At 48.8% G+C, this 60,948-nt stretch overlaps 2 protein-coding genes across 2 annotated transcripts; one reads left to right on the top strand and one right to left on the bottom strand.

The window, feature by feature from the left end:
* Window positions 1–635: 635 nt before the first annotated feature.
* ggcx (gamma-glutamyl carboxylase) lies at window positions 636–45,332 on the top strand. The gene is made up of 15 exons (XM_078239247.1): window positions 636–775; window positions 3,322–3,534; window positions 7,786–7,944; window positions 9,073–9,238; window positions 12,312–12,390; window positions 15,368–15,474; window positions 18,121–18,284; window positions 22,143–22,435; window positions 26,939–27,070; window positions 28,133–28,284; window positions 31,988–32,157; window positions 34,850–34,980; window positions 40,553–40,700; window positions 42,002–42,197; window positions 45,058–45,332. The coding sequence occupies exons 1-15, from the start codon at window positions 748–750 to the stop codon at window positions 45,206–45,208; spliced, it is 2,289 nt and encodes a 762-aa protein (XP_078095373.1). The 5' UTR covers window positions 636–747; the 3' UTR covers window positions 45,209–45,332.
* Window positions 45,333–50,787: 5,455 nt separating this feature from the next.
* Window positions 50,788–60,697, bottom strand: LOC144510053 (S-adenosylmethionine synthase). The gene is made up of 9 exons (XM_078239277.1): window positions 60,502–60,697; window positions 58,503–58,580; window positions 57,697–57,819; window positions 57,495–57,607; window positions 57,262–57,405; window positions 54,788–55,006; window positions 53,068–53,250; window positions 52,401–52,534; window positions 50,788–52,286 (listed from the first exon to the last, which is right to left on the bottom strand). Exons 1-9 carry the CDS (start codon window positions 60,590–60,592, stop codon window positions 52,184–52,186), a joined length of 1,188 nt encoding a protein of 395 aa, XP_078095403.1. The 5' UTR covers window positions 60,593–60,697; the 3' UTR covers window positions 50,788–52,183.
* Between the last annotated feature and the right edge of the window lie 251 nt (window positions 60,698–60,948).

Genomic DNA, 60,948 nt, shown 5'->3' with positions numbered 1-60,948 from the left:
CCCTAGTGTCCAAAGATGGGCAGGTTAGGTGGATTGGCTATGCTAAATTGTCCCTTAGTGTCCAAAGATGTGCAGGTTCGATGGATTGGCCATGCTAAATTGTCCCTTAGTGTCCAAAGATGTGCAGGTTAGGTGGATTGGCCATGCTAAATTGCCCCTTAGTGTCCAACGATATGTAGGTTAGGTGGATTGGCTATGCTAAATTGCCCCTTAGTGTCCCAAATTGTGTCGGTTAAGGGGATTAGTGGGGTAAATGGGGTCAGTAAGGTTCTGAGTCAGTGTAGATTTGATGGGCCGAATTACCTCCTTCTGCATGTAGGTATTCTCTGAAAGAGTCATTATTCAAACACTCAGCACATTGGCATGGGTGGGTCACAGAGGAAGGTTTTGGAGGATGGTAGAAAGGGGGTAAATAGGAGAGTTTGGGGTTCCAGACAGTTGAAGGTGAGTGTTTCAGAACAGCAGAGCTCACTGGGAGATGAGGAGACGATTAATTTCTACTGGAGGGCAAGAGTTAAAACAGCAACAACTGTAAGCAACAGCAAACTCAGTGCAATCGGCATTCCCTAACTTTGGGGAGGAGCTTTTCACGACAAGCTCAGGGTTTTGCGGCAGTGTGTCTGAGGTGGGGGGTGTGGATACAGCGTTTGGGATTTGCTTTCTGGCAGAGTGTGAGGACGTGGTGGTTGAGTGGAGAGACAGGGCAGTAAGGAGTAGTGCTGGTTACAGGAGCCGCGCAGCGCGGACATGCACAGGGACAACCTGAGACAGACAGGTAAGTGTCCAGGGAGCAGCGACAGTACAGGGACAGCAAGCAGAGAGTCCCTCAAATCAATGCAAATCTCAAATCAGACAGCCACACAGGGACAAAACAACTCTCTTTATTTAAGCAAACTCTTGCAAAACCCACAATGGTTAATGATTTATTAGGAGGGGAATCAGGCAAAGAGTTAGATTTCACTGAAATCTTTCCAATGCAACCCCTCTCCATTTCAGCAACAGATTCCTATCGCCGTTTCTCCTCAGTTTAAGTCCTCATTGTTTAATCATTCTGTCCTGAGGGTTCAGAGAGTCCCTACAGTGCAGGAGGCGCCCATCGAGTCTGCACCCACCACAATCCCACCCACGCCCTATTCCTGTAACCCCATATATTTACCCTGCTAATACCCCTGGCACTAAGGGGCAATTTATCATGGCCAATCCACCTATCCTGCACATCTTTGGAGTGTGGGAGGAAACCGGAGCACCCGGAGGAAACCCACACAGACATGAGGGGAAAAAAGTGCCAACTCTGCACAGACAGTGACCCAAGGCTGGAATCGAACGCGGGTCCCTGGTGCTGTGAGGCAGCAGTGCTAACCACTGTGCCACCGTGCCACTGCAGGGTTTTTGACAGGGAGCATGTGGAGTTGGTGGCACAGTGGGTGGAGTTGGTGGCACAGTGGTTAGCACCGCTGCCTCACGGTGCCAGGGACCTGGGTTCAATTCCTGGGTCACTGTGCGGAGTCTGTACGTTCTCTCCCCCGTGTCTGCGTGGGTTTCCTCTGGGTGCCCCGGTTTCCTCCCACACTCCAAAAATCTGTCGGTGAGGGGGATTGGTCACGCTAAGTTGCCCTTTAGTGTCCCAAGATGTGTGGGTTAGGTGGATTATTGGGATAAATGTGTGGGGTTACAGGGATAGGATGGGGGAGAGGGTCTGGTTAAGATATTCTGTCAGAGTTGGTGTAGACTTGAAGGGCTGAATGGCCTCCCTCTGTACATGGGTGGCACAGTGGTTAACACTGCTGCCTCACAGCACCCGGGACCCGGGCTCGATTCTGGCCTCCGGTCTGTGTGGAGTTTGCACATTCTCTGCCTGTCTGAGTGGGTTTCCTCCGGGTGCTCTGGTTTCCTCCCACACTCCAAAGACGTGTGGGATAGATGGATTAGCCGTGCTAAATTACCCCTTTGTGCCCCAAGATGTGTAGATTAGATGGATTGGCCATGCTAAATTGCCCCTTAGTGTCCAAAGATGTGTAGATGGATTGGTCATGAGACATTGCCCCTTAGTGTCCCAAACTGTGTAGGCTATGTAGATTAGCCATACTAAATGTGTGGGGTTACGGGGATAGAGTGTGGGAGAGCGCCAGGGTAAGATATTCTGTCAGAGGGCCAGTGCAGCCTTGATGGGCTGAACGGCCTCTTCTGTACTTTAGGGATTCTAAGATGCTGCTTCTTGTGGGACAATCTAGAACCGGGGCTAGGGTCACTGTTTAAAAATCAGAGATTGACCATTCAAAATTCCTGGGGATAAGGCCACGTTTTTATCACTCAAAGGGTTGTGAGTGTTTGGTACTCCCTTCCTTGTAAAGTGGCGGGGGCAGAGGGTGGGATTTTCCAGCTGTAACCACCAGCGGGGGTTTTCCAGTCCTGCCGAAGGTGACACCCCCCTCCCTCTCCCCTGCAGGGGTAAATTCTCCAGTGGTGTAGCCAGTAAACAAAGCAAATGTCTATTTCCTCTGGCGGGACTGGAAGATCTTGCTGGCGAATCGGGCTGGAAAGCCCTCCCCTGCCAGAGATTTTGAATATTTCTAAAGCAGAGGTGGAGGTTCTTGGTAAGCAAAGGGGGTCAGAATTTCTCCGGGCGGCGGCAGACGGGATGCAGATTTGAAGTCACTATTGGAATGGCCATGATGTTAAATGGTAGGGAGCAGGCTTGAAGGGCCGAATGGCCAACTCTGGCTCTTTAGAACATAGAACAGTACAGCACATGATTCCCAGCTTGGGTCACTGTCTGTGTGGAGTTTGCACATTCTCCCTGTGTCTGCGTGGGTTTCCTCCGGGTGCTCTGGTTTCCTCCCACACTCCAAAGATGTGCGGATTAGGTGGATTGGCCGTGTTAAATTGCCCCTTAGTATCAGGGGGGCTAGCAGGGTAAATATGTGGGGTTACAGGGATAGGGCCTAGGTGGGATTGTTGTCGGTGCAGGCTTGATGGGCCAAGTGGCCTCCTTCTGCACTGTAGGGAACTCTATGAATTTAAGTTTCTGTTTGGGTCTTTTTGTGGGACGGCCTCACAGCGCCAGGGACCCAGGTTCAATTCCAGCCTTGGGTCACTGTCTGTTTGCACATTCTCCCCGTGTCTGCGTGGGTTTCCTCCGGTTTCCTCCCACAGTCCAAAAGATGTGCGGGTTAGGTGAATTGCCATGATAAATTCTCCCTCGGTGTACCTGAGTGTGGCGACTAGGGGATTTTCACAGTAAATTCATTGCGGTGTTAACGTAAGCCGACTTGTGACACTAATGAATAAACTTTATTTTTGTGTTGGGGGGGGCCGGTGAAGGTGCTGCCTTGGATTCCAGCTCTCCAGAGATGTCTCAGCCCGCACGGAGGGGAGTCCCAAAGGAGACCGGGGCGGAGGAGGAGAAGGTGGTCAGCAGAATGAAGAGGATCTTTGGATTTGAGCTGTCAGATTTCCGGAGTTGGCATCGGTTTGTCAGTCTGGTGAACCGGCCCGCTGACCCCGCGTCCCTGGGAGTCTTCAGGTTTCTGTTTGGTGAGTCCAGACTTCTATCCCGCTTGTCGTCAAGGGGCTTTTGGACACCAGATGGCGCTTTTGGCCTCTGAGACAGAGAGTTATAGGTTTGAGGCCTTCACGCAGAGGCCTGAGCTCTACATCTAGTCAGGCACTGAGGGGGTGCTGCACTGTCAGAGGTGCTGTCATAAATTCCGGCCATACCTAGAGTCATAGGCCGAAACCCTACCACCAGAACGGAAATCTCTATTGGCCTCGGGCGGGATTTTACGATATCGCCTGAGTGAGGCCATAAAACCCCGCCCATGGCGATATCCAGCACGGAAACAGGCCCTTCGGCCCAAATTGTCCATGCTGACCATGTTTCCGAAACTGGACTGGTCCCGTTTGCCTGCATTTGGCCCACATCCGTGTACCTGTCCAAATGGGCAGCACAGTGGTTAGCACTACTGCCTCACAGCGCCAGGGACCCAGGTTCGATTCCCGGTTTGGGTCACTGTCTGTGCGGAGTCTGCACGTTCTCCCCCCCGTGTCTGCGTGGGTTTCCTCCGGGTGCTCCGGTTTCCTCCCACAGTCCGAAAGATGTGCGGGTTAGATGGATTGGCCGTGCTAAATTGCCCCTTAGTGTCAGGGGGATTAACAGGGTGAATACGTGGGGTTATGGGGATAGGGCCTGGGTGGGATTGTTGTTGGTGCAGGCTCGATGGGCCGAATGGCCTTTTCTGCATCGCAGGGATTCTATGATTCTATAACCTTACAGCCAGTGTAGTGGCTGTTGTAATGTAGGAAATGGGACTGCCTGATCTGACTCCCCTGCTCCCTTCTGAGACGGAGCAGAAGATTCTTCATCATCGTTCTTAAAAATAAGATCTTTGCCAGCAGGAATATACTGGAGTTTCCTTCAATTACATACTCATCGCCTAGGCAACCAGGAAAGAAAGGAAAACACAGCAAAGGACGACTGAAGAATAACCAGGAGGCAAAAAAAACATATTTTGTGGGCAAGTCATAGAGATATCCAGCACGGAAACAGGCCCTTCGGCCCAACTTGTCCATGCTGACCAGGTTTCCTAAACTGAACTAGTCCCATTTGCCTGTGTTTGGCCCCTATCCCTCTAAACCTTTCCCAACTGTGTACCAAATGTCTTTTAAATGTTGTTGTTGTACCCGCCTCTGCCACCTCAGCAGGCAGTTCATTCCATACACGCGCCACTCTGCGTGGAAAAAGTTGCCCCTTGGGGCTCCTTTCCCCTCTCACCTTTAACCTGTGCCGCCTAGTTTTGGACTCCTCTACCCTGGGGAAAAGACCTCGGCTATTCACCTTATCTCTGCCCCTCATGATTTTATAAACCTCTATAAGGGTCACCCCCTCATCCTCCTACGCTCCAGGGAAAAAAGTCCCAGCCAATCCTTATCATTCAAACCTTCCAGTCCCGGTAACATCCCTGTAAATCTCCCACGTCATGTGAGTGTAAAATATGTCACGGCACAGCTCAAGGCAGAGAGGAGTGTCCCGTAAAAGATTTACTCTGCCAGTGTAACTTAAACGGTGGCACAGTGGTTAGCACTGCTGCCTCACAGCATCAGGGACCCGGGTTCGATTCCCGGCTTGGGTCACTGTCTGTGCGGAGTCTGCACGTTCTCCCCGTGTCTGTGTGGGTTTCCCCCGGGGGCTCCAGATTCCTCCCACAGTCCAAAAGACGTGCTGATTAGGTGCTAAATTCTCCCTCAGTGTAACCCGAACAGGCGCCGGAGTGTGGCGACTAGGGGATTTTCACAGTAATTTCATTGCGGTGTTAATGTCAGCCTATTGTGACATGAATCAATGAACTTAAACACCACCACAGAAAAGGAACTCTGGAAGGTATATATGTATGTGTAAGTCACTCATGGCACTGTATTCCTTTTTAACTTCATTTGATTTATTGGGATATAGTGAAAAGTATTGTTTCTTGCACACAATACAGACAAAGCATACCGTTCATAGAGTACATAGGGGAGAAGGAAAGGAGAGAGTGCAGAATGTAGTGTTAGTCATAGCTAGGATGTAGAGAAAGATCAACTTAATATATGGTAGGTCCATTCAAAAGTCTGACGGCAGCAGGGAAGAAGCTGTTCTTGAGTCGGTTGGTACGTGACCTCAGACTTTTGTATCTTTTTCCCGACGAAAGAAGGTGGAAGAGAGAATGTCCGGGGTGCGTGGGGTCCTTGATTATGCCGGCTGCTTTTCCCGAGGCAGCGGGAAGTGTAGATGGAGTCAATGGATGGGAGGCTGGGTTTGCGTGATGGACTGGGCCTCATTCACAACACTTTGTAGTTTCTTACGGTCTTGGGCAGAGCAGGAGCCCAGACCAAGCTGTGATACATCTGGAAAGGATGCTTTCTGTGGTGCATCTGTAAAAGTTGGTGAGAGTTGTAGTGGACGTGCCGAATTTCTTTAGCCTCCTGAGAAAGGTTTAAGTTGAAAGTTTATTTATTAGTGTCACGGGTAGGCTTACATTAACACTGCAATGAAGTTACTGTGAAAATCCCCTAGTCGCCACACTCCTGTTCGGGTTACACCGAGGGAGAATTTAGCACCTAACCAGCACATCTTTCAGACTGTGGGAGGAAACCGGAGCACCCGGAGGAAACCCACGCAGACACGGGGGAGAACGTGCAGACTCCACACAGACAGTGACCCGAGCCGGGAATCGAACCTGGGCCCCTGGCGCTGCGAGGCAGCAGTGCTAACCACTGTGCCTCAGCAAGGCAATAGTCGCGGAAGGAAATTAGGAATGGAAGCAATCGCTGGCGTGTGTGTTTATCTGGTGAGGTGAGAACCACAGAGCAATTACAGGAGGCCATTTGGCCTATTGAATCTGTGCTGGCTCTCTGTGAGGAACTTAGCTAGTTCCACTCCTCTGCCCTTGTACTCTGTAAAGACAAAAAAAATGCTTCTCTTGAGGTTTTTTCTTTTGAGAGCCATAGTGAATTCAGCCTCTGCCTAGGGTGCGCATTCCAGATTGAAAGCCGGTTTTGTTACCATCCAATTAAGGAAAAAACCAACGCAGAGAGACCTGTTCCACTCCTAATCATTCCCAGATTTCCTCTGAAGTTCAAAGTGGCCACGTCCCTTCCTTGTTATTTTGGGGTGTGATAACTCGACACATATGGCCTGCCAGCCTTCAGGAGACTGAATCAGTCAGAGTGTGTACCTGGGAGTTATGTGCGACAAACACTCTGTTCTGCTTCCAACATGCGAGGGTGTGTTTGGTAGCTGAGCTAAGCAGAATGCTTGCATATTTCTTTTAACACCAGCCATTCTGTAATCCCTGAACATGTTGTAACCTGCTATAATGACAGTCCTGATCATAGCGTTCCCCACAGTGCAGAAGGTGGCCATTCAGCCCATTGAGTTTACACCGACTCTCTGACAGAGCATTTTACCTAACCCCATTTATTCCGCTGATCCCCCTAACCGGCACACCTAGGGACACTAAGGGGCAATTTAGCATGGCCAATCCACCTAACCTGCACATCTTTGGACACTAAGGGGCAATTTAGCATGGCCAATCCACCTAACCTGCACATCTTTGGACACTAAGGGGCAATTTAGCATGGCCAATCCACCTAACCCGCACGTTTTACCTACCCAACCTCTCTTCATAACTTAAATGTTCCATGTTACGGGCGGCACGGTAGCACAGTGGTTAGCACTGCTGCTTCACAGCTCCAGGGTCCCGGGTTCGATTCCCGGCTTGGGTCACTGTCTGTGTGGAGTTTGCACATTCTCCTCGTGTCTGCGTGGGTTTCCTCCGGGTGCTCCGGTTTCCTCCCACAGTCCAAAGATGTGCGGGTTAGGTTGATTGGCCAGGTTAAAAATTGCCCCTTAGAGTCCTGGGATGCGTAGGTTAGAGGGATTAGCGAGTAAATATGTGGGGATAGGGCCTGGGTGGGATTGTGGTCGGTGCAGACTCGATGGGCCGAATGGCCTCCTTCTGCACTGTAGGGTTTCTATGATTCTATGATCCCAGACAGCATCCTGGTGAATCTCCTCTGAACCCCCTCCAGTGCAATCACACCCTTCCTATAATGTGGTGACCAGAACTGCACACAGTGCTCCAGCTGTGGCCTCACCAAAGTTCTACTCAACTCCAACATGACTTCCCTGCTTTTGTAATCTATACATTGGTGGTTCCAGGAGCTGACGCACTCTGAATAGCCTCATTTTGTGCTGTATGTTTTGCTTCTCAAGCCTTTCTCTCCCTTTTTTTTCCAACCCCCTTGCAGGCTTCCTCATGGCCCTTGACATTCCACAGGAGCGGGGTCTGAGCTCGCTGGACTTCAGGTACTTTGACGATCTGGTGGTCTGTCGCTTCCCCCTCTTCAATTTCTTGGAGCCTTTACCTTTGGACTTGATGTACGTGGTCTTTGTCACCATGTGGCTGGGTGAGTCTTCGTGTTTTTGGTCCCACAGAGAGAGTCTTGTGCATGGAAACATTGACCACTTCAGTTATAAGGATAGATTGGGTGGCACGATGGTTAGCACGGCTGCCTCACAGTGCCAGGGACCCAGGTTCAATTCCAGTTTCGGGTGTCTGTCTGTGTGGAGTTTGAACGTTCTCCCCGTGTCTGCGTGGGTTTCTTCCGGGTGCTCCGGTTTCCTCCCACACTCCAAAGATGTGTAGGTTAGGTGGATTGGCCATGCTAAATTGCCCCTTAGTGTCAGGGGCTTAGAAGGGTAAATACATGGGGTGATGAGGATAGGGCCTGGGTGGCATTGTTTTTGGCACAGGCTGGATGGCCTCTTGCACTCTAGGGATTCTATGATTCTATTGCAGAGAGCCAGGATGGAAACAATGGGCCGAATGGCCTCCTCCTATGAAGTATCCATTCTGTGAAGAGCAGGGGAGTTGTCTCTATGTTTTCCTGAAGAAATATTCCCAAGAATATTTGAGAGTCAACCATATTGCTGTGGCTCTGGAGTCACATGTAGGCCAGACCGGGTAAGGACGGCAGATTTCCTTCCCTAAAGGGAACCGGATGGGTTTTTCCGACAATGGTTTCGTGGTCATCAGTAGATTCTTAATTCCAGATTTTTTTTTTTGTTGAATTCAAATTCCACCATCTGCTGTGGCTGGATTCGAACCTGGGTCCCCGGAACATAAACTGAGTTTCTGGAATAATAATAGGGCGGCACGGTAGCACAGTGGTTAGCACTGCTGCTTCACAGCTCCAGGGACTTGGGTTCGGTTCCCAACTTGGGTCACTGTCTGTGCGGAGTCTGCACGTTCTCCCCGTGTCTGCGTGGGTTTCCTCCGGGTGCTCCGGTTTCCTCCCACAGTTGGAAAGACGTGCTGGTTGGGTGCTAAATTCTCCCTCGGTGTAACCCGGACAGGAGTGTGGCGACTCGAGGATTTTCACAGTAACTTCATTGCAGTGTGAATGTAAGCCGACTTGTGACACTAATAAATAAACTTTAAACTTTTAATGATACCACTCGGCCATCCTTGAGTGAGGAGTCAGGACTCTCGTATTCACACTTCAACACCAGCTTGTCTCTCTCTTTGTCTGTAGGGGCTATTGGGATCATGCTGGGCTGCTTCTATCGCCTCTCCTGCCTAATGTTTCTCATTCCCTATTGGTACAACTTCTTCCTGGATAAGACTGCCTGGAACAATCACTCGTATCTCTACGGCCTCATTGGCTTCCAGCTCACACTGATGGATGCCAACAGATACTGGTATGAAGCTCGGGGGTTTAAACGCACTGGCTTGGAGGTTGAGGGGAGAGATGTGGCTCATTAGCGCCCCCTTCCTGCTGGGTACTCCAGCATTTTTCTTGTAGCGATCTCGAAAATTAGATATAGCTCTTGGGGCTCAAGGGATATGGGGAGGGGGGAGGTGGGATCGGGATATTGAATTCGATGATCAGAATGACAGCACCTGCCGACCTCTCGCTGAACCGCCCCTCCCTTCCCCCCCCCGGCTCTTGTTCTGACCCATACTGCAAAAAACTACTTCCTAGGTGTCCAGATCACCAACAACCTGTCCTGGTCCCTCCACGCCGACGCGATAGTTAAGAAAACCCACCAACGCCTCTACTTTCTCAGGAGGCTAAGGAATTTTGGCAAGTCTGCTACGACTCTCACCAATCTTTACAGATGCACCATAGAAACATAGAAAAACTACAGCACAAAAACAGGCCCTTCGGCCCCACAAGTTGTGCCAAACATATCCCTACCTTTTCGGCCTACCTATAACCCTCCATCCTATTAAGTCCCATGTACTCATCCAGGAGTCTCTTAAAAGACCCTATTGAGTTTGCCTCCACCACCACTGACGGCAGCCGATTCCACTCGCCCACCACCCTCTGTGTGAAAAACTTACCCCTAACATTTCCCCTGTACCTACCCCCCAGCACCTTAAACCTGTGTCAAAAAACGTTCTTTCTGGTTGTATCACAACTTGGTATGACTCCTGCTCTGCCCAAGACTGCAAGAAACTACAAAAGGTCGTGAATGTAGCCCAATCCATCACGCAAACCAGCCTCCCATCCATTGACTCTGTCTACACTTCCCGCTGCCTTGGAAAAGCAGCCAGCATAATCAAGGACCCCACGCATCCCGGACATTTTCTCTTCCACCTTCTTCTGTCGGGAAAAAGATACAAAAGTCTGAGGTCACATACCAACCAACTCGAGAATAGTTTCTTCCCTGCTGCCATTAGACTTTTGAATGGACCCATCACATATTAAGCTGATTTTTCTCTACACCCTAGCTGTGACTGTAAAACACTCTGCACTCTCTCCTTTCCTTCTCCCCTATGTACTCTATGAACGGTATGCTTTGTCTGTATGGCGCGCAAGAAACAATACTTTTCACTGTATCCCAGTACATGTGACAATAAATCAAACGATACTTTTCACTGTATCCCAATACATGTGACAATAAATCAAACAATACTTTTCACTGTATCCCAGTACATGTGACAATAATAAATCAAACAATACTTTTCACTGTATCCCAGTACATGTGACAATAATAAATCAAACAATACTTTTCACTGTATCCCAGTACATGTGACAATAATAAATCAAACAATACTTTTCACTGTATCCCAGTACATGTGACAATAAATCAAACAATACTTTTCACTGTATCCCAGTACATGTGACAATAATAAATCAAACAATACTTTTCACTGTATCCCAGTACATGTGACAATAATAAATCAAACAATACTTTTCACTGTATCCCAGTACATGTGACAATAATAAATCAAACAATACTTTTCACTGTGTCCCAGTACATGTGACAATAATAAATCAAACAATACTTTTCACTGTATCCCAGTACATGTGACAATAATAAATCAAACAATACTTTTCACTGTATCTCAGTACATGTGACAATAAATCAAACAATACTTTTCACTGTATCCCAGTACATGTGACAATAATAAATCAAACAATACTTTTCACTGTATCCCAGTACATGTGACAATAATAAATCAAACAATACTTTTCACTGTATCTCAGTACATGTGACAATAAATCAAACAATACTTTTCACTGTATCCCAGTACATGTGACAATAATAAATCAAACAATACTTTTCACTGTGTCCCAGTACATGTGACAATAATAAATCAAACAATACTTTTCACTGTATCCCAGTACATGTGACAATAATAAATCAAACAATACTTTTCACTGTGTCCCAGTACATGTGACAATAAATCAAACAATACTTTTCACTGTATCCCAGTACATGTGACAATAATAAATCAAACAATATTTTTCACTGTATCCCAGTACATGTGACAATAAATCAAACAATACTTTTCACTGTATCCCAGTACATGTGACAATAAATCAAACGATACTTTTCACTGTATCCCAGTACATGTGACAATAATAAATCAAACAATACTTTTCACTGTATCCCAGTACATGTGACAATAATAAATCAAACAATACTTTTCACTGTATCTCAGTACATGTGACAATAAATCAAACGATACTTTTCACTGTATCCCAGTACATGTGACAATAATAAATCAAACAGTACTTTTCACTGTATCTCAGTACATGTGACAATAAATCAAACGATACTTTTCACTGTATCCCAGTACATGTGACAATAATAAATCAAACAATACTTTTCACTGTATCCCAGTACATGTGACAATAAATCAAACGATACTTTTCACTGTATCCCAGTACATGTGACAATAATAAATCAAACAGTACTTTTCACTGTATCCCAGTACATGTGACAATAATAAATCGAACAATACTTTTCACTGTATCCCAGTACATGTGACAATAATAAATCAAACAATACTTTTCACTGTATCCCAATACATGTGACAATAATAAATCAAACAATACTTTTCACTGTATCCCAGTACATGTGACAATAAATCAAACTATACTTTTCACTGTATCCCAGTACATGTGACAATAATAAATCAAACAGTACTTTTCACTGTATCTCAGTACATGTGACAATAAATCAAACGATACTTTTCACTGTATCCCAGTACATGTGACAATAATAAATCAAACAATACTTTTCACTGTATCCCAGTACATGTGACAATAAATCAAACGATACTTTTCACTGTATCCCAGTACATGTGACAATAATAAATCAAACAATACTTTTCACTGTATTGCAAATTGGCACTGTAATTGGAGCTAAGTATAAAACAGTCCCTGCACAAGAAACATGACACAAATACATTTATTAAAGGCACAGTATCACCACATTCACTGGTAAATCACGTTTTTTTAACTTGAATCTCTGTTAGGTCTGTTGATGGACTACGGAACCCGAGAAAGAGGAACGCTCAGGTGCCGCTGTGGAATTACACTTTGTTGAGGACACAGGTGAGTGATGTGCTGTGTGTATCCGTGTATCTGACACGGAATGTCACGTGTCACATGACGTTCGGTCCCTGGCACCACACGTTGGGTGCATGACCCCTCACTACTGCGTGCCACTTGACCGTTGAAGGCCTGTGCTGCCCTCCTTCCCAGGCCTTGTGTCACTCTCACAGAATGGTTATAGCATGGAAGGAGGCCAATCACAGAACACGACAGTGCAGAAGAGGCCCTTTGGCCCATCAAGTCTGCACTGATGCACGAAAGGCCCTGGCCTGTCCACCTAATCCCACTTGCCAGCACTGGGCCCGTAGCCTTGAATGTTATGGTGTGCCAAGTGCTCATCCAGGTACATTTTAAAGGATGTGAGGTATCCCACCTCCACCACCCTCCCAGGCAGCGCATTCCAGACCCTCACCACTCTGGGTAAAGAATTTTTTCCTCAATTTCCCCTAACCCCCACCCCTCCCTTTTAACTTGTGTCCCCTCATAACTGACCCTTCAACTAAGGGGAACAGCTGTTCCCTATCCGCCTTGTCCATGTCCCTCATAATCTTGTACACCTCAATCAGGTCGCCCCTCAGTCTTCTCTGCTCCAGAGAAAACAGCCCAAGCCTCCCCAACCTCTCTTCATAACTTAAATGCTCCGTCCCAGGCAGCATCCTGGTGAATCTCCTCTGCACCCCCTCCAGTGCGATCACATCCTTCCCATAATGTGGCGACCAGAACTGCACACAGTGCTCCAGCTGTGGCCTCACCAAAGTTCTCTACAACTCCAACATGACCTCTCTGTTTTTGTAATCTATACCCCGATTGATAAAGGCGAGTGTGCCATATGCCTTTTTCACCACCCTATTAACCTGCCTTTCCACTTTCAGAGATCTATGGACAAACTCGCCAAGATCCCTTTGTTCCACAGAACTTCCTAGTGTCCTATCATTCATTGAATACTTCCTTGTCAAATTACTCCTTCCAAAGTGTGTCACCTCACACTTTCCAGGGTTAAATTCCATCTGCCACTTATCCGCCCATTTGACCATCTTGTCTCAATCTTCCTGATTCAGTCCATTGTGTCCAGGCTGGTTCTCTGCAAAAGCAATTCACTTCCCCCATTTTCTTCCCCATGATCCTGCAAATTCCTCCTTTCCAGATAATTCTCCAATTCCCTGATCGCAGCCTCGATTGAACCTGCTTCCACCACACACTCCTGATTTGATTTGATTTATTATTGTCACATGTATTGGGATACAGAAAGTATTGTTTCTTGCGCACTATACTGACAAAGCATACCGTTCATAGAGTACATCGGGGAGAAGGAAAGGAGAGAGTGAAGAATGTAGTGTTACAGTTATAGCTAGGGTATAGAGAAAGATAACTTAAGATTTGATTTATTACTGTCATATGTATTAGGATGTTGACACGGTGGCACAGTGGATAGCACTGCTGCCTCACAGCACCAGGGACCCCGGTTCAATTCCGGCCTTGGGTGATTATCCATGCAGAGTCTACATGTTCTCCCCGTGTCTCCATGGGTTTCCTCCGGGTGCTCTGGTTTCCTCCCACACTCCAAAGATGTGCAGGTTAGATGGATTGGCCATGCTAAATTGCCCCTTAGAATCCCGACAGTGCAGAAGGAGGCCATTCGGCCCATCAAGTCTATACCAACCACAATCTCACTCAGGCTCTATCCCCATAACCCAATACATTTACCCCGCTAATCACTGTAACCTACGCATCTCGGGACAGTAAGCGGCAATTTAGCATGGCCAATGCACCTAACCCGCACATCTTTGGAGTGGGAGGAAACCCACGCAGACACGGAGGGAGAAGGTGCAAACTCCACGCAAACAGTGACCCAAGGCCGGGAATCGAACCCAGGTCCCTGGATCTGTGAGGCAGCAGTGCTGCCGGAGGGGTCAGAGGGCACAATCTCAGGCTAAAGGAACGACCCTTTACAACTGAGATAAGAAGGAATTTCTTCAGCCAGAGAGTGGTGAATCTGTGGAACTCTTGGCCGCAGAAGGCTGTGGAGGCCAGATCATTGAGTGTCCTTAAGACAGAGATAGATAGGTTCTTGATTGATAAGGGGATCAGGGGTTATGGGGAAAAGGCAGGAGAATGGGGATGAGAAACATATCAACCATAGAAGAAATCATAGAAATCATAGAAACCCTACAGTGTAGAAAGAGGCCATTCGGCCCATCGAGTCTACACCAACCACAATCCCACCCAGGCCCTACCGTCATATCCCTACATATTTACCCGCTAATCCCTCTAACCTACCCATCTCAAGACACTAAGGGGCAATTTTAGCACGGCCAATCAACCTAACCCGTACATCTTTGGACTGTGGGAGGAAACCGGAGCACCCGGAGGAAACCCACGCAGACACGAGGAGAATGCGCAAACTCCACACACACAGTGACCCAAGCCGGGAATCGAACCCAGGTCCCTGGAGCTGTGAAGCAGCAGTGCTAACCACTGTGCTACCGTGCCGTCCATGACTGAATGGCGGAGCAGACTCGATGGGCTGAGTGGCCTAATTCTGCTCCTATGTCTTATGGTCTAGCCACAAGTGTGGGGTAGGGGAATTAGGGGGTAAATATGTGGGGTTTCGGGAAGAAGGCCTGGGTGGGATTGTTGTTGGTGCAGACTCGATGGGCTGAATGGCCTCCTTCTGCACTGTAGAGGTTCTATGATTCTCTGTTTACGTATTTCACTTGGTAAACGTTGAGCTAATTCATTTGTTATCGTTAAACCGTTTTGTTAAATAAAGTGTGTTCTGCGAGCTTCCTAAATGGAATGAAGCACCGTATCCTGGCAATAATGCCAAAATAGAAAAAAGTGTTGGTGTCTAGTTGGGCTTCATAGCAAAGTTTGGGGTTAGTGAGCCATACCTTAACACGGCGAATGTCAATCTTTCCTGGCCTCCTGGTAACCTTGGAGTTTTAGAGCCTTCATTTTGTCCTTTCTTCTCTTTCAGATCTTTATTGTGTATTTCATTGCTGGCATCAAGAAGCTCGATGCTGATTGGGTGGAAGGATACTCCATGAACCATCTCTCGCACCACTGGCTGTTTGATCCCTTTCGGTAAGTAGTTCTAAGGCAGGCTTTCGCTTCGGAGGGGAGCTGGGGAAGAGGGCACATTTCCATAAATATCTTACCTGAGGGCCAGTGGCATAGTGGGTTCGATTCCCAGGTCACTGTCTGTGCGGAGTCTGCACGTTCTCCCCGCGTCTGCGTAGGTTTCCCCCGGGTGCTCCGGTTTCCTCCCACACTCCAAAGACGTGCGGGTTGATAGATAGATAGATAGATACCCTACAGTGCAGAAAGAGGCCCTTCGGCCCATCGAGTCTGCACCGACCACAATCCCACCCAGGCCCTATCCCCATATCCCACCCACTAATCCCTCTAACCTACGCATCTCAGGCCACTAAGGGCAATTTTAGCATGGCCAATCAACCTAACCTGCACATCTTTGGACGGTGGGAGGAAACCGGAGCACCCGGAGGAAACCCACGCAGACACGAGGAGAATGTGCAAACTCCACACAGACAGTGACCCAAGCCAGGAATCGAACCCAGGTCCCTGGAGCTGTGAAGCAGCAGTGCTAACCACTGTGCTACCGTGCCGGGTTAGGTGCTAAATTCTCCCTCAGTGTAACCCGAACAGGCACTGGAGTGTGGCGACTAGGGGATTTTCACAGTGACTTCATTGCAGTGTTAATGTAACCCTTACTTGTGACCCCAAACTTTGGAAAAAAAATAAGGCTTGGCAAAACGATGGATTGGATTTCAGAAAAAGTTGAGGCTTTAAGGAAAGGACATTGCAAAACAATGTCGCAGCAATAAATTGTCCAGTTATAAAAGGCTGAGTAATAGAAATGACCAGAGGGTTAGAGGGTCAGTGTACATGTGTGGGTACGTGTGTGGGTACATGTGGGTACGTGCGTGTACTGATGTGTGGCAGTGAGTGAGTGAGAAAACTGAGGTTTAAGGCTCATACTCAGTCCCACTCACTCACCACTCATAGAATGAGTGCAGAAAACGGCCATTCGGCCCATCAAGCCTGCACTGACAACAATCACACCCAGGTCCTGTTTCCGCAACCCCACGCATTTACCCTGCTAATCCCTCTGCCACTAAGGGACAATTTAGCATGGCCAATCCCCCTAACCTGCACATCTTTGGACACCAAGGGGCAATTTAGCATGGCCAATCCACCTAACATGCACGTCTTTTGGACTGTGGGAGGAAACTGGAGGAAACCCACGCAGCCACGGGGGAGAACGTGCAGACTCCGCACAGTCACCCAAGGCCGAAATCGAATCTGGGTCCCTGGCGCTGTGAGGCAGCAGTGCTAACCCACTGTGCCACCGTGCCGTCCTTATTGGTGACTGTCTCCTCCCCAGTGTCATCAAAATGACGAAACGTAAATCTCGCTGTCAGCAACGTGACTTTGCCCTCTCTGGCCTAATGAGACCTCCTCCTCCCGGGCTCTGACCCCACCATTGCTGGAGTGCGCGTGCTCCAAGCCCAACTTAAATGTTGCTTCTCTGACCCACCAACTTTCAGCCCACTGTTCACTGCTCCACCAATCAAGAGACCTTTTCTCTTCCCCACTTGCTGCTGATAGGCTGAGCAGTGGCACGCGGCCGGCAGTGAAACAGCTTGGGATTGGAGGCTGGCTAGAGGCACGTGGCAGTAAAACAGCCTGCAATTGGAGGCTGGCTAGAAGCACGTGGCAGTAAAACAGCCTGCAATTGGAGGCTGGCTAGAGGCACGTGGCAGTAAATCAGCCTGTAATTGGAGGCTGGCTAAAGGCACGTGCCAGTAAAACAGCCTGCAATTGGAGGCTGGCTAGAGGCACGTGGCAGTAAAACAGCCTGCCATTGGAGGAGCATCGAAAGTCAACTTCTTTTGACAGGAATATTGAAAACTGTCCATAAAGAGCTTAAGAGGCATCTGGATGGGGTACATGAACAGGGAGGGAATAGAGGGATAAGGGCAGAGGGCTTTCCTTTACTTTAGTTAAGCCATCATGATGGGCACAGGCTTGGAGGGCCGAAGGGCCTGTTCCTGTGCTGTATTGTTCTTTGTCTTGGGAGGAGGTTGCAGAGAGGGGCATCATAGCTGCATCTATGTCTTACGCGAAAGCACCATCTAGATAGCAAAGGTACCAAAGGAGAAAGAAGTCCCAGACAGAAGAATCAACAGAGAAGGCCCAGAATATTCCGGAAGAGACAAAACCTGGTTGTAATTTAGAGAGTTACTAAATTCTATATTTTAATAAGCCTCATGGCCTACTCGTGCTTCTTGTTACATTTGCAAAACTTTATGGGGATCTCTCTGGACGTAGAGAGATCCTTTACTCTTCGTAATTCTGAAATCCATTGTACTTGCCTGTGATGACTTCAATCAGGTAAATGAGGTTGATCTGCTTGAGTATGAACTCCCCTGATTGAGTCCTCTGCCCCTTTTTGAGTTGTCCCTAAGTAAATTTGATTTCGTTTATTTGATTGGGCACAAAAAGATGTCCCTGATTGAGTCCTAATTGAGGCCCAGTCAGAGACTACTGTTCCATATTTAAAGCAGGTGTGACAGTCTCTCTGCCTGCTGAAGCAGGGAGCAAGCACTCTGATGTATGGTATGCCTTGTAAATAAAGGAACTTTTGTCGACACCTCCGTGGACCTATTACATTATCTCCCCCTTTTGCTTTTCCCCCGTTTTAAACAGGTTGGTGCTGACTGAGGAACTGGTGAATGTTCTGGTCGTACACGGCGGAGGTCTCGCCCTGGACCTGACAGCTGGATACCTTCTGTTCTTTGACCTCACCCGCCCGTATGCCATGGTTTTCGTCACCTACTTCCATTGCATGAACTCCCAGCTCTTCAGCATAGGTAACTACCTCTGCCGCCTGGTCTCGCTCAAGATCTCCAGTTGATGCCAAATCTGGACATTTCCATAGGCCTCTCCCGTTGCGCCCAGTGGGGTCGGCAGTTTGTCCAGAGGAGACATGGAGCAATCCTTAACGCAGGAATTGGTGTGAAGTTGGATAGAGTAATTGTAGATTGGGAGGGATGAAGTTAGGATGTGGTGTAAAATACTAAGGAGATTTAAAATGCAAGTACACAGAGTACTCAAACTGAAACATTTACAACTAAAGGCCAAGTAGCAGTTTTTAACCAAGCAAACAGGCTTTTGAATTTAGCCAATCAATTTGAATCCGGTACATAGATACCAAAAACCTATTAAATTTAAATCTGATGGTTTTGACAACCTATTGTGGGAAATATCGATATGTCATCACGGGTATAAAAGAAGGGGGAAGTGGAACAAAGAGGAGAGAAGCAACTGCCACTGCCAGAGCTATCAGCTCTCAGTTCTCTCTCTCTCTCCCTCCTCTCTCTCTCTCTCTCTCTCTCTCTCTCTCTCTCGAGAGAGAGAGAGAGAGAGAGAGAGAGAGAGAGAGAATCGCTGGCTCTCATAGCTTCATCTATGTTTAGAGAAAGCCCCATCTAGATAGCAAAGGTACCCAAGAAGTCCCAGACAGAAAAATCAACAGAGAAGGCCCAGAATATTCCAGAAGACACAAAACCTGGTTGTAATTTAGATTCTATCTAAATTCTATTTTGTTAATGAGTGAGATTGGTGTTTATTTGAACAGCATACCATTAGAATCTTGTTTTATTCTGGAATAGTTGGAAGGGATTTATTTGGTTTGTTAATAGTTTAGTTAATTTGCTCACAGTTGGATAAATAAATTGTTACGTGTTGATTTTAGAGAGAGTGTCGGGGATTTATTTTGTATTTAACCACTAGGAGTCGCTGAAGAGCAGGTCGCACCACTTCACACACACCTTTTACAGATTATAGAGCGAGGTATTCCTCTTTGAGTGTTTTGGTGTTAGTTCTCAGAGGAGGAATCAACCTCCCCTTTATAACAGGTAGGATCTGGAGTGCGCTTCCTGAGGAGGGTGGTGGAACAGTGCAGCACTGGAACAGACCCTTCAGCCTACCAAGCCTGCGCTGACATGTGACCCCTTTCTAAATTAAAGACCTTTTGCCTCTACGCTGTCCATATCCCTCTATTCCTTGCCTATTTATGTATCTGCTAAGATGCTTCTTAAATATTGCTATTGTATCTGATTTGATTTATTATTGTCACATGTACTGGGATGCAGTGAAAAGTATTGTTTCTTGCGTGCTATACAGACAAAGCATACTGTTCATAGAGAAGGAAAGGAGAGAGTGCAGAATGTAGTGTTACAGTCATAGCTAGGGTGTAGAGAAAGATCAGCTTAGTGCGAGGTAGATCCATTCAAAACTCTATTGGCAGCAGGGAAGAAGCTGTTTTTGAGGATTGTCTCTTACAGGCTATACAGGCAAAACATAACTTTCATAGAGTACAAAGGGGAGGCAGTGGTATAATCAGACAAAGTCAGCACGGATTGACAAAAGGGGAATCATGCTTGACGAATCTATTGGAATTTTTTGAGGATGTAACTAGTAGAGTTGACCGAGGAGAACCAGTGGATGTGGTTTATTTAGATTTTCAGAAGGCTTTCGACAAGGTCTCACATAACAGGCTGCTATGTAAAGTTAAAGTACATGGGATTGCAGGTAATGTCTTGAGATGGATAGAAAGCTGGTTAGCAGATAGGAAGCAAAGAGTTGGCATAGATGGGTCTTTTTCTGATTGGCAGTCAGTGACTAGTGGGGTTCCGCAGGGATCTGTGCTGGGACCCCAACTGTTCACATTATATATTAATGATTGGGAAGAGGGAACTGAATGTATTATCTCCAAGTTTGCAGATGATACAAAGCTGGGTGGGAGGGTGAGCTGTGAGGAGGATGCGGAGATGCTTCAGCGTGATTTGGACAGGCTGAGTGTGTGCGTATCTGCATGGTAGATGCAGTATAATGTGGATAAATGTGAGGTTATCCACTTTGGTAGCAATAATAGGAAGACATTATTATTCGAATGGGTGTAAATTGAGAGAGGTGGATACTCAGTGAGACCTTGGTGTCCTCGTGCATCAGTCGCTGAAAGTAAGCGCGCAGGTACAGCAGGCAGTAAAGAAGGCAAATGGTATGTTGGCCTTCATAGCGAGAGGATTTGAGTATAGGGATAGGGATGTTTTGCTGCAATTGTGTCGGGCGTTGGTGAGGCCACACCTGGAGTATTGTGTGCAGTTTTGGTCTCCTTATCTGAGGAAGGATGTCCTTGCTATAGAGGGAGTACAGCGAAGGTTTACCAGGCTGATTCCTGGGATGGCAGGTCTGTCATATGAAGAGAGATTAAGTTGGTTAGGATTATATTCACTGGAGTTTAGAAGAGTGAGAGGGGATCTCATAGAAACTTATAAAATTCTAACAGGATTAGACAGGTAGATTCAGAAAGAATGTTCCCGATGGTGGGGGGAGTCCAGAACTAGGGGGTCATAGTTTGAGGATAAGGGGGTAAACCTTTTAGGACTGAGGTGAGGAGAAATTTCTTCACCCAGAGGGTGGTGAATGTGTGGAATTCACTCCCACAGAAAGTAGCTGAGGCCAAAACGTTGTGTGATTTCAAGAAGGAATTAGATCTAGCTCTTGGGGCTAAATGGATATGGGGGGGAAGGGGGGGGATCAGGATATTGAATTTGATCAAAATGAATAGCGGAGCAGGCTCGAAGGGCTGAATGGCCTACTCCTAGTTTCTATGATTCTACGTAAGTGAAGGGACAGCAAGGTCACAGTGCAAGGGTTAGGGGTCAAATCAAAATCTGTTTCTAAGAGAGGATTAAATTCCATTTGCTATTTCTCCACCCAAGTCTCCAGCCTATTTAGATTTAAATGAGGAAAGATGGGATTGGAGCACTGATACCAGTATGGACTGTCTGGGCCGAATGGCCTGTTTCTGTGCTGTGTATCCAATGTCATTTTGCATGGTGACTGAGTGTCTCCAGTCTTATCATCATGCGCTCACACACAGCATGAAAGAGCCTTCAAATCGTTTGGTCAATCAAGATGAGATGGTTTGCAGGACAGAGAGAGGGGCCAGAGAGGGAACAAAATGAGTTCCTGGTTGGGCAGAGGGTGGGGGACGGAGGTGGTGCGGCCAGGAGAATTTATAATTTTGGATCGGAATTTTGTAACTCCCTTGACACTGCATCACTGAGCTGTTAATACCACCGAGACAGCTCACAGACCCCACTTGGCTGTGCTATTGGATCCTGTGACGGCCTGTTGTGGGGCTATCTGGTGTTCATCCTTAATATAACTTTGTTCCCTTTTAAGCAGCCAGACCGAGTCGTAGAGTTTTTCAAACAGCTGTTTATTCCGCGAGCTATGTAGCAAGAACCCTGGAATGTCAAATAGTGGCCAGCCAGGGTACAGGTATACACAGGCAGATGTACTTTCAGATTTGATAACGAGTAATTAACATATAGCAATCAAGGTATTATCTCTTTCCACTCACAACTACTGATTAAGGTTACATCATGCATAAGATGCAAATGTTTATGCCAACCAGTGTTCAGCCAGAGTATAGGGTGCAGATATACTTTTAGATTTGATAACAAGTAATTAACATATACCAATCAAGGTATTATCTCGATTCACTCACAACTATTGATTAAGGTTACATCATGCATAAGATACAAATGGTGAAACCAATCACAACCGTTGCACGACTGCTTAATTATATCTAATCAGTGTAAAGGTTAGCTGACCCAATTTATTATCGTTATAAGTTATTTTCTCTCTCTTTTCAGGAATGTTCTCCTACACCATGCTGGCGTCAACTCTGCTCTTCTGCCATGCGGACTGGCCAAGGGCAAGAATTCGGAGGCTCCCAGCCTTCCTGAGGCTCCTGCTCCCGCTTGCTGACCCCCCGCAGCGGAGCAGCTCCTGCGTGTATGCCGGGAGTGAACCTGCCAGGAGTCGCGGGAAGCAGGAGTGCGCCGGCGGCAAGGGGTTCACTTTCCGGCAGCGTCTGGGGGCGGTTTTCACCATACTCTACCTCACAGAGCAGTTCTTCTTACCCTATTCGCATTTCATCACCCAGGTAAGGTGTCCCATCTGAAAATCATTAGTGTTCCTTTGGCTGGATCGGGGGTGGGGGCAGCCATGTATCCAGCTTTGATTTGATTTATTCTATAAAAACCTTGGTTAGGCTGCATTTGGAGTATTGCGTGCAGTTCTGGTCGCCACACTACCAGAAGGATGTGGAAGCTTTGGAGAGAGTGCAAAGAAGGTTCACCAGGATGTTGCCTGGTCTCGAGGGTGTCGGCTATGGGGAGAGGTTGGATAAACTGGGATTGTTTTCACTGGAAAGACGGAGGTTGAGGGGAGGCCTGATAGAGAGTCTACAAAATGATGAGAGGCACAGACAGGGTGGATAGTCAGAGGCTTTTTCCCCAGGGTGGAAGTGTCAATTACAAGGGGGCACAGGTTCAAGGGGGAAAGTTTAAGGGAGATGTGCGGGGGAAGTTTTTCACGCAGAGAGTGGTGGGTGCCTGGAACGCGCTGCCAGAGGAGGTGGTAGAAGCAGGCACATTAGCAACAGTTAAGAGGCATCTGGATGGGTTCAGGAATAGGGAGGGAATAGAGGGATACGGACCGAGTAAGGGTGGAAGGCTTTTTTTAGTTTAGTGAGGGCATCATGAACAGCACAGGCTTGGAGGGCCGAAGGGCCTGTGTTGGACTTTTCTTTGTTTGTTCTTTTCACTGTATCCCAATACCCTACAAAGTATTGTTTCTTGCGCGCTCTACAGACAAAGCATACCATTCATAGAGTACATGGGGCAAAGGAAAGGAGAGAGTGCAGAATGTAGTGTTACAGTCATAGCTAGGGTGTAGAGAAAGATCAGCTTAATGCAAGGTAGGTCCAACAAAGAACAGTACAGCACAGGAAACAGGCCCTTCGGCCCACCAAGCCTGTGCCGCTCATTGGTCCAACTAGACCATTCGTTTGTATCCCTCCATTCCCAGGCTGCTCATGTGACTATCCAGGTAAGTCTTAAATGATGTCAGCATGTCTGCCTCCACCACCCTACTTGGCAGCGCATTCCAGGCCCCCACCCCCCTCTGTGTAAAAAAACATCCCTCTAATATCTGAGTTATACTTCACCCCTCTCACCTTGAGCCCGTGACCCCTCGTGATTGTCACCTCCGACCTGGGAAAAAGCTTCCCACTGTTCACCCTATCTGTACCCTTCATAATCTTGTACACCTCTATTAGGTCTCCCCTCATTCTCCGTCTTTCCACGGAGAACAAGACCAGTTTACCCAATCTCTCCTCGTAGCTAAGACCCTCCATACCAGGCAACATCCTGGTAACATTCATTCAAAAGTCTGATGGCTGCAGGAAGAAGCTGTTCTTGAGTCAGTTGGTATGTGATCTCAGACTTTTGTATCTGTTTCCAACGGAAGAAGGTGGAAGAGAGAATGTCCGGGGTGCGTGGGGTCCTTAATTATGCTGGCTGCTTTTCCCGAGGCAGCGGGAAGTGTAGACGGCGTCAATGGATGAGAGGCTGGTTTGTGTGATGGACTGGGCTTCATTCATGACTCTTTGCAGTTTCTTGCGGTCTTGGGCAGAGCAGGAGCCAGACCAAGCTGTGATACATCCGGAAAGGATGCTTTTTAAGTTTAAGTTTAGTTTTATTTATTCGTGTCACAAGTAGGCTTACATTAACACCGCAATGAAGTTACTGTGAAAATCCCCTAGTCGCCACACTCCGGCGCCTGTCCGGGTGACACTGAGGGAGAATTTAGCACCTAACCAGCACGTCTTTCAGACTGTGGGAGGAAACCGGAGCACCCGGAGGAAACCCACGCAGACACGGGGAGAACGTGCAGACTCCACACAGACAGTGACCCAAGCTGGGAATCGAACCCGGGTCCCTGGTGCTGTGAGGGAGCGGTGCTAACCCACTGTGCCATCGTGCTGCCTGCGTGCGGGTGAGGGGAGACGGGTGAGTGAGGGTGAGGAGAGATGAGTGAGGAGAGCAGCCCTTACTCAGCCTGGCCACTAGGTGGGAGTGTTTCTCTGAGACTGAGTTGACCCTAGTGCTGGCTTTACAAATCTCCTTTCCGTGTTCCACACTGCTGCCAGACTGGGTAAAGAGCCGTCGACAGCTGAGAACCCCTATCCGTGTCTTCAAACTCAAAGGTTGGGTCTCTGGATCTGCCTCACTCTGTATCCATCGTCAGCTGAAAAACAGTCCCGAGGCCGTGAAAGGCGCTATATCAATGCAAGTTGCTTCTTTCTCCAAGCAGGCAAAGTCCTAGTGAATGCATCATTGGAGGGATAGGACTAAGGAGCAGGAGAAGGCCACTCGGCCCCTCGAGTCTGCTGCCCCATTCAATAAGATCATGGCTGATCTGATTGTAACCTCAAGCCCACATTCCTGGCCACCCCTGATAACGTTTCACTCCCCCCTTGTTAATCAAGAATCTATCCATCTCTGCCTTAAAGATACTCCAAAGGCTCTGATTTCCCCTGCCTTTTGTAGAAGAAAGTTCCAGAGACTCTCCGCCCTCTGAGAGAGAACATTCCTCCTCCTCTCCGTCCGAAATGGGCCACCCCTTGCCCAGGAAACATCCTCCTGGGGACTGAAGGCACGGTGGCACAGCGGGGTTAGCGCTGCGGCCTCCCAGCGCCAGGACCCGGGTTCGATTCCTGGCCTCGGGTCACTGTCTGTGTGGAGTCGGCACGTTCTCCCCGTGTCTGCGTGGGTTTCCTCGGATGCTCCAGTTTCCTCCCACAGTCCGAAAGACGTGCTGGTTAGGGTGCATTGGTCCCTCAAGATTTTATACATCTCAATAAGGTCTCCCCTCATTCTCCTGAGTCCCAAGGAATAAAGTCCTAGCCTGGCCAACCTCTCCCTGTAACTCAGGCCCACCAGTCCTGGCAACATCCTCGTAAATCTTCTCTGAACTCTTCACAGTTTATCAATGTCTTTCCTGTAACAGGGAGACCAAAGCTACACAAAATACTTAGTGATGCGCGGGTTAGGTGGATTGGCCATGCTAAATTGCCCCTTAGTGTCAGGGGGATTAGCAGAGTAAATATGTGGGGTTATGGGGAAAGGGCCTGGGTGGGATTGTGGTCGGTGCAGTCTTGATGGGCTGAATGGCCTCCTTCTGCACTGTAGGATTCTATGAAGTGTGGCCTCACCAATGACCTGTAGAACTGTAACGCAATGTGCCAACTCCTGTACGCAATGCCCTGACTGATGAAATAACAGTTTTAACGACACCAGGTTAAAGTCCAACAGGTTTATTTGGTAGCAAATACCATTAGTTTTCGGAGCGCTGCTCCTTCGTCAGATGGAGTGGATATCTGGTCTCAAACAGGGCACAGAGACACAAAATCAAGTTATAGAATACTGATTAGAATGCGAATCTCTACAGCCAGCCAGGTCTTAAAGATACAGACAATGTGAGTGGAGGGAGCATTAAGCACAGGTTAAAGAGATGTGTATTGTCTCCAGACAGGACAGCCAGTGAGATTCTGCAAGTCCAGCAGGCAAGCTGTGGGGGTTACTGATAATGTGACATAAACCCAACATCCCGGTTTAGGCCGTCCTCATGTGTGCGGAACTTGGCTATCAGTTTCTGCTCAGCGACTCTGCGCTGTCGTGTGTTGTGAAGGCCGCCTTGGAGAATGCTTACCCGAAGATCAGAGGCTGAATGCCCGTGACCGCGACAGCGCAGAATCGCTGAGCAGAAACTGATAGCCAAGTTCCGCACACATGAGGATGGCCTAAACCGGGATGTTGGGTTTATGTCACATTATCAGTAACCCCCACAGCTTGCCTCCTGGACTTGCAGAATCTCACTGGCTGTCCTGTCTGGAGACAATACTCATCTCTTTAACCTGTGCTTAATGCTCCCTCCACCCACATTGTCTGTATCTTTAAGACCTGGTTGGCTGTAGAGATTTGCATTCTAATCAGTATTTTGTAACTTGATTTTGTGTTTCTGTGCCTTGTTTGAGAGCAGATTTCCACTCCATCTGACGAAGGAGCAGCGCTCCGAAAGCTAATGGTATTTGCTACCAAATAAACCTGTTGGACTTTAACCTGGTGTTGTTAAAACTCTTACTGTGTTTACCCTAGTCCAACGCCGGCATCTCCACATCCTGACTGACGAAGGCCAGTGTGCTAAACATCTCCTTTTCACCCTATTAATCCAGAAACTCAGCTAATGTTCTGGGGGACCCGGGTTCGAATCCCGCCACAGCAGATGGTGGAATTTGAATTCACTAAAAAATATCTGGAATTAAGAATCTACTGATCACCATGAAACCATTGTCGATTGTCGGAGAAACCCACCTGGTTCCCTTTAGGGAAGGAAATCTGCCATCCTTACCCGGTCTGGCCTACATGTGACTCCAGAGCCACAGCAATGTGGTTGACTCTCAACTGCCCTCCAAGGGCAACCAGGGATGGGCAATGAATGCTGGCCCAGCCAGCGACGCCCATGCCCCGCGAAAGAAAATTCATGATGACTTGAGATGCTGTGACGAAAAGTAGGATTGTTTAATCGCTCTGTCTTCCTACAGGGATACAATAACTGGACAAACGGATTGTATGGATATTCCTGGGATATGATGGTTCATACCAGGTTCCACCAACACGTCAAGATAACCTATAAGGATGGAGTAACCGGAGAGATTGGCTACCTAAATCCTGGTGTGAGTTACAGCACTGTTAAAACCCTTGACCTGGCTCGCCCTCCACCCGTGGCTCAACGGGTAGCACGCTCGCCTCTGGACCTCCAAGGTTCCAGGTTCAAGTCCCACCCCAGGACTTCTGATTGCTGAATTCTAAGCCGACACTGCAGTGATTGCAGGGGTACAATGATTGCAGTTCAAAAAATGGGCGGCATGGTAGCACAGTGGTTAGCAGAGATGCCTCACAGCAGTAGGGACTCAGGTTCAATTCCAGCCTTGGGTCACTGTCTGTGTGGAGTCTGCACGTTCTCCCCGTGTCTGCGTGGGTTTCCTCCGGGTGCTCCGACTTCCTTTCTCAGTTCAAAGATATGCAGGTTAGGTGGATTGGCCATGCTAAATTGCCCCTTAGTGTCCAAAGATGTGCAGGTTAGGGGGATTGGCCATGCTAAATTGCCCCTTAGTGTCCAAAGATGTGCAGGTTAGGGGGATTGGCCATGCTAAATTGCCCCTTAGTGTCCAAAGATGTGCAGGTTAGGTGGATTGGCTATTGGAAACCTGGTGGATTGGCCGTGCTAAATTGTCCCTTAATGTCCAAAGATGTGCGGGTTAGGGGGATTGGCCATGCTAAATTGCTCCTTGGTGTCGAGGGATTAGCAGGGGAAATACATGGGGTTATGAGGATAGGGCCTGGGTGGGATTGTTGTTGGTGTAGACTCGATGGGCCGAATGGCCTCCTTCTGCACTTGCCCACACATTTATGAACCCGCTGCAGACCGTGAGGTGTAGGTACACCCAAAAAGCTGTTAGGGAGGGAGTTCTAGGATTTTTGACTCAGGGAAGGAACAGTGCCCACCAATCCTCTATCCATGCCAACTCCATGAGCCCTTATCTTGTGTATGAACCTGCTGTGAGACCTTTGTTAAGCGTCTTTTGGAATCCAAGTATACTACATCTACTGGTTCCCCTTTACACACCAGACGAGTTACATGCTCAAAAACACACTAGGAAATTAGTCGAACATAAATTCCCTCTTGTGAAGACCATGTTGACTACATGACTAAACATGCTTCTTGCTCTGTGCAGGTTTGGACACAAAGTCGGCGTTGGAAGGACCATGCAGACATGTTGAAACAGTATTCCAGCTGCCTTGCCAGAGAACTGAGTAACTACAACATCTCCGACCCCGAGATCTACTTTGACATCTGGGTGTCCATAAACGAAAGGTTTCAGCAGAGGTGAGAGCCGAAAAGGACACAGACAGACTTGAGTAACTTCAGTACCAATAGTGAGTGGGTGGCACAGTGGTTAACACTGCTGCCTCACAGCAAGAAGGCTCACAACACCAGATTGAAGTCCAACAGGTTTATTTGGCAGCATTAACCTGTTGGACTTTAACCTGGTGTTGTGAGACTTCTTACTGTGCCCACCCCAGTCCAACGTCGGCATCTCCACATCATGGCCTCACAGCGCCAGGGACCCAGGTTTCGGGTCACTGTCTGTGCGGAGTCTGCACGTTCTCCCCGTATCTGCGTGGGTTTCCTCCGGGTGTTCCAGTTTCACAGTGCAGAAGGAGACCATTCAGCCCATCAAGCCTGCACCGACAACAATTTCACCCAGGCCCTCTCCCCGAAACCCCACATATTTACCCTGCTAATCCCCTGACACATCCTTTGGACACTAAGGGGAAATTTAGCATGGCCAATCCACCTAACCACCACATCTTTGGATACTAAAGGACAACTTAACATGGCCAATCCACCTAACCTACACATCTTTGGACCATCCGAAAGATGTGCTGGTTAGGTGCATTGGCCATGCTAAATTGCCCCTTAAGTGTTAGGCAGACTAGCAGGGTAAATACAGGGGTAGGGCCAGGGTGGGATTGTGGTCGGGGCAAATGGCCACCTTCTGCACTGTAGGGATTCTATGATTGACCATGCTAAATTGCCCCTTAGTGTCCAAAGATGTGTAGGTCAGGTGGATTGGCCATGCTAAATTGCCCCTTAGTGTCCAAAGATGTGCAGGTTAGGTGGATTGCCAATGGTAAATGCGTGGGTAAATCAATGGTAAATCGCCCCATGACATTCAATGGCATCCCCAGTGCTGAATCCCCCCACTATCAACATCCTGGGGGTTCCCATTGACCAGAAGCTGAGCTGGATCCAGCCATATAAATACTGTGGCTCCCAGAGCAGGTCAGAGGCTGGGAATCCTGCGGAGAGTAACTCACCTCCTGATTCCCCCAAAGCCTGTCCACCATCTACAAGGCACAAGTCAGGAGTGTGATGGAATACTCCCCACTTGCCTGGATGGGTGCGGCTCCAACAACACTCAAGAAGCTCGACACCATCCAGGACAAAGCAGCCCCGCTTGATTGGCACCCCATCCACAAACACACACTCACTCCCTCCACCACCGACGCTCAGTAGCAGCAGTGTGGACCATCTACAAGATGCACTGCAGCAACTCATCCTTAGACAGCACCTTCCAAACCCACAACCTCTACCATCTAGAAGGACAAGGGCAGCAGATACATGGGGAACACCACCACCTGCAAGATCCCCTCCGAGCCACTCACCATCCTGACTTGGAAATATATCGGCCATTCCTTTGCAGTCGCTGGGTCAAAATCCTGAAACTCCCTCTCTAACAGCACTGTGGGAGTACCTACACCTCAGGGACTGCAGCGGGTTCAAGATGGCGGCTCACCACCATCTTGTCAATGGCAATTAGGGATGGGCAATAAATACTGGTCTTGCTGGTGACATTCACGTCCCTTGAGCTGAAAATAATAAAGTTACTGATTTGTTATTAGCCAGTTTTACCGCAGTGATAGGAATTAGTGTCCAAGTGGTTCAGTGAAGAAAGCCTTTTGATTTGAACCCTAACCCTTGCACTGTGACCTTGTTGTCCCTTCATTTACATAGAATCATAGAAACTAGAAGCTGGAGGAGACCATTCGGCCCTTCGAGCCTGCTCCGCCATTCATTGTGATCACGGCTGATCATCGAATTCAATATCCTGAACCCCCCTTCCCCCTCATATCCCTCGATCCCTTTAGCCCCAAGAGCGAAATCTAATTTCTTCTTGAAATCACACAACGTTTTGGCCTCAACTACTTTCTGTGGGAGTGAATTCCACACATTCACCACCCTCTGGGTGAAGAAATTTCTCCTCACCTCAGTCCTAAAAGGTTTACCCCTTATCCTCAAACTATGACCCCTAGTTCTGGACTCCCCCCACCATCGGGAACATTCTTTCTGAATCTACCCTGTCTAACCCTGTTAGAATTTTATAAGTTTCTATGAGATCCCTCTTCTAAACCCCAGTGAATATAATCCTAACCGACTTAGTCTCTCCGCATATGACAGACCTGCCATCCCAGGAATCAGCCTGGGAAACCTTCGCTGTACTCCCTCTATAGCAAGGACATCCTTCCTCAGATAAGGACACCAAAACTGCACACAATACTCCAGGTGTGGCCTCACCAACACCCTATACAATTGCAGCAAAACATCCCTATCCCTGTACTCAAATCCTCTCGCTATGAGGTTGCACAGGGGTTAGCACTGCTGTCTCACAGCGCCACAGACCAGGGTTCGATTCCCGGCTTGGGTCACTGTCTGTGCAGATTCTGCACATTCTCCCCGTGTCTGCGTGGGTTTCCTCCGGGTGCTCCGGTTTCCTCCCACAGTCCGAAAGACGCGCTGGTTAGGTGCTAAATTCTCCCTCAGTGTAACCGAACAGGAGTGTGGCGACTAGGGGATTTTCACAGTAATTTCATTGCAGTGTGAAGGTGTAACTGGGGTGATCAGTAAGTTTGCGGATGACACGAAAATGGCTGGACTTGCAGATAGTGAGGAACATTGTCAGAGGCTACAGAAGGATATAGATAGGCTGGAAATTTGGGCAAAGAAATGGCAGATGGAGTTCAATCCAGATAAATGCGAAGTGATGCATTTTGGTAGAACTAACGTAGGGGGGAGCTATATGATAAATGGCTGAACCATAAAGGGTGTAGATACGCAGAGGGACCTGGGTGTGCAAGTCCACAGATCCTTGAAGGTGACGTCACAGGTGAAGAAGGTGGTGAAGAAGGCATATGGCATGCTTGCCTTTTTAGAGTATAAAAGTTGGGGTCTGATGTTGCAGTTGTATAGAACGTTGGTTCGGCCGCATTTGGAATACTGCGCCCAGTTCTGGTCGCCACACTACCAGAAGGACGTGGAGGCTTTAGAGAGAATGCAGAGGAGGTTTACCAGGATGTTGCCTGGTATGGAAGGGCTTAGTTATGAGGAGAGATTGGGTAAACCGGGGTTGTTCTCACTGGAAAGACGGAGGATGAGGGGGTGACCTAATAGAGGTGTATAAAATTATGAAAGGCATAGATAGGGTGAACGGTGGGAAGCTTTTTCCCAGGTCGGTGGTGACGTTCACGAGGGATCATAGGTTCAAAGTGAGGGGGGGGGAGGTTTAACACAGATATCAGAAGGACGTATTTTACACAGAGGGTGGTGGGGGCCTGGAATGCGCTGCCAGGCAAGGTGGTGGAGGCGGACACACTGGGAAGGTTTAAGACTTATCTAGATAGCCACATGAACGGAGTGGGAATGGAGGGATACAAAAGAATGGTCTAGTTTGGACCAGGGAGCGGCACGGGCTTGGAGGGCCAAAGGGCCTGTTCCTGTGCTGTATTGTTCTTTGTCCTTTGTTAATGTAAGCTTACTTGTGACATAAATATGAAGGCCAACATACCATTTGCCTTCTTTACTGCCTGCTGTACCTGCGCGCTTACTTTCAGCGACTGATGCACGAGGACTCCAAAACAGCACACGATATTCCAGATGTGGCCTCACCCACGCCCTGTATGACTGTGATTAGGGTTTACTGCTCAAGATCTTGCTCCTGTTTAAGTGACGCTGAATGTTTCCCCCTCAGGCTCTTTGACCCCCGGGTCGACATTGTGAAAGCGGAGTGGTCCCCCTTTAAGAAGACCCCCTGGCTGATGCCCCTGCTGGTTGACCTCTCACCCTGGAGGTCAAAGTTCGACGAGATTGAGAAGATGTTGGACAATCAGACGGATGTGGTTTTCATTGCGGACTTCCCAGGTAAATTGGGAGAGGGGAATGTGGCGAGAGAGAGATGGCTGGAGTTTGTAAAACAAACTCTACAACTTGAATAACCTGAACACTTGCTCCTGAGTGTGAGAGTGTAAAAGAATGTTCTCTGTGTGTTGCGCAGAGGTTTTTCATTGCATTGTTAATGTAAGCCTACTTATGACTCTGATAAATAAACTTTAAACTTACCCAGGCTCCCTCCTGCGCCCTCTCCCTGTAACCCCACACACTTAATCCACCTAATCTACACATCTCGGACATTAAGGGGCAATTTAGCATGGCCAATCCACCTAACCTGCACATCTTTGGACACTAAGGGGCAATTTAGCATGGCCAATCCACCTAACCTGCACATCTTTGGACACTAAGGGGCAATTTAGCATGGCCAATCCACCTAACCTGCACATCTTTGGACACTAAGGGGCAATTTAGCATGGCCAATCCATCTAACCTATACGTCTTTCGGACTGTGGGAGGAAACTGGAGCATCCGGAGGAAACCCACGCAGACACGGGGAAGAACGTGCAGACTCCACACAGACAGTGACCCAAGGCGGGAATCGAACCCGGGTCATAGAATCATAGAAATCATAGAAACCCTACAGTGCAGAAAGAGGCCATTTGGCCCATCGAGTCCGCACCGACCACAATCCCACCCAGGCCCTACCCCCTTATCCCTACACATTTACCCGCTAATCCCTCTAACCTACGCATCTCAGGACACTGAAGGGCAATTTTAGCTTGGCCAATCAACCTAACCCACACGTCTTTGGACTGTGGGAGGAAACCGGAGGAAACCCACGCAGACACGGGGAGAACGTGCAAACTCCACACAGACAGTGACCCGAGGTCGGGAATCGAACCCGGGTCCCTGGCTCTGTGAGGCAGCAGTGCTAACCACTGTGCAGGACTTGGTTTCAAATTCCACACGAGATAATACATTTTTTCAAGGATGTGCTAGAGATTGTTTACTGAGAAATATGAATCAATTTCTCCGTTCTTTCTGGGTTCTTTGGCAGTTGGGAAATCATTGGTTGACATTTTCTGATTATATTTCTTCTTTGTTCACTGAAGCGGAAGGGACGAAAGCTGATAAGATGAAATATAAGAACTTGCAATTTGCTCAAGGACTGCACAGTATTATTAATCTGGAATTCGGAATCTACTGATAACCACGAAACCATTGTCGGTAAAATCCATCTGGGTCGCTAATGTCCCTTTAGGGAAGGAAATCTGCCGTCCTTACCCGGTCTGGCCTACATGTGACTCCAGAGCCACAGCAATGTGGTTGATTCTCAACTGCCCTCAGGCAACTAGGGATGGGCAATAAATGCTGGGCCAGCCAGCGACGCCCATGTCCCACGAATGAATAAAAATAAACCATCTGCTAGTGCTGCGGCTTTATGGTAAAATTATCATAATCCGATTGCAGGAGGCTATTCAGTCTGTCTTCTCTCTCTGTCCACTCTGTCCCAGACCCTCCTCGCGATTTTGAACACCTCGACCATATCTCCTCTCCACCACCTCCTGTCCAAGGAGAACAATCCCAGATGCTTCAATCTATCCAGGTAACCAAAGTTCCCCCATCCTTGGACCCAGTCTCGTGAATCTTTTCCACATCCTGCCTGAACGGTGCCTGGAATTGTACTCAGTACTCCAGTTGGAGCCCAATACAGGTTTCAACTGAAGAGATAGGAGCCAGCCATTAAATACAACCCTTTCTCTTTTTTTTTAATTCATTTGTGGGACCTGGGTGTTGCTGGCTGGGCCCAGCAGTTGTTGTCCATCCCTAATTGGCCTTGAACTGAGGGCTTGTTGGGCCATTTCTGAGGGCAGTTGAGAGTCAACCACATTGCTGTGGATCTGAAGTCACGTGGGCCAGATCAGGTAAGGAAGGCAGACTTAATTCCCAAAAGGACATTAGTGAACCAGATGGGTTTTTCCAACAACGGTTTCATGGTCATCAGTAGATTCTTAATTCCAGATAGGGGATTAAGGGCGGCACGGTTGCACAGTGGTTAGCACTGCTGCCTCACAGCACCAGGGACCCGGGTTCGATTCCCACCTCGGGTCACTGTCTGTGTGGAGACTGCACGTTCTCCCCTTGTCTGCGTGGGTTTCCTCCGGGTGCTCTGGTTTCCTCCCCGAAGATGTGTAGCTTAGGTGGATTGGCCATGCTAAATTGCCCCTTAGTGCTAATGATGTGTAGGTTAGGATGATTGGCCATGCTAAATTGTCCCTTAGTGTCCAAAGATGTGTAGATTCGGGGGATTGGCCATGCTAAATTGTCCCTTAGTGTCCAAAGATGTGCGGGCTTGGTGGATTGGCCATGCTAAATTGCCCCTTAGTGTCAGGGGGATTAGCAGGGTAAATACCCGGAGATAGGGCCTGGTTGGGATTGTGGTTAGCACAGACGCAATGGGCCAAATAGCCTCCTTCTGCACTGTAGGGATTCTATAATTTTTATTGAATTCAAATTCCCACCATCTGCCGTGGCAGGATTCGAACCCGGGTTCCCTGGAACATGAGCTGAGTTTCTGGGTCAATAGTCCAGCGACTGATACCACTGGGCCATTGCCGATGCTGACCCTCTGTTGGGCTGTATGCTATTCCAATGTGGGGGGAGGGGAGTTGGGTATTCTTTAACCTGTTGAACGCACTGACTTGAAGTCTCTGCTTGCAAGGTCTTCATCTGGAGAATTTTGTGAGTGAGGATCTCGGGAACACCAGCATCCAGGTGCTGAAGGGAGAGGTGGTCGTGGAGATTGTTACGGAGAAAAGAAACTACACCCTGAAGGAGGGAGAAAAGATGCAGGTCAGGTGCTCGGTTGTCTAGGTTGCTTTATGTAAAACAAAAAGGGATATTTCTGAATTATTGTGACAGGAAAAGGATCAATCCCATAGCATGACTGGTTAGAGCCAAGACTCACTAAATAGTTCCTGACATCAGACTGTACGCATTCGAATTCAGAAATCAGAACCGCAAAGGGAGTCTCGAGGATTCTCTTATAGTTAGAATCCTACAGTGCAGAAGGAGGCCACTCGGCCCATCGAGGCTGCACTGACCACAATCCCACTCCTATCCCCATAACCCCATTTTTAAAAAAATTCATTCGTGGCACATGGGTGTCGCTGGCTGGGCCCAGCATTCATTGCCCATCCCTAGTTGCCCCCTTGAGAAGGTGGTGGTGAGCCGCCATCTTGAACCTGCTGCAGTCCACGTGCTGTGGGTTGACCCACAATGCTGTTAGGGAGGGAGTTCCAGGATTGTTATTGGACATCAGCCAGTCCGTGTGGTGTAGGTACACCCACAGTGCTGTTAGGGAGGGAGTTCCAGGATTTTGACCCAGCGACTGCGAAGGAACAGCCGATATATTTCCAAGTCAGGATGGTGAGTGGCTCGGAGGGAAACCTGCAGGTGGTGGTGTTCCCCATGTGTCTGCTGCCCTCATCCTTCGGGATGGAAGTGGTTGTGCGTTTGGAAGGTGCTGCCTAAGGATGAGTTGCTGCAGTGCATCTTGTAGATGGTCCACACTGCTGCTACTGAGCGTTGGTGGTGGAGGGAGTGAATGTTTGTGGATGGGGGGCCAATCAAGCGGGGCTGCTTTGTCCTGGATGGTGTCGAGCTTCTTGAGTGTTGTTGGAGCCGCACCATCCAGGCAAGTGGGGAGTATTCCATCACACTCCTGACTTGTGCCTTGGTGGACAGGCTTTGTACTTACCCTAGCTAGTGCCCCTGACACTAAGGGGCAATTTTAAAACATTAATTCGAGGGACATGGGCGTCGCTGGCTGGCTAGCATATATTGCCCATCCATAGTTGCCCTTGGAGGGCAGTTGAGAGTCAACCACATTGCTGTGGCTCTGGAGTCACATGTAGGCCAGACCAGGTAAGGACGGCAGATTTCCTTCTCTAAAGGACATTAGTGAACCAGATGGGTTTTTCCGACAATCGACAATGGTTTCATGGTCATCAATAGATTCTTAATCCCAGATTTTCTTTTATCAAATTCAAATTCCACCATCTGCCGTGGTGGGATTCGAACCCGGGTCCCCAGAACATTAGCTGAGTTTCTGGATTAATAGTCCAGCGATAACACCACTGGGCCATCGCCCCCCCCCCCCCCCCCCCCCCCCCGCATTCATTTAGCAAAGCCAATCCATCTAATCCGCACATCTTGGGACTGTGGGAGGAAACCGGAGCACCCGGAGGAAACCCACGCAGACACGGGGAAGAACGTGACTCCACACAGACCGTGACCCAAGCTGGGAATCGAACCCGGGTCCCTGGCGCACTGTCAGGTAGCAGTGCTAACCACTGTGCTACCCTGACGCCCAACTTGCAGGTCCAACAGGTTAACTTGCAGGTTGAGTTGGTCGTTAGGAAGGCAAACGCAATGTTAACATTCATTTTGAGAGGACAAAAGCAGGGATGTACTGCTGAGGCTTGAAAGACTATGGTCAGACCACATTTTGAATATTGGGAGTATTTTGAGCCCTGTGTCTGAGGAAAGATGTGCCGGCCTTGGAGAGGGTCCAAAGGAGGTTCATGAGAATGATCCCGGGAATGAAAGGCTTGACGTATGAGGAGCGTTTGAGGACTCTGGGTCTGTACTCGATGGAGTTTAGAAAGATGAGTGGGGGAATCTCATTGAAACTTACAGATTACTGCGAGGCCTGGATAGAGTGGACGTGGGGGAGATGTTTCCATTAGTCGGAGAGACTCGGATCCGAGGGCACAGCCTCAGAGTAAAGGGACGACCCTTTAGAACCGAGATGAGGAGGAATTTCTTCAGCCAGAGGGTTTGGTGAATCTGTGGAATTCATTGCCGCAGAGGAGGCCGGGTCATTGAGTGTATTTAAGACAGAGATAGATAGGTTCTTGATTGGTAAGGGGGGGGGGGTCAAAGGTTACGGGGAAAGGCAGGAGAATGGGGTTGAGAAACTTGTCAGCCATGATCGAATGACAGAAGACTCGATGGGCGGAATGGCCTAATTCTGCTCCTATATCTTATGGTCTTATAAATAGACATTGAGTACAAAGGCAATTATGCTGAACCTTTTACAGAGCCCTGGTTAGGCCCCAACTAGAATATTGTGTCCAGTTCTGGTCGCCACTCTTTAGGAAGGATGTGAGGGAGTTCTTGAGAGCGTGCAGAGGAAGATTTACCAGAACGGTTTGAGGGATGAGGGGGTTTTAGCTCCAAGGTGCATTTGGAGAAGTTGGGGATCACAGAATCACAGAATACTGCAGTGCAGGAAAGGCCCTTCAGCCCACCGAGTCTGCACCGATGCATGAAATGTCCTGACCTGCCCACCTAATCCCACTTGCCAGCACTGGGCCCGGAGCCCTGAATGTTGTGATGTGCCAAGTGCTCATCCAGGTACTTTTTAAAGGATGTGAGGCATCCCGCCTCCACCACCCTCCCAGGCAGCGCATTCCAGACCCTCACCACCCTCTGGGTAAAAACGTCTTTCCTCAAATCGCCCCTAAACCTCCCACCCCTCCGTGTCCCCTCATGACTGACCCTTCAACTAAGAGGAACAGCTGCTCCTTATCCACCCTGTCCATGTCCCTCACAATCTTGTACACCTCGATCAGGTCGCCCCTCAGTCTTCTCTGCTCCAGAGAAAACAACCCAAGCCTCCCCAACCTCGCTTCATAACTTAAATGCTCCGTCCCAGGCAGCATCCTGGTGAATCTCCTCTGCACCCCCTCCAGTGCAATCACATCCTTCCTATAATGTGGCGACCAGAACTGCACACAGTGCTCCAGCTGTGGCCTCACCAAAGTTCTATACAACTCCAACATGACTTCCCTGTTTTTGTAATCGATACCCTGATTGATAAAGGCGAGTGTGCCATAGGCCTTTTTCACCACCCTATAAGGTCCCCATGGTCGGCTTATGATGAAAGTGAGGAGGTGTGGGATAGAGGGAAAGTTGGCCGATTGGATAGGTAACTGGCTGTCTGACCGAAGACAGAGGGTGGTGGTCGATGGAAAATTTTCGGATTGGAGGCAGGTTGCTAGCGGTGTGCCGCAGGGATCAGTGCTTGGTCCTCTGCTCTTTGTGATTTTTATTAATGACTTAGAGGAGGGGGCTGAAGGGTGGATCAGTAAATTTGCTGATGACACCAAGATTGGTGGAGTAGTGGATGAGGTGGAGGGCTGTTGTAGGCTGCAAAGAGACATAGATAGGATGCAAAGCTGGGCTGAAAAATGGCAAATGGAGTTTAACCCTGATAAATGTGAGGTGATTCATTTTGGTAGGACAAATTTAAATGTGGATTACAGGGTCAAAGGTAGGGTTCTGAAGACTGTGGAGGAACAGAGAGATCTTGGGGTCCATATCCACAGATCTCTAAAGGTTGCCAGTCAAGTGGATAGAGCTGTGAAGAAGGCCTATAGTGTGTTAGCTTTTATTAACAGGGGGTTGGAGTTTAAGAGCCGTGGGGTTATGCTGCAACTGTACAGGACCTTGATGAGACCACATTTGGAATATTGTGTGCAGTTCTGGTCACCTCACTATAGGAAGGATGTGGAAGCGCTGGAAGGAGTGCAGAGGAGATTTACCAGGATGCTGCCTGGTTTGGAGGGTAGGTCATATGAGGAAAGGTTGAGGGAGCTAGGGCTATTCTCTCTGGAGCGGAGGAGGCTGAGGGGAGACTTAATAGAGGTGTATAAAATGATGAAGGGGATAGATAGAGTGAACGTTCAAAGACTATTTCCTCGGGTGGATGGAGCTATTACAAGAGGGCATAACTATAGGGTTCGTGGTGGGAGATACAGGAAGAATATCAGAGGTAGGTTCTTTACGCAGAGAGTGGTTGGGGTGTGGAATGGACTGCCTGCAGTGATAGTGGAGTCAGACACTTTAGAAACATTTAAGCGGTTATTGGATAGGCACATGGAGCACACCAGGATGATAGGGAGTGGGATAGCTTGATCTTGGTTTCAGATAAAGCTCGGCACAACATCGTGGGCCGAAGGGCCTGTTCTGTGCTGTACTGTTCTATGTTCTATGTTCTATGAGGGTTAGGGGGATTGGCCGTGCTAAATTGCCCTTTAGTGTCGGAGGACTAGCTAGGGTAGAAGCATGGCTAATGGAGATAGGGCCTGGGTGGGATTGTAGTTGGTGCAGACTCGATGGGTCGAATGGCCTCCTTCTGCACTGTAGGATTCTATGATACTCCCTCTGATTCTATTAACCTGCCTTTCCGCGATCTGTGGACAAACTCGCCAAGGTCCTTTGGTTCCACAGAACTTCCCAGTGTCCTATCATTCATTGAATACTTCCTTGTCAAATTACTCTTTCCAAAGTGCATCACCTCACATTTTTTTCAGGGTTAAATTCCATCTGTCATTTATAGATGGCCAAATGGGCAGATATCTTCTTCCAACCCAAGACACTCGACCTCGCTGTTAACCACCCGGTCAATCTTTGTGTCTTAGTTGTTCTCCTTGGAGCGACGGAGATTGAGGGGGAGATTTGATCGAGATTGTGACAGGTCATAGAGGTTTACAGCATGGAAACAGGCCCTTCGGCCCAACTTGTCCATGCCGCCCTTTTTTTTTTAAAACCCCTAAGCTAATCCCAATTGCCCGCATTTGGCCCATATCCCTCTATACCCATCTAACCCATGTAACTGTCTAAACGCTTTTTAAAAGACAAAATTGTACCCGTCTCTACTACTGCCTCTGGCAGCTCGTTCCAGACACTCACCACCCTCTGTGAGAAAAAATTGCCCCTTTGGACACTTTTGTATCTCTCCCCTCTCACCTTAAACCTATGCCCTCTAGTTTTAGACTTCCCTACCTTTGGGAAAAGATGTTGACTATCTAGCTGATCTGTGTCCCTCATTATTTTATAGACCTCTATAAGATCACCCCTCAGCCTCCTACGCTCCAGAGAAAAAAGTCCCAGTCTATCCAGCCTCTCCTTATAACTCAATCCATCAAGTCCCGGTAGCATCCTAGTAAATCTTTTCTGCTCTCTTTCTAGTTTAACAGGTTGAGATAAGATTGACAATGAAAAGCTGTTCCCGTTAGCTGATGGGACAAGGACCCGAGGGGAAAACAGGGACTTAAGGTGTTGGGCTAAAGTACAGGGGTGGGTGTGAGAAAGAAGCTCTTTTACACGGCGAGAGTAGGCTGTGTGAAGTGAGCTGGAACTCGCTGCCTACGCGTGTGGTGGTAGCAGAGACAATGATGGAAATTGGTTGGGGAATTGAGGGATTAAACTTGCAGGGATACAGGGGTAAAGTGGGACCGGGGAACGGGACTGGATTGAGCCTCAGAGAGCTAGGATGGGCTCAATGGGCCAAACGGCCTCCTCCTGTGCCATAACGCCACCAGTGAACAGAGAGGATCTTCCTTTTGTGTTGCAGCTGCTGTCTGGTGACTATCACCACGTGTACACCGTATCGGAGGAACCTTCCTGTTACATGTACATTTATGTGAACACTACCATGGTGCGCTTTGAGCAGAATTACACCCGTTTCGTGGAGTTACAGGAGAAGATCAAGAATGGAACAGGTGAGGGCGCAGCAAAATCCCTTTGGGGCGGCATGGCAGCACAGTGGTCAGCACTGCTGCCTCACAGCGCCAGGGACCTGGGTTCGATTCCCAGCTTGGGTCACTGTCTGTGCAGAGTCTGGACTCTCAATCCCAATCCGTCACGCAAACCAGCCTCCCATCCGTTGACTCCGTCTACACTTCCTGCTGCCTCGGGAAAAGCAGCCAGCATAATTAAGGACCCCACGCACCCCGGACATTCTCTCTTCCACCTTCTTCCTTCGGGAAAAAGATACAAAAGTTTGGAGTCACGTACCAACCGACTCAAGAACAGCTTCTTCCCTGCTGCTGTCAGACTTTTGAATGGACCTCCCTTGCACTGAGTTGATCTTTCTCTACACCCTAGCTATGACTGTAACACTACATTCTGCACCCTCTCCTTTCCTTCTCTGTTGTAAGAAGTCTCACAACACCAGGTTAAAGTCCAACAGGTTTAGTTGGAATCACGAGCTTTCGGAGCGCTGCTCCTTCATGAGTGGAGTGGAGTGGGGGGGAGGGCGGGGGGTGATGAAGGAGCAGCACTCCCAAAACTTGTGATTCCAAATAAATTTGTTAGACTTTAACCTGGTGTTGTGAGACTTCTTACTGTGCCCACCCCAATCCAATGCCGGCATCTTCACATCATTCCTTCTCTATGAATGGTATGCTTTGTCTGTATAGTGCGCAAGAACCAATACTTTTCACTGCATCCCAATACATGGGACAATAATAAATCAAATTATATTAAGCTGATCTTTCTCTACACCCTAGCTGTGACTGTAACACTACATTCTGCACCCTCTCCTTTCCTTCTCCCCATGTACTCTATGAACGGTATGCTTTGTTTGTATAGCGTGCAAGAAACAATACTTTTCACTGTATCCCAATACATGTGACAATAATAAATCAAACAATACTTTTCACTGTGTCCCAGTACATGTGACAATAATAAATCAAACAATACTTTTCACTGTATCCCAGTACATGTGACAATAATAAATCAAACAATACTTTTCACTGTGTCCCAGTACATGTGACAATAATAAATCAAACAATACTTTTCACTGGTGTGTCCCAGTACATGTGACAATAAATCGAGATAATTAGGCAAGTAAATTGCGACATGGACGTTACATAGAAATGTACTAGAAGCAGGAGGAGGCCATTCAGCCCGGAGAGACTGCTCCGCCATTCATGATGATCATGGATGATCACCCAACTCAATATCCCATCCTGCCTCAGCCATTCCATGTCCCATTATCCCTTATGTTGCTTCTTTTCAGAGACGGAGGACGTTCTGCCCGAGCTGCAGATGGTGCTGAACGGGAGCGCCGAGGATGTCAACATCACCGACCCGGTGCTGGCGGCGTTTGTGCGGCGGCAGAGGCGGCAGGAGGAGTACGAGAGGAGGAAGAACGCGACCGTGGCGGATAGGCTTGTCCGCTTTGCCCAGAAAAAGCACCAGACGTTCCGCAGGAGGTGTGTCCGACCGCGGTGGCACAGGGGTTAGCACTGCTGCCTCTCAGCGCCAGGCACTGTCTGTGCAGAGTCTGCACATTCTCCCCGTGTCTGCGTGGGTTTCCTCCGGGTGCTACAGTTTCCTCCGGGTGCTCCAGTTTCCTCCCACAGTCCGAAAGATGTGCGGGTTAGGTGGATTGGCCATGCTAAATTGCCCCTTAGTGTCCAAAGATGTGCAGGTTAGGTGGATTGGCCATGCTAAATTGCCCTTTAGTGTCCAAAGATGTGTGGGTTAGGTGGATTGGCCATGCTAAATTGCCCCTTAGTGTCCAAAGATGTGCAGGTTAGGTGGATTGGCCATGATAAATTGAGCCTTAGTGTCGGGGGGATTAGCGGGGTAAGTATGTGGAGATATGGGGATGGGTGGGATTGTACAGTGACCACAACTCTATTAACTTTAGGATAGTAATGGACAAGGATGAGTGCTGTCCTACGGGCAGGGTGCTAAATTGGGGGAAGGCTGACTATAGCCGGATTAGGCAGGAATTGGTGGATGTTGATTGGGAGAGGATGTTCGAGGGTAAGTCCGCGTCTGGCATGTGGGAGTCTTTTAAGGAACTATTGATAAGGCTGCAGGATAGGCATGTGCCTGTAAAAAGGAAGGATAGGAAAGGTAGGATTCGAGAGCCGTGGATAACCAGGGAAATTGAGGATCTGATTAAAATGAAAAGGGAGGCGTACGTTAAGTCCAGGCAACTGAAAACAGATGGAGCTCTGGAGGAATACAGAGAGAGTAGGAAAGATCTCAAACGGGGAGTTAGAAGGGCAAAAAGAGGTCACGAGATGTTCTTGGCAGGCAGGATTAAGGAGAATCCTAAGGCATTCTATTCATACGTTAGGAACAAAAGAGTTGTCAGGGAGAAAATCGGACCTCTTAGGGACAAAGGAGGGGAATTATGCTTAGAACCCAAGGGAATAGGGGAGATCCTAAATGAATACTTTGCATCGGTATTCACGAAGGAGAGGGGCGTGTTAACCGGGAGTGTCTCGGAGGGAGGTGTTGACCCATTAGAGAAAATCTCCATTACAAGAGAGGAAGTGTTAGGTTTTTTAGGGAACATTAAAACTGACAAAGCCCCAGGGCCTGATGGCATCTATCCTCGACTGCTCAGGGAGACGAGAGGTGAAATTGCTGGGCCTCTGACGGAAATCTTTGTCGCTTCTTTGGACACGGGTGAGGTCCCTGAGGATTGGAGGATAGCGAATGTGGTCCCGTTGTTTAAGAAGGGTACCAGGGATAACCCAGGAAATTATAGGCCGGTGAGCTTGACGTCCGTGGTAGGGAAGTTGTTGGAGAGGATTCTTAGAGACAGGATGTATGTGCATTTAGAACGAAACAATCTCATTAGTGACAGACAGCATGGTTTTGTAAGAGGGAGGTCGTGCCTTACAAATTTGGTGGAGTTTTTTGAGGAAGTGACAAAAACGGTCGATGAAGGAAGGGCCGTGGATGTCGTCTATATGGATTTCAGTAAGGCATTTGACAAAGTCCCACATGGCAGGTTGGTTAAGAAGGTTAAGGCTCATGGGATACAAGGAGAAGTGGCTAGATGGGTGGAGAACTGGCTTGGCCATAGGAGACAGAGGGTAGTGGTCGAAGGGTCTTTTTCCGGCTGGAGGTCTGTGACCAGTGGTGTTCCGCAGGGCTCTGTACTGGGACCTCTGCTATTTGTGATATATATAAATGATTTGGAAGAAGGTGTAACTGGTGTTATCAGCAAGTTTGCGGATGACACGAAGATGGCTGGAATTGCGGATAGCGAAGAGCATTGTCGGGCAATACAGCAGGATATAGATAGGCTGGAAAATTGGACGGAGAGGTGGCAGATGGAGTTTAATCCGGATAAATGCGAAGTGATGCATTTTGGAAGAAATAATGTAGGGAGGAGTTATACGATAAATGGCAGAGTCATCAGGAGTATAGAAACACAGAGGGACCTCGGTGTGCAAGTCCACAAATCCTTGAAGGTGGCAACACAGGTGGAGAAGGTGGTGAAGAAGGCATATGGTATGCTTGCCTTTATAGGACGGGGTATAGAGTATAAAAGCTGGAGTCTGATGATGCAGCTGTATAGAACGCTGGTTAGGCCACATTTGGAGTACTGTGTCCAGTTCTGGTCGCCGCACTACCAGAAGGATGTGGAGGCATTGGAGAGAGTGCAGAGAAGGTTTACCAGGATGTTGCCTGGTATGGAGGGTCTTAGCTATGAGGAGAGATTGGGTAGACTGGGGTTGTTCTCCTTGGAAAGACGGAGAATGAGGGGAGATCTAATAGAGGTGTACAAGATTATGAAGGGTATAGATAGGGTGAACAGTGGGAAGTTTTTTCCCAGGTCGGAGGTGACGATCACGAGGGGTCACGGGCTCAAGCTGAGAGGGGCGAAGTATAACTCAGACATCAGAGGGACGTCTTTTACACAGAGGGTGGTGGGGGCCTGGAATGCGCTGCCAAGTAGGGGGGTGGAGGCAGGCACGCTGACATCGTTTAAGACTTACCTGGATAGTCACATGAGCAGCCTGGGAATGGAGGGATACAAACGATTGGTCTAGTTGGACCAAGGAGCGGCACAGGCTTGGAGGGCCGAAGGGCCTGTTTCCTGTGCTGTACTGTTCTTTGTTCTTTGTAGTTGGTACAGACTTGATGGGCCGAATGGCCTCCTACTGTACTGTAGATGCTATGATTCTCCCCCACTGTGAGGTTCTCACGGGGGGAGTCCGGGCTGTTATTTTGGACATGTGGGTGACCCTTTGTTTATGTTGCATTGCCACATACTAACTGCTATTTCTGACCCCCCCCCCCCCCCCCCCCCCTCCCATGTAGCATCCTCATGACTGGCTACGCCATTCGGAACCTCGTGTACGGGCGCCCGCCCATGGAGCAGCTGATGGAGGAAATGCAGTACGTCAACATGAAACTTTACGAGGACGCAGAGTCCCAGAGGCCCAAGACGGAGGACCATGCTGAACTGTGATGGGCAGCCAACCACACTGCACCTTCAAATCCCGAGCGTCTCTGAAGCCGAGACCCATGGGCTCCTCGCACCAACCGCCCCCGACAGACCGCAACTATTTTTTTAAATAAATGAACCTTTTACATTTGGGCGCGTCATTCAGTCTGACCTCTGTCTCATTCGAGGCGGCACGGCGGTTAGCACTGAGAACATAGGAAATTACAGCACAGGAACAGGCCCTTCGGCCCTCCAAGCCTGTACCGAACATGCTGCCCGACTGAACTAAAACCCCCTACCCTTCCGGGGACCATATCCCTCTATTCCCATCCTATTCATGTATTTGTCAAGACGCCCCTTAAAAGTCACTACCGTATCCGCTTCCACTACCTCCCCCGGCAGCGAGTTCCAGGCACCCACCACCCTCTGTGTAAAAAAACTTGCCTCGTACATCTCCTTTAAACCTTGCCCCTCACACCTTAAACCTGTGCCCCCCTCGTAATTGACTCTTCCACCCTGGGAAAAAGCTTCTGACTATCCACTTGGAATATCGTGTTCAATTCTGGTCGCCACACTACCAGAAGGATGTGGAGGCTTTGGAGAGGGTACAGAAAAGATTTACCAGGGTGTTGCCTGGTCTGGAGGGCATTAGCTATGAGGAGAGGTTGGAGAAACCAGAGACCCGGGTTCGATTCCCGGCTTGGGTCACCGTCTGTGCAGACTGAACGTTTCTTCCCCCGCCCCCAGGGTCTGTGTGGGTTTCCTCCGGGTGCTCTGGTTGCCTTCCTTGGGTCCGAATCGTATTTGGAATGCTGTGTCCAATTGAGATTTTCCAGTGGATAGTCCATGCCACTCATAGTCTTGTAGACTTCTATCAGGTCTCCCCTCAACCTCTGTCGTTCCAGTGAGAACAAACCAAGTTTCTCCAACCTCTCCTCATAGCTAATGCCCTCCATACCAGGCAACATCCTGGTAAATCTTTTCTGTACCCTCTCCAAAGCCTCCACATCCTTCTGGTAGTGTGGCGACCAGAATTGAACTCTATATTCCAAGTGCGGCCTAACCAAGGTTCTATAAAGCTGCAATATGACTTGCCAATTTTTAAACTCAATGCCCCATCCGATGAAGGCAAACATGCCGCCTTGAGTACGTTCTCTACCTGTGTTGCCACTTTCAGTGACCTGTGTACCTGTACACCCAGATCCCTCTGCCTATCAACATTCTTGAGGGTTCTGCCATTTACTGTATATTTCCTATCTGTATTAGACCTTCCAAAATGCATTACCTCACATTTGTCCGGATTAAACTCCATCTGCCACATCTCCGCCCAAGTCTCCAACCTCACACTCTCTGCTGCCTCACAGCACCTGAGACCCGGGTTCGATTCCCGGCTTGGGTGACCGTCTGTGCAGAGACTGAACGTTTCTTCCCCCGCCCCCAGGATCTGTGTGGGTTTCCTCCGGGTGCTCTGGTTGCCTTCCTTGGGTCCGAATCGTATTTGGAATGCTGTGTCCAATTGAGATTTTCCAGCATCTTTTGCCTTTGTTTCAGATCCCAGCAACAATTTGCTTTTACTGAGCTCGGGTCTTGCTATGTGGCACAACCACAGCCGGTTGGCATAGATTCTGGACGAATCTAGCAGCTCAGAACTGGGCACATAATGGGGCACCATGGGCTAATCAGCAGCAGTGTGAAATGTTCAGTGTTAGCCACGAGGCTAAAAACTTTGGCCACCTGCCTCCTCATAGAACCCCTACAGTGTGGAAGCGGGCCATTTGGCCCATTGAGCCTGCACTGACTCTGCAACAGCGCACCTTACCCAGATTGGTCCTCGTAACCCCACATATTTACCCCGCCAATCCCCCTAACCTACACATCTTTGGACTGTGGGAGGAAACCGGAGCACCCGGAGGAAACCCACGCAGACACGGGGAGAATGTGCAGAATCGGGTGGCACGGTAGCACAGTGGTTAGCACTGCTGCTTCACGGCTCCAGGGACCTGGCTTCGATTCCCGGCTTGGGTCACTGTCTGTGTGGAGTTTGCACATTCTCCTCGTGTCTGCGTGGGTTTCCTCCGGGTGCTCCGGTTTCCTCCCACAGTCCAAAGATGTGCGGGTTAGGTTGATTGGCTATGCTAAAATTGCCCCTTAGTGTCCTGAGATGCGTAGGTTAGAGGGATTAGTGGGTAAATATGTTGGGATATGGGGGTAGGATATGGGTGGGATTGTGGTCGGTGCAGACTCGATGGGCCGAATGGCCTCTTTCTGTGCTGTAGGGTTTCTATGATGATTTCTATGACTCCACACAGTGACCCAAGCCAGGAATTGAACCCGGGTCCCTGGTGCTGTGAGGCAGCAGTGCTAACCCACTGTGCTGCCCTATCTTCTCAGCAATGTGCGATCCTTGCAGCTTGTTACACATTACCATCCTGAGGATTACCTGTGCATTCCCGTTTGTTAGCCGAACCCCAATCCATGCTTCATCTCCAATCCCATTGAGTCCTAATCTGAAGTAATCACCTCAGTTGACACCTCATCAAGGACCACGTCCACTCATCTGTAAACTCACTGATCACACACTTTCCCTTTCATGGTGATCAAAGAACAGTACAGCACAGGAACACAGGCCCTTCGGCCCACCAGGCCTGTACCGACCGTGATGCCCTAACTAAAGAAAAAAATCTCCTGCCCTTCCTCGGTCCTTATCCCTCTATTCCCTCCCTAAGTACCTATCCAGATACCTCTTAAAGGGGCAGCACAGCGGTTGGCACTGCTACCTCACAGCGCCAGGGTTCGATTCTGGCCTCGGGTCACTGTCCGTGTGGAGTTTGCACCTTCTCCCCGTGTCTGCGTGGGTTTCCTCCGGGTGCTCCGGTTTCCTCCCACTGTCCAAAACACGTGCGGGTTAGGTTGACTGGCTATGCTAAATTACCCCTTAGCGTCAGGGTGATTAGGAGGGTAAATATGTGGAGTTACAGGCATAGGACCTGGGTGGGATTGTTGTTGATGCACACTCGATAGACCAAATGGCCTCCTTCTGCACTGTAGGGATTCTATGATTCAATGAAAGCGTGGGTTTCCTCCGGGTGCTCCGGTTTCCTCCCACAGTCCAAAGATGTGTGGGTTAGGTTGATTGGCCATGCTAAATTGCCCCTTAGTGTCCTGGGATGCGTAGATTAGAGGGATTAACGGGTAAAATATGTAGGGATATGGGGGTAGGGCCTGGGTGGGATTGTGGCCGGTGCAGACTCAATGGGCCGAATGGTCTCCTTCTGCACAGTGGGATTCTTTGATTCAACAGGTATTGCCATGTTGCTGGCACATTTTTCCAGTATTTTGTGTTTCTATTTTATGCAAGACCTTTCTTCAAGCTAATCCTGGAATAACATCTCTGGTTTAGTTTGCTAATCAATTGAACTTGTGCAAATCGCCCTCAGAGACATTCCTGATTTTAATCTTGATCTGACTGCAATATCAGATCAATGGCTATGGCCTACTCTGAACTGTACAAATTCATTGGTTTGACTCACCCAAATCCAGATTTCAGAGGAACTTCAGTACTTTGGAGCATTGGCTACATGGACTATCGAGGTCCACTACATACTTGTAAGGAAATGACAAAGCAGTAACGTGGAATGTGGGGAAAAAGGTCATCGGTTTGTTGCAACATACCATCTAACGGGACATGTGACACAATGGTTAGCACAGCTGCCTCACAGCACCAGGGACCCGGGTTCAATTCCTGGCTTGGGTTACTGTCTGTGTGGAGTTCACACATTCTCCCCCGCGTCTGTGTGGGTTTCCTCCCACAGTCCAAAAGACGTGCTAGTTGGGTGCTAAATTCTCCCTCAGTGTACCCAAACAGGCGCTGGGGTGTGGCGACTAGGAGATTTTTACAGTAACTTCATTGCAGTGTTAATGTAAGATGACTTGTGACCCTAATAAACAAACTAGAAGCTGGAATAGGCTTGCTCCACCCTTCATTTTGATAATCAAATTCAATTCCCCTTGATCCCCTCAGCCCCGAGAGCTATATCTAATTTCTTCCTGAAATCACACATTTTGTCCTTAGCTACTTTCTGTGGGAGTGAATTCCACACATTCACCACCCTCTGGGTGAAGAAATTTCTCCTCACCTCAAGTCCTAAAAGATTTACACCTTGTCCTCAAACTATGACCCCCTAATTCTGGACTGTCACCCTGTCTACAGGACCAAACTACCACGGTAACCTTTGAGGTCGGGTGGCACAGGGTTAGTACAGCTATCAGTGCCAGGGACGCAGGTTCAAATCCGGCCTCGGGTCCCTGTGCAGAGTCTGCATGTTCTCCCCGTGTCTGCATGGGTTTCCTCTGGCTGCTCTGGTTTTCTCCCACAGTCCAAAGATGTGCAGGTTAGGTACATTGGCTGTGCTATATTGTCCCAATGGCATTAGCAGTGTGAATGAGGGTTAGAGAAATGGGGGCCTGGGTGGGATTGTGGTCAGTACAGACTCAGTAGACCAAAAAGGTCTCCTGCTGCACCGTAGGGTTAGTATATTTGTAGTCCACACGCATCACTTTTGACATTTGGTAGCCCAGGGTAATTGAATGGCGAATGGACAAAACCTGCAGAGATTTCAGACTTGCAGCCCCACAGCAAGGCTAAACTTCAACAATGCAATTGTGTGGACTAGTCCCTAATATAGGACCAAAATCTTCCCGACTGGGTGGGTAAATATACACTGCCGCTGCCATCTCCAGCAGCCTCCTCCCCCCCCCCCCCCCCCCCCAACTGTTTGGGGATGATCCTGCTGTTATTATTCAGGAAACACAATTAAATCCAATTCCAACACCCAGGTAACTACACACCCACTTCCTCACCCCCAAATTGGATTGTTAAACTTACCATATAGCAGCTAGTGGAAGGGCAGTGAACCACTGCTGCCTCACCCCCAGGGAACCCAGGCTCAGGTCACTGTCCGAATGGAGTCTACACATTCTCTTCATGTCTGAGTTTTCCTCCCACACGCCAAAGATGTGCAGGGTAAGGTGATTATGCTAAACTGCTCCTTAGTACGAGGAGAGGCAGCAGGGTTAGTACATGGGGTTAGGGCCTGGATGGGATTGTCAGTGCAGACTCAATAGGCTGAACAGCCTCCTGCACCGTAAGGATTCTCAACAAGATTAGCGATCTGAGAATCCCTACCACACAGGAGGCTAAAATGCCCTTAGTGTTAGGGGAGCTGGCAGGGAAGTGCCTGAATGGAAGTGTTGTCAGTGCAGACTTGATGGGCTGAATGGCTTTCATTTGAAGTGTAGGGATTCTCAGGGGGATTAGCAGGGTAAATACATGAGGTTGCAGGGATAGGGCAGACTCAATGGGATTCTGCACCGTAGGGGTTTCAAAATTCTAGTGCCCAAGGGCTGTACCTGGCCTTCAAGGGAGAAAAAGACCCCCAGACAAAATGCACAACAGCCCAGATTCAAGGAAGTGTATAGGGACAAGTCAACAAATGATGGCTCCAAAGATCCAGATAGAGTAGCGTTGTTTTAAACGTGCAACCCAAACTTACATTCTCACTGCCCATTAATGGAAAAAAAAAAGAATGCAGACAGACACAAGATGATTTTATATGGAGAACCTAGCACTTTATTGAGATCTCAGCATTTGGACTTTCGATAAACAGACATACGTAATAACTGCCAAGTTACAAAAAGGCACTTGCCGAAGACAGCAGTGGCAAAAGAGCATGTAAACAGGCTGGCTTCTCTGTACAACACCAGCCAAGAAGCACTTCACCAACTGCTGCACTCGCCAGCCCCTGTGTTTAACACCAGCCAGACCCCTTGTAGGTGCAGCTCAAGGACTTTCTGTATGACACCTTGGGCCTACCCAGGGCTACTGGGACTGAAGGAATTGCAATATATCTCTCTTTCTTTAAAAAAAAATAATCCGTATCTTTTTAAGCTGCCAACTGAGACACTGACTTCTCTGTAACTACGCCAAGTCTCAGAATAAATAGGAACGTAATATTATTCAAGTATGAAGGTTAGATTTCCAGGGGCCATCACCTTGCTGGCTTCTCTGTAGCGACACCAGCTTTCCTGCAATGTCCATCTGACTGAAACTGAGGAACGCATTGTGCAGTTTTGATTAATTCCTTGGAGAGAAAAAAAAAGTACCAAAAAAAGTGTGCAATCCGCAGGCCTGGGGAGCTGCTTTCGACTGCAAACAGATCAAGGCTACCACAGGCCCAGACAAAGAAAAAAAAAGCAGAGTTTGGCCAGTGCAGAAACAATGCATAGCTGTTGTCAATTCCTTTAAAAACCCTTTTTGTCTTTTAAAAATCATTACGTACGTCCTCAAGAAAAAAAGAAAAACAGGGGTCGGAGGGGGAGAGGAGGAAATTAAAAACAGGTTGCTAATCCAGAAACAGGACTGCACATTCTTTTAAAGTGTCGAGGATAATTTAAGTTACATTAAAGGGTCGGAACTACGCAATAAGCACCATTACGAGATGTACCCCAATGCTTCAGACAAAAGGTCCAATGTATAAAAGCAACACTACAGGTTTTTCACGCAAAGCAGTCTCACAGACCCAAGGTTGTTACAAGCTGTGATTGAGACGACTGTAGTGTGTATGGTCATTCCAACAACCCCCCCCCCCCCCCCCACCAGTCCCGTTTCCTCCCCCACTCCATACTAGATCGGAGAACATGGAAACTCAAAACTTTGATCCTCTGGTTCGTGGTCCCTTTCAACTCTCACCCTGCTAAGTGAAAAGCTACGCATTAGCATTCCAGTGGCTAGCATGGAGGGGGGGGGGGGGGGGGGGTTAAGGATAAAGCTCTGCGTGAGAGTGATGGGGGAGGGAGAGGGGGAAAAGAGACACAGATTCTGCCACTAGCAATGCGTGGAGTTATGGGAGGACAGGATATATGGGAGGTGGCCTTTCTCCCCAAAAGCTTGCAGCTTCTCTGTATTATACACTAACAAGTTAGGGGAGAAAGACTTTACACTCAGTACTTAAGTTTTTTAGGCACTTCCCAGGGGAAGCTATCCCTACCAAAGTGGCCATAGGCTGCTGTCTTCTGGTATATGGCTTTCTTCATGTCCAAGTCCCTGGAAAACACATTTGCAAGCCGTGAGTGTCTTTTGCCTTCCCTCCCCAGATGTTACTGTGCACCCATTAAAACACTCCCCCTCCCCCCCATCACCCCAACACTGTTTGTTTACCTGACAATGACACCAGGACGGAGGTCAAAGTTCTTCTTCACCACTTCCAGCAGCTCTTTCTCACTCATCTCAGATGTCCCGTAGGAGAAGATGGAAATGGACAGAGGGTGTGCCACTCCAATGGCATAGGACACCTAGGAGTAGAGGCAACGTTACTCCTGCCAAGTAGCACGCACAATTTAACCATGAACTCCAGATGTGGCCGACGCTCGTGAACCAAAGACCGACGCCGAGTGGCGCACTGTACAGGAGCGTGCCAGTTAGGCCTCAACTCTCACTACTGCAGTGGAGTCACTGGACAGTGGATCAGGATTGGGAGCCTGGTTCTCCTTCCCCATCACGTACCTCAACAATTACGGATTTTTAAAAAAGATCCCTTCAATAACTTGAGCCAAGAGGAGCCGACTGGATTCAAGATTCCTGAAGTTCTGCACCGCTCGAGATCTGTGTAGCCTAAGAGATGGGACTAAATCATCGCAATCATTCACGCACAACTCCCAGAGTCATCAAGACTACAAGCTTGGCACATCTCCTGACTCAGAATGCTGCTATCCGACTCCAGCAGAGTCTGCTGGTGCCGTGCAATGAGCAAATGCCAGCGGCAAAAAGTTACTCAAACACCCGCCCCCTTTGGACGCAAGTAAACTTGTAGCCGTCGATGACTCACCTGAACAAGGACACGTCGGCACAGGCCAGCCTTTACCAGAGACTTGGCAACCCATCGGGCAGCATAGGCAGCAGAGCGATCCACCTTGGTGTAGTCCTTGCCAGAGAAGGCACCACCCCCATGGGCACCCCATCCACCATAGGTATCAACAATGATCTTTCGCCCCGTGAGGCCTGCATCTCCCTGTTTGAGAGGTTTGGGGGTGTTTTTAAGTCTCAGTCGTCAAGAACAATCCCGAACGCTTTGCCAGCATTTTTTGTCACTTGGATTTCATAGCATTTGCAGCATGCAAGGCTCTTTTTAACCCCCCCGCCCCCAACCATTTACAAAACAGAATCAACTGGCCTGCTAAGGAGTATATTAAACTGGTATGTAGGGATTCAAAATAGCAGGGAGCTGAAAGGGAGTTACAATAGTCACTGGGAACAGGACATCGGGATTAGCCAAAAGTGAACTTTGTTTTTCTCCCCCAGTACCATTACTGTAAACATACAACCCACAAGTATAGGCTCCGGGTGCTCCGGTTTCCTCCCGCAGTTCGAAAGGTGTGCAGGTTAGGTGCTAAATTCTCCCTCCGGTGTACCCGAACAGGCACCGGAGTGTGGCAGCTAGGGGATTTTCAGTAACTTCGCTGCAGTGTTAAAGTAAACCGACTTGTGACACTAATAAGCAGCCAGGGTCACCCAACAGGCACCGGAGCGTGGCGACTAGGGGATTTTCACAGCAACTTCATTGCAGTGTTAATGCAAGCCTACTTGTGACTAATAAGCAGCCAGGATCACAAATTTAAGCCTTCTTGTTTAAAAAAAAGTTGCATTTAAGGCCTATGGAAATCAAAATGATATTGTCATGTACAAATCTGCGGCACTGATGAGCTAAGCAAGCAGCTGCCCCCACTCCCAAACTCTTACAATTCCAGCATTGGGGGTGGGGGTTAATAGTTAGCCGCTGTTGAGACAACAGTAGGGTACTGCCAGGCTAGGAGACAAGACTGCTTCCAGCAACCCTCACCACGAATAAGCACTGTTGCTATGCTTAGAGTCAGGGTTTATAGCATGGAAACAGGCCCTTCGGCCCAACTTGTCCATGCTGCCCCTTTTTTAAAAAACCACTATGCTAGTCAGTCCCTCTATACCCACGTAATGCTTTTTAAAAAGAAAATTGGACCCACCTCTACTACTGCCTCTGGTAGCTCGTTCCAGACACTCACCACCCACTGAAATAAATTGCCCCTCTGGACCCTTTTGTATCTCTCCCCTTAAACCTCTGCCCTCTAGTTTTAGACTGCCCTTATCTTTGGGCAAAGATATTGACGATCTAGCTTATCTTTATTTTACAGACCTCTACAAGATCACCCCTCGGCCTCCTACGCTCCAGGGGAAAAAGTCCCAGTCTATCCAGCCTCTGCATAACTCAAACCATCAAGTTCTGGTAGCATCGTAATAAATCTCTGATGCACTCTTCCTAGTTTAATATCCTTTCTACAACAGGGTGGACAGTATTCCAAGCGTGGGCTTACTAATATCAACAGGCTCTCGCCAGGCTGAAGGAATTAGCTGAGAAATGACTCAGCATCAGGGGGGCGCGGAAACTGTCATTCGCTTTCAGGCAAAAAGCAAAGCTTGAAGCACATGCAGCAAACAGCCTCAAAAGCTAATCTAAGACTGTACAGCAGATTTCAGAAGCCCACCACACAGAAGAGCGACAAGCTCTAGCCAACCTGGGGTCCGCCAATAACAAAACGTCCACTGGGCTGCAGGTGGTAGATGGTCTCATCGTCCAGGTACTTGGAAGGCACGACAGCCTTGACCACCTTGTCCTTCAAAGCGTCCCTCATCTCATCCAGGGGCACCTCCTCGTCATGCTGAACCGAGATGACGATGGTGTGCACACGGATGGGGATAACAGCGCCGTGGTCCTGCAGATATTGCACGGTCACCTGGGTAGCAGAGATACAAGACAGCAACCATTTTAACATTGCGGCCAACTACAACTAAACAGCGCCCGCCCAAGTTCCCCCCTCCGTGTGGGAGATATCAAGATAACTCGGCATATCTGAACCAGTGATTCAACAACAGCCCAAACATCTACACTCAAACTGTTAACCAGATACATTAAAAAGCCAGAGCATTGAGGGCAGACAAAATGAAACAGGAACTAGAAGCAGGAGTAGGCCCTTTGAGCATCCTCCACCATTCATTTTGCTCAAATTCAATATCCTAATCCCCCTCTCAATATGATGGGCGGCAGTGGTTAGCACAGCTGCCTCAGCACCAGGGACCTGGGTTCAATGCCCGGCTTGGGTCACTCTGGAGTTTGCACGTTCTCCCTATGCTCCGGTTTCCTCCCACAGTCCGAAAGATGTGCAGGTTAGGTGGATTGGCCATGCTAAATTGTCCCTTAATGTCCTGGGATGCATAGGTTAGAGGGATTAGCAGGGTAAATGTGGGGTAACAGGGATAAGTCCTGGGTGAATAATAGAAACCCGACAGTGCAGAAAGAGGCCATTCGGCCCATCGGGTCTGCACCAACCACAATCCCACCCAGGCCCTGTCCCCATATCCCTACGTATTTTACCCGCTAATCCCTCTAACCTACGCATCCCAGGACACTAAGGGGCAATTTAGCATGGCCAATTAACCTAACCCACACATCTTTGGACTGTGGGAGGAAACCGGAGCACCCGGAGGAAACCCACAGACACGGGGAGAATGTGCAGACTCCGCACAGACAGTGGTCCAAGCCAGGAATCGAACCCAGGTCCCTGGAGCTGTGAAGCAGCAGTGCTAACCACTGTGCCGCCCTGTGGATGGGATAGTTAGTGCACTCAATGGGCTGAATGGCCTCCTTCTGCACTGTAGGAATCCTATGATTCTTTCTATAATCAGATAGATTAAAAAGTCAGAGCATCGAGGTGGCAGAGAGTGAGCAGACAGTGAAACAAACCTTCAAGCCTGCTCCACCATTCATTTTGATCAAATTCAATACCCCTCCCCCTGCAACATGATGGGCGGCATAGTGGTTAGCACTGTTGCCTCACAGCGCTAGGCACCAGTGTTCGATTCCTGGCTTGGGTCACTGTGGGGAGTTTGCATGTTCTTCTCACCTGCGTGGGTTTCCTCCAGGTGCTCCGGTTTCCTCCCACAGTCCAAAGATGTGCGGATTAGGTGCATTGGCCAAGCTAAATTGCCCCTTAGTGTCCCAGGATGTGGGGGTCAGCCGTGCTAAATTGCACTAGTGTCAGGGGGACGAGCAGGTGCAGGAGACGCAAAAACCCAGTCTGCAGGTGCAACAGGTGATCAAGGCAAATGGGATCTTGGCCTATATCGCAAGGGGGATAGAATATAAAAGCAGAGATGTCTTGCTGCATCTGTACAGGGCATTGGTGAGGCCACAGCTGGAATACTGTGTGCAGTATTGGTCCCCTTATTTGCGGAAGGATATATTGGCCTTGGAGGGAGTGCAGAGAAGGTTCACCAGGTTGATACCAGAGATGAGGGGTGTTGATTATGAGGAGAGACTGAGCAGATTGGGTTTGTATTCGTTGGAATTTAGAAGGCTGAGGGGGGATCTTATAGAGACCTATAAGATGATGAAGGGGCTGGATAGGGTAGAGATGGAGAGATTCTTTCCACTTAGAAAGGGAACTAGAGGGCACAGCCTCAAAATAAAGGGGGGTCAGTTTAGGACAGAGTTGAGGAGAAACTTCTTCTCTCAGAGGGTGGTGAATCTCTGGAATTCTCTGCCCACTGAAGTGGTGGAGGCTACCTCGTTGAATATGTTTAAATCAGGGATAGATGGATTCCTGATCGGTAAGGGAATTAGGGGTTATGGGGATCAGGCGGGTAAGTGGAACTGATCCACTTCAGATCAGCCATGATCTTATTGAATGGCGGGGCAGGCTCAAGGGGCTAGATGGTCTACTCCTGCTCCTATTTCTTATGTTCTTAAATGTGGGGTTACAGGGATAGGGCCTGGGTGTAATTGTTGGTGCAAATGCAATGGGCCGAACGGCCTCCTTCTGCACTGCATGGATTCTATGGATATCTCTTGATCCTTTCAGCCCCCATCAATAGAAACAAGTTGAAGCTTCGACGCCAGTGGCAGGAAATGTCTAAGCGGCTTTCGCAAAGAGTGGGAATTTGTCAAAAACACGATTAGGCGCCCCAACGTCAACCAAGCTCTTTTTGTCACCTGAGTTTTGCAATCCGGCCGAAGCCAGGGGAGGGTGCCATCGCGTCGCAGCTCCGCCATCTTGGCGTTCAGTTTGTGAGCGAGGACAATGGTTAAGGGCATGCATTCCTCAGTTTCATCAGTGGCATAACCAAACATAAGACCCTGTTAAAAATAAAAACACTTCAGTTTCACACCGAAAAAAACCAAAGGAAGTCACGACAGAAGTCAAGGCCTTCCGACGCGGCACTCACTTGATCTCCAGCACCAATATCCTCCTCGTTCCTATCCAAATGAACGCCCTGTGCAATATCTGGGGACTGCTGCTCCAAAGCAACTAAAACGTTGCAGGTCTTGTAGTCAAAACCTACAATAAAAAGCAGACAAGTCCATCATTACTGCACATTCAAGACACGACGAAGGATGGACGACAAGGGAAGCCCAACGCTAACCCACCTTTTGAAGAATCGTCGTAGCCAATGTGTTTGATGGTATCTCGCACAATCTTCTGATAATCCACAGACGCCCTGGAGGTAATCTCACCACACAGCAGAATCATACCAGTCTTTGCGACTGTCTCTACAGAAGGGGAAAGAGCAGTCACGACAACAACTCAAGATGAATGTGTCTCTTACCCCTCACTACAAGTTTATTCATTAGTGTCACAAGTTAGGCTTACATTAACACTGCAGTGAAGTTACTGAAAACCCCCCAGTTGCCACACTCCGGTGCCTGTTCGGGTACACCGAGGGAGAATTTAGCACCTAACCGGCATGTCTTTTGGACCCAGAGTCCCTGCAATGCAGGAGGTCATTCAGCCCATCGAGTCTGCAACGACCCCAATCCCACACAGGCACTATTCACGTAACACCGCATATTTACCCTGCTAATCCCCTGATAATAGCGTTAGCATGACCAATCAACCTAACCAGCAAGTTGGTGGGAGGAAACCCACGCAGACACAGGGAGAATGTGCAGACTTCACACAGACAGTGACCCAAGCCAGAAATCGAACCCAGGTGCTGTGAGACAGCACTGCCAACTACCTTTTCACACTGGCCAAGGTAAGTTTCCTACAAACTGTGAAAACATTGTGCATTGCTGGGAACATGGATCACAGCCAGCCTGCATATTTGAATGGAACTTAAATTGTAAAGCTCATTTGAATTTCTGAGTAATAATTAGTTACGAAATTCGCCACAAGGCTAATGGCAGTCTCAGCCCACACATCAAGTCCATCTGATTGGGACATCAAAACTTACCACAAGCAACTTTGGCATCGGGATCTTGTTTGAGATGGGCATCCAACACAGCATCACTAATCTGATCACAAATTTTGTCTGCGCACAAATAAAATGTTATTCAGTCAACAGATCAAAACCCTCGCGTTGCTATTACCCTCCCTACACCATTCTCCATCGCCTCACAAAACATTTTTTAAAAAAAGACAAGTAGTAAGAGACTTGTAGATTTGGCACCAAGCTGGTTCAAGTGTTATTTTTGTAGCATCCGCTGCCCCCGCACACAATTCAATCATCGCAAGGTCAGAATGAATCACAGCTAGGGACCGATCTGGGGCAGGGACAAAAACCGGCTCGGGGAATACAAGAGGCAAGATTCCGAGGAATAAAAACATTTAAAGTGCTGGGGAAAAAGAAGCACAGCCGGTCTAGCAGCAAGTCAACATTTGACTACAATGACTCGCCTATGGTATTGAAGTGTCAAATCAGTCAAAACTTTGATTGTTTCTCTCCGCCAATGCCACCAGCCCTGCTTTGATTTGTTGCTGATTACGGTAATGGGATACAGTGGAAAGCATTGTTTCTTGCTATACAAAGCATACCCTTCACAGAGTACATAGGAGAGGAGGAAAGCAAGAGGGTGCAGAATGTAGTGTTGCAGTTTTTGTCCCAACACTGGGGAGGAAAGGAGAATATAGTGCCGCAGTTTTTGTCCCAACACTTCATACTTTTTATAATATTTGTATTCTCAAACACTTCATATTTCTTATCATTCTTAATTTCCTTTCAAGTGCTTTCGAGACACTGAACCTTGGATTAGGACAGCGTTGGGTTTAGCAGTGATGCCGCTTGTAGTCGAACTGCCCATACACACATCAGTCCAGCAAGTGGGGAAACTGAAGCTGAGAGATGAAGGGTCATCCAGACTCAAAGCGTTGGCTCTATTCTCTCTCCAAGAAGTTTAACAACACCAGGTTAAAGTCCAACAGTTTTATTTGGTAGCAAATGCTACTAGCTTTTGGAGCGCTGCCCCTTTGTCAGGTGAGTGGGAGTTCTATTGTGACACCCACTCACCTGATGAAGGAGCAGCGCTCCAAAAGCCAGTGGCATTTGCTACCAAATAAACCTGTTGGACTTTAACCTGGTGTTGATAAACTTCTTAGTGTTTACCCCAGTCCAACGCCAGCATCTCCACAAGATGAAGGGTCATCCAGACCCAAAGCATTGGCTCTCGTCTCCCTGCATAGATGCTGTCAGACCTGCTGAGAATCTCCAGCATGGAGTTTCAGATTCCAGCATCTGTGGCATTTACTGTCCAGACGATGCAGGCGCTAGGACCCAACGTCCGCCTGCTGCCTCGGGCGCGGGGGGGTGGGGCTTGCGGAGTGACAGCCGCCGCCGCCAATCGGAACGGTGGCCCCCGAGCTCCACCGGAGGCGATTGGCCCAGCCCGGGGGAGGAGGAGGACGCGCGTGACTGAGGAGCGTTGTCGAGACGCGCCTGCTCAAACGGGGGGGGGGGGGGGGGGGGCGAGAGTGAACAGCAACCGCCAACATCCCCCCCTCCACCCCCAGCCAACCGGACGGGGAGCAGAGAGAGAACGAAAGAACCGGCGGCTTCACCAGCTCGGAGAGCCTGCCCAGGTAGACGGGGAACGGACGGGAGGCTTCACCAGCCCCACGAAGAGGGGGAGGCCACAAGACGCGGGGGGCACGAGGAGGAGCCGCCGCCGCCGGGGGGGAAGAGAGGAGCGCAGCGCGCGGGCGCCGAAGATTCCCGAAGCCGCTCGGTGCGCACGCGCGGTCCCCCTCCCCACTCTCGGTGTGCGCGCGGTCCCCCTCCCCACCCTCGGTGCGCACGCGCGGACCCCCTCCCCTAGCGCAGTCCCCTTCCCCACCCTGGGTGCACATGCGCGGACCCTCTCTCTTCACCCCCGCGGTCTCCATCTCTCGGCGCGCACGCGAGGCAAAGCCCCCCCCCCCCCCCCGGGCCACGCAAGGAAACGGCGGGTAACAATCACCTGGGTGGCCTTCGCCCACCGACTCGGAGGTGAAGAGAAATGCCCTCTCGTCCAGCGAGGAGCCGTGCAGGCCGTTAATCTGACCGTTCATGGCGGCAAGCGGGGATGAAACACTTGAGGGGGGTTCTTTTTTAAATCTAACTATTAGGAATGTGTACAGACACCCAGACTCTAGCTCCGCTCCCGCACGCTGAATAATGGCAGTCCGTGACCGCCCGCCCCGCTTTATATAAGCCGGCAGCCCCAACCACGTGGGTCCCTCCAACGTTCCACCGGGCGAGACCAACCCTCCCGCCCACACGGGGGGAGGACCTCCCAGCAAGCTAAGACTAAATCTCCTATCCTTCAGCACGAGCAGCAGTGATATTAAATATCCCCTGGGCATTTAATGGCATAATTCACCACCCATCCGTGCATGCCTTTGGATTGGGGAATTTAGCTAGGTTT

Source organism: Mustelus asterias, chromosome 22, assembly GCF_964213995.1.
Source record: "Mustelus asterias chromosome 22, sMusAst1.hap1.1, whole genome shotgun sequence".
In the NCBI taxonomy this organism is placed as follows: Eukaryota; Metazoa; Chordata; class Chondrichthyes; order Carcharhiniformes; family Triakidae; genus Mustelus; species Mustelus asterias.
The sequence above is the reverse complement of the archived record's forward strand: the minus strand, read 5'-3'. Positions and strand labels throughout refer to the sequence as shown.

Excerpts from the sequence above, each read along its gene's own strand:
- ggcx (XM_078239247.1), top strand. The coding sequence starts at position 748 with ATGCACAGGGACAACCTGAGACAGACAG. Across the intron at positions 3,535-7,785 it reads AGTCTTCAGGTTTCTGTTTG|GCTTCCTCATGGCCCTTGAC; the intron begins GTGAGTCCAGAC and ends ACCCCCTTGCAG. Across the intron at positions 32,158-34,849 it reads TTTCATTGCGGACTTCCCAG|GTCTTCATCTGGAGAATTTT; the intron begins GTAAATTGGGAG and ends TCTGCTTGCAAG.
- LOC144510053 (XM_078239277.1), bottom strand. The coding sequence starts at position 60,592 with ATGAACGGTCAGATTAACGGCCTGCACGGCTCCTCGCTGGACGAGAGG. Across the intron at positions 53,251-54,787 it reads TTGTTATTGGCGGACCCCAG|GGAGATGCAGGCCTCACGGG; the intron begins GTTGGCTAGAGC and ends CCTCTCAAACAG. Across the intron at positions 52,287-52,400 it reads CGTCCTGGTGTCATTGTCAG|GGACTTGGACATGAAGAAAG; the intron begins GTAAACAAACAG and ends TGTGTTTTCCAG.